The sequence below is a fragment of the Podarcis erhardii genome, assembly GCF_964252035.2.
Source record: "Podarcis erhardii genome assembly, chromosome: 3".
Classification (NCBI taxonomy): Eukaryota; Metazoa; Chordata; class Lepidosauria; order Squamata; family Lacertidae; genus Podarcis; species Podarcis erhardii.
Genome location: NC_138507.1, coordinates 11,611,484 through 11,683,572, shown reverse-complemented (window position 1 = coordinate 11,683,572; position 72,089 = coordinate 11,611,484). Strand labels below are relative to the sequence as shown.

Genomic DNA, 72,089 nt, shown 5'->3' with positions numbered 1-72,089 from the left:
ATATGTCTGTGCACTGTCTGTGTACCTCACACTTATATAGGTGTTCTTCTTGGTTTCCTTTTTTGGCATTTAGTACACTTAAGGAAGGGATGCGGGTGACGCTGTAGGTTAAACCACAGAGCCTAGGACTTGCCGATCAGAAGGTCGGCGGTTCAAATCCCCGCAACAGGTTAAGCTCCCATTGCTCGGTGTGCCACATGACCTGGAAGCTGTACGCCATCTCCCTCGGCCAATAAAGCGAGATGAGCACTGCAACCCCAGAGTCGGTCACAACTGGACCTAATGGTCAGGGGTCCCTTTGCCTTACACTTAAAGAAAAGGCTTTTGCAAAGCTTAGGAGCCTAGGCAATTCACTACCAGCACTGCCAGACTTTCAAGTTTCAATATACTGCAGGTGTGAGTCTCTGCAAGTGTAATTTGGCACATCAGTATTGAAAATCAGTACAGATACTTAGAATATTTTTTACTGTATGGTTGGTTTTTACTATATTATTTTATTTTTGGCTATGAGATGGGATGTATTTTAGAGCAATGTTTCTCAAACTTGGGTCTCCAGCTGTTGTTGGACTACAACTCCCATCATCCCTAGCTAGCAGGACCAGTGGTCAGGGATGATGGGAGTTGTAATCCAGCAAGAGCTGGGGACCCATGTTTGAGAAGCACTGCTTTGGAGAAATAAAGTACGGTCAATTGCAAATGTTGACCTATGTTCTTCAGGAAAAAGGCAGCCATAGAGGAGTGTAAAAGGAGGCCACTTGAATGTATATCATCCATGCTATTCCTTGACTCCAGAATGACTGATCTGTTTCCAGATTCCACTGTCCATAATTACCAATCTTTGGCTATGTTGGCTGGGGCTGATGAAAGTTGGAGTCTGACAACATCTGGAAGACCACAGTTTGGCCACCCCTGCTTTTTACTCTGGTGATGTGATGGATAACAATAACTCTTTGTAGTTGTACAAGGGAAGGCAGCAAGAATTCACAAGTCTTAGGACCACTTCCAATGTCAGTATGTGAATTTGAAGAATAAAAAGGAGGAAAATCCAAAAACATACACTTTGCAGAACTGCTTTGGGACTTCTGCACAGCACATGTGTCCGGCACATGTCAGGCACATGCGTCTAATTGTTCCAACATTACGTACTTGGGTGTACTTGAATTTTGTACTTGTGCCTTAAAACACTTGCATTACTGAAACTGAATAACAGGAGCCTGCCCTTAGAAACAGTCCGGTGTCTAGTTCCTCAACACTTATCTGCAGATGTGTTGGGGTATGTCCATGAATGCAATTCTCCTGGAGAGCAGACCTGAAAAATTGAAGACAACCAGGCTTAAGATTGAGCTGAATCCAGGAAACACATTATAACATTCCTGACACAGGCTAATTGCATGCAAGAAACGTGCTTTTTAAAAAACAAATGTCAGCAGCCCTTTCTTTCTTTCTTTCTTTCTTTCTTTCTTTCTTTCTTTCTTTCTTTCTTTCTTTCTTTCTTTCTTTTTTTGCAGAGGGGGAGGGCAATCAAAACAGAAATAATTTTATTAGGGCCAATTAATAGTTGAAAAGATGTAAGTTAGCTTCTGAACTTCACAGAACTTTTCTTCAGGGTTAAGCAACAAAAAGTGCAAAATTGGGAGGGAGAAATAAAAAAGTTGCTGGTTAGAGGACTGCAGTCTTAAGATGTTTCAGGCTAATTTCTACCGGCTAGTTAAGTTATTTTGCACAGAGTGGTAGAAGATCACAACAATATAACAACAACAAAGTAAGGGCCACTTTCTCTTTGAAAATATGAGGCTGATGTAACACCTAAGAACAGCTAAAAATAGGAGCGCCTCCAACTATAGACATTGCAGCAAGAGTATTTAAAGACAATGGAAAATCTTCCAGTTAAAATGGCATGATGCAGGTAGATGTGAGCAACTTTCTTGGATGTTTTTTTGGGGACAAAAGGGTCCTAATTTTGGGCCAAAACCCATCAAAATGTCATTCTGTTTTGTACTCCACTTGCATTATGGCAGGACAAAATGTTCTATATAGGCAACTGTAGCGGCAATGCTTGCTTTTGTTTGTGTATGTTTTGTATATATTGTAAAACTATTCATTTGCAGTTTGTATAATGTGCACACACATGTCGTCTTGCTCTGTTAGAGGTGACCAAATTGACCAGATCCTGCATTACATGGACAGAACCCTAGCATGAGAAAGCACCTGCTAAATGTTTGAGAACCTTTTAGGATAAGTATAGATATATGGAGTAAGCAACCTTTGAATTCGGTTAGAGAGGTAACACAGCTGCACAGCATGTTATTACAGAGTGCAAAGAAGATGCTGCTGCATCTTCACCTCTGAAGATTGTCGTGATGCAATGGGATGCATTCTGCATGTACCTCCAAAACAAGCATGCAGTAAGTACATCAGGGACAGTTTGCAGCCCTCTAGAATGTTGGTGGGCTGCCAGCTTCCATTAGGCCCAGTCAGTCCCATGGCCAGGGACTATGGGAGTTATGGGACACAGGTGGCGCTGTGCTCTAAGCCACTGAGCCTCTTGGGCTTGCCGATTAGAAGGTCAGCATTTCGAATCCCTGCGATGGGGTGAGCTCCCGTTGCTTCTGCCAACCTAGCAGTTTGAAAGCACGCCAGTGCAGGTAGATAAATAGTTTCCATTGCGGTGGGAAGGTAAACAGTGTTTCCGTGCACTCTGGTTTCTGTCATGGTGCTTCGTTGCACCAGAAGCAGTTTACTCATGTTGGCCACATGACCTGGAAAGCTGTCTGTGGACAAACGCCGGCTCCCTTGGCCTGAAAGCGAGATGAGCGCCACAACCCCATAGTTGCCTTTGACTGGACTTAACCATCCAGGGGTCCTTTACCCTTTTTACCTTTACTATGGGAGTTGCAAGTCCAGCAACATTTGGAGAGTCAGATTTCCCAACCCTGCAGTGCATCGATACAAGTGCAGACACCAATGCTTTGGTTTTGAAATACTGTTCACGTCAAATGTTTCAAACATATCATTTCATAGTTTTAACTGTTATAGTTAGTTTAAATACACTTGTTTCCTACATTCCACTTTGCAATTCCAAATGGTGCTTTTTGCTTCACAATCTCTATTAGAATTAAGAGTTCCAGTTCATCTTGGAATGCTCTGCTCCGACTCCCCTGTAAACACTTCCTTAACCATGGCTGGTTGCTGTACCAGGTGTCCATTTACACTTCACAAAACAAGGCTTCACAAAACAAGGCATCACCAAAAAAGGAAAAAAGAGGACACAATTCTGCACATCCTCATTTATATGGTTAGGTGCCCACTTTGAAATAATTAGTGTAATTTAAGTTGGAATATATCTCACTCAAAACTGCATGCCTGCTCAGTCTGCCAACTGTTGATAGACAACTTCAGGGTCCCTGCTGTCCTTACTTATGGTTCTTTACCATTACTCTGGATGCAGAAACAGAGAACTATAGAGTTGGAAGAGACCCTAGGGGTCATCTAGTCCAAAGATGCCTTCAGATAGAGGCCTGTCCACTGTACAGCAGAACATGTGGTGGAAGGGTGTGTCATTTTAGGGAGCATAATGTATTAAATTTTTTTGCAAATTTCTTCAGTGAGGCGTCTTCCAGTGTTACCTGTCCACTTGCTGTTAGACAAGGTCTTCCCATTGAGCGCTGTGATCAAGTGTTGCAAGGGTAACTCATTGGTGTGGAGGGCACAAACCAACCAGACCAGCTTACAACCAAGTTTAGGTTCTACCCAACACATGGTACCACCCTCCCAGCCGGTGTAAACATTTGTAGAATCTCCCCCAATGGTCTGCAGGCTCTTACCAATGCTCTTCTTCTTTGTGAAATCTGCAAGGTTATTAGTAATAACTCTAGCTGGTTTTCCTGTCTTTTAGCCTTTCTCTGGAGTGAAGTGGTAGAGATATATTACACCTGGCCCACTGTACAAAGAATAAGGCTGTTCTGTGATTTTGCTGGGGAGCTGCTGATCTGAACTGTCTGCTTTCAACATAACTTTAGTTGTATCTTCACGGCCATCAAAGAAGATAGGTTCAGTTTCAACCTTCTGACAAAGAAAACCAAATTCCTTATCCAGGGATTTCGTAAAATTTTCTTGGGTCTGTTTGACTTTATTGAAGTCTCTTATCTTCTTCAGTGACCAAGCCAGCATCCATAAAGGCAGCAGTGGTGATGGCAATTGTGGTTTTGTTAAAGTCCCCGGTAAACCTATCAGGTCCTAAGAATTTACCTTTTTTCAGTCATTTAATTGCACCCTTTACTTCTGTTTCAGAAATTGTGCTACTCAAAAAGGTCCTGAGGTCATCAGTCAAAGTTGGCAGTCCAGTTCATATCAGGTAAGAGTCAATATAATCCTTAGATGGATCTGTAGATGTGTAGAGGTTTTGAAAGAATTGTTCAAATTCTTGGCTGTTTGATGGTGAGTCATAGTAGAGGTGATCTTCAGGGTTATGTATGCACTGAATCAATTTTCTTGAACGTCTTTTCTTTAGTACTCATGCTAGCAGTTTGGAGGCTTTGTTTCCAAACTCATAGTAAATTATTTTGGTGTATTCTAGAGCTTGGAGAATGTGATCTGTCTCTAGAGATTTCAGCTGTGCTCTCTTATCTCATGGAAGTTTGAATGTGTTGTGTTGTCCTCGGGTTAAATACAGGAGTTGCAAATCCCAAATTTCCTTGTCTCTTTTGTGCATTTCCTGAACAAGGATTATATCAGGGTGTTCTTTTTTAAGATAGATTCCACCCTACAGCATTTAACAATTGAGCCCAGCCCTTTGACGTTGAGAGAGATAACTTTGAAGGCTGGTGGCATTATAAACATGGGAAGTTGTTAAGCATGCATACTGTGAGTCTTGGTGTGAGTGTTGAATACATGGCAGATCTCAGGTAAAGCAGGTGCACTGAGTAAACTTGAGAGAACAACAAGAGTCATAGGAACGCATAAATACAAACATAACTATCTATCCATGGTGAAAATGACTGAGTCATGACAGGGAAAGCTGTGGATAACTTTACTCTGGACCACCAGGAGATGAAGGAGGGGCTAGGGTGGGGAATTATCTTAGTGCTCCACACATTCTCCTTCCTTGGGAAGTCGTAAAAGCCTGAAGGCTTTATAATGAAGTTGAATGCCTTCAAGCCTTAGGCTTGAGAAGCATAATATTAACGAGCAATGCCACCATCTTTTTGAGTCATCCATACTGAGGAGAAAAAGCGGACAGACCTTCCCTTTGATGTAAATTCTGGGATGATAATTTCAAGATTATAGAGAATATTTTCCATTTGTTCATCATCACTGGCTCCAAGGCATTTACCATTCACTTGCACCAATATCTGAAGTGGGAAACCCCACTGGTAGGTAGTTCCTGCAGCTTTTAGTGTAGTATTTGAAAGATCTGTGATGGGCCAGGTTCTCCAGGCATAGGTTCAGGAACACCTCCATAACTGAGGGTTCATATTTAAACTCATAGAAGTTGAGTAGGGCATTGAAGGTGGAATTTTTGATCTGATATCTTTCAAATGCAACAATGTACCTAGGCATGTCTGAGGCCTTTGTTTTGGGTCCACCTACTCTGTGAGCTCATTCAGTGTCAGCGGAAGTGAGGGGGGGGTGGTCTATTCAAACCACCAAATTTAAAATAAAAACAATCCCCCCACACACACCATCTCTCATTCCAGAATCCCACATGCACGAACATTTTTCCAGCTGTCATTATGAGACTGATCCTCAGTCTTTAATTCCAGATCTCCACTTGTCATTTTGAGTAATTGCAGTTCAGATTGAGTGGTTAGGCTAGCATTAAGCGCTATTTGCCATTTGTGTTACGTCAGCTCTGCGATCAGATAACATCTCAGTGCAGAGCATCAGTCCAGTCATTTGCTAGAGCCTGCCTTATTTTGGCAACAAATTTCTCTGAATCTCTCTCCTCCTTGGGGCCATTCGTGGCTTTTGTGCCCTTTTGCCTACAAGTGGCAGATGATGCCATGTCTCCCTCACGACAGCTCTGAGAAATCAACAGCTCTGAGAAATCAACCTCTAGAGCAGCATTAGAGTGCTCAGAGAGGTAAGAAATAGCATTTTTGCAGATGTTCAGAGCATTTTTAATCCCGAGGATAGTGGAGACTCAAAATCCAGCCACCATTTGACAAGCACACCCCGCCCCCGCCCCAAGCCATCTTGAGCTGAAGTAGATATGTGAACCAGCCAGAAGAACTAGCCTTCTGCCCCATCATCATTGGCTATCTTCAACACAATGAACCCTAAAGTTAAAATCCATCTTCATTTCTTTGACGCTGTTCATAGCCACACACTGGTGTTCTTGGGAATAGAATGCAAATGCCCCATTGATAAATATTCATGTGCATGACATTAATTCATGCTGCCAATATTTTGCATGCAATTAATTAAGATGTGGGCTGTGACCCTGAGCTGATGAGCACTTTTGAGCTGAAGTCCTGAACAAGCAACCCACACCCTCTGCAATGGGCGCTTTAGCCTCATTAGGAGTATGAGGATTCCCACACGATCTTCTTAAATGCTTGCTTAAGTGTCACGTTTTCTGTCAGTGTATAAGTCATGGAAAAGTGTGTTCTCCCTCATGGAGAGCGCGTGTTGCGGTGGGGTCCACCAGGCCACCCCTCTGTTGCCAGGCAGGATTACTAAGGAAGCCTGTGGCAACGATTGGATGGCTGGGTTGCTGGGGTAAATCCTATGTTGCAATTTGGTGGGAGGGATTAGATGTTTTAAATCCTGTGAACGCATTTTGGAGCTTTCTCTTTCACTGTGTGCAACGGATCAACAGCTCACCCGCCCTAATTTTATGGGTTTTGCGTTGACCTTTCTATGTCTGTCATGGGGTTGTCTGCCGTTGGGGCAGGGGCCTGGTAGGAATTTTGTCCATCTGGCTGATTGGCTGGTGCCATTTGGTTTTTGCCTACTGCGTAGCAAATCGTCACAACTTGTAAGGTTGTGGTTAGGCATTGGTTATCAATTGGTTGGAGGAGGGGTTAAGATTGGCTGGGCCTGCCCCTCCAAGGTTGCTGTGGAAAGGGAATTCCGTTAAAGGAATCCAGGGGCTTGCCATCTTTTTGTCCGAATCCCTGGAATGGGGCTAGGGCCAGCAAGCCCTGGGGAGCATGTGGGGAGAGGTCTGTGCCTCAGCTCCATTTCTCCCCAATATTGTTTCCCTTACTGGCTTTCGGTGGTGCCTGGAAGTCAGTTCTGTCCCCAGGCGGGGGGACAGATAGTTTTAACCAATGCCTAAACAACCACTCACATTTATGTATTTCAGTAAAGTTGTGGCCAAAATTATGCCAAAAACCTTAAACAAAATTTATGTGTGTGTTGTGAGTCATTTGAGGGGTGGCTTGGGGACCTTGACACGCAACTGGAGGAAGCGGGGAGGCGAGGTAAGACTATGCAAAGAAGCACGAGAAAAATGCATTGGAACTAGGCCCAGGGCCTATCTCCTTTTGCCCTTCATTGCCTGCATATACTCTCATGGTTCAGAATATCCTAGCACTGCAACTTCCCATGGGGGCTGCATCCCAGAGAGTTTACTTGAGGTGCACCCAAGGGCTTGCACACACCCAGAACTTCAGCAGGGAAAGCATGCACACACCCTGCTTTTATTACAAGCTGCTTTTGAAATTCTTCCGAGATGCTGAAGAGTAGCATGGGTACCTACTATTTACAAAGCATGCATATAAAGCCCTGGGGAGTGCATGTTGTTATACAGTTCTCTGGAATGTGGCTGAGAAAACTGGGATGGGGGTAGGCAGAGCCACAAACACAGGAGAAAGTCAGGGCTTTTGAGTCTTGGTATTTGTTCCACCTACAAACTATACTAATGCTGCTAATTAAGGGCTTGCCCACATTTCTGCATTATTTAGCTGTTCACCCACTTTCCCCCCATTTGAATTAGACTGGAGTTGTCCACACCCACATGTATTTGGATTTCTATGTGAGAAGCAATTTTGGTTTCCCTCCCGTGCATGCCAATAAGTGTTCCCTCTTGTGTTATCCCTGCCTTCTCATTTGTTGATTCTAGGATGCCTATTAAGTTCCGACACAACATGCACCTTGGTGGTTGGTGGTGGTAGTAGTGGTTAGGGTTAGGGTTTAATCCCTTCTTAAGAAATGTGCAAAAATACACAGCCAGGCAGTTGTAAAGTGTCAGTGCACAGCTTTGCCATTTTCTGGTTTTGGGCAAATCTGAGGTAGCAAAACATTTATAGACGTCCTCCTCTGTTCAGGAGTATGCTGGAAATAGTTAAAAGCATAGGTGGAAAAGAAATGAAAAGCAGACACTTTTCAGATTGTTGCACAATGTTTGGTGTAGAAATCTTTTAACATGACTTGCTTCTGCAATTTTCTGGTTTTGTGCAAATTTGGGGGATTGAAAGAATGAATAATATGCACACACACAAATGCACAGACTCCTCCATTCAGGAGTGCTCCAGTAGTTGGGAGCATGGACGGAAAAGAAATGAAAGTATTGAGGAAGTAGTGGGCAGGGAAAGGAGAGCAGTAGAAAGTGGTATTTGATCCACTCACTGAAAAACACCAAAACAAATCATTTGCAACGCTGAGTGGAGTGGTTTGGAACCCCATTTTCCTCAACTGACTGGGCTTACCCTGATATCATGAAAACTCACATTTACAAGGGTCGTCCAGATTAGTGCTGTTTGAGGTTAATGCCATGCAAACTACTCAAATTATATGGGAACACAAAGAGCTGCAAACACAATAAGCTCTGGCATGGACAGGCCTTGGTTTTCTGGTGCAGAGGAAGATCATAATGATTGGCAGTCACATGAGCTGGGTTTTGTGATCCTTGGGGAATGGACTGTGGTAGTGGTGAGGAACCAGTGGCCCTTTAGATCTTGCTGGAATACAACTTGTATCATCCCTGACCATGGACTATGCTTGTTGGGCTTATGGGAGTTGGAGTCCAGCAGCGATTGGAGGGCCACCAGTTCCCCACCCCTGCCTGGCTTCTAATTTACTCATTATCCATTGGACATTATTCCACATATTTGTAATGCAGCTGGGGCCTAACCCTGCAAAATATTTATCTTTAAGATTCAAAAATGAGATTATGACTGGAAATGCTTAGGGCTGTACCTGTGCTAAAGTATTGTGAAGTTTCAGGAATTTCACCAGAAGGTGCTGGGTATCAGCTTTTTATGTTTTGGAAACAATGCAAAGTTTATAAAAGTTTACTATTACAAAATTACTTTTTATAAAGTGTTTCAATTCTGTGTTTGGGCTGGGAGCCTACTACTTAATACTGGAATTTATACTTTAGATTGTATGCAAATTCCATGCCTTCCCTCGTTTACCCAGTTAGTAGTTGGATTACAGGTGCATAAATAAACCTTTAATTAGTAGTTATTAATTATGCAAGGTCATTTTAACTCCATCAGCAGTCAAGAAATGTGTTCTTGAGACATAGCCCTTTCCCGCTTTGACCAAGTGATTCAGTTCACAATTGCAAAACTTTGACTATAGACCATAATTTGAATTGAAGTGAAAGAGAGAGAGCATTGTGATCCAGAATTTTGTTTCAGGAGTTTAGACATGGATCATTTGGTTGGTTTGTATATTGTAAATACTTTTATACCGCCCTTCAAATCCTGTTCCCAATGAGGTTTACAAAATGAAGAAAGCAACGCATAAGTTAAATCATAACTAGAATGTAGCCTTATTGAATAGTCCAAAGAAAAAATTGCTTAAATGCCGTCAGTGAAATGTTGGCACTCTCTTAATTTCAAGGAAATACAGTGACATTTATTGTTAGTCAGGGGCAGCTGGTGTATGCTGGATTTGGTGGGGTTGCTTGTCAGCCAAGGTTGCATGGGCTAAGCCAAGAAGGTCCCCATCTTCTTCCCTTGCAAAGATGGATAAGCAGTGCAGTTATACAATTACCGTACTTAGCATCAAACTAAACTGAATAGACTCTTACCTTGGTTCAGCAGGGGTCCCTCAGAGAAAAGGTGTGCGAGTTGTTCAGCACCCTAGCCTCCACTTCTTCAGATGTTTTGGCACAGCACCTCTTCTTTTCATGCTGCCATCTTGTATGTAAAGTTTGTCTGGTGCTCCTTCTGTCATGCAAAAAGTTCAGTGTTCCTATGACTGAAATTTGGTATTTTCTTGATCTTCTATTTCTCAGTCGGCTGCATTGCCAAGGCAGTGACATAGTGTTCCACAGGAAAATCTTAATCCTCTTCAGAGCCCAGAATATCCACTCTCCTTCCGCAGTTGTCACAGGAGTGTTGATGAGGATTTTGAGCAATTTCATCATTTCTTCCATTGCTGGCTCCAGATTGCTAGAGTATGGAATCATCCATGCAGATGTACAGTTCTTGCCTCCTATACAGGATAAAGATATCTATCTTCACCCTCCAGCATAGGCTTCTAGAGTTTCCTTAAATCTGTTGTGGAGATCTCTGGCTGTGCACTGGAAAGAAAGTCCCTTGTACCAGCAAATTGGATGCAAATTGCTCATTTGCATGTGTGATGATGATGCCACAGACTTCTGATGCCACTTGATCTGAGATCTCCTTTCATTTGCTTCTGGGCAGCTGAGATTCCAGAAGTATCTCAGAGAACAATTTTCCAGTTGACTCACCAAATTGATGGATTCACAAAGTGATGCTGTAGAATCGATGGCTGTTCTTCAGTTGATTGTAGAGTGTTTTCACATGGAGCATTATTCTGTAGAACAGCAACAATGGTTGCTACATGAACTCACTGTCTCTTTTCAGCCTTTCAAGAAATTCCCTGGCCTCAAGGACTGAGTTCTTATCATACGCCCAGTCTCACATTTGATGAATCCTGTTTCAAACACCACATTCATTGTGTGGATGTTGAGGTTCCAGCATTTTTAAGACACTCTTAGGAGCCTTCGGTGCACAACTGACTTGAATACTCCACTGCTTTTTGCACTGTAGGCAAAATAAAAATAAAAAATAAAAATGATGGGGGAACCAAGCAAGATCTGAAAAGAAAACCCTTTCTTGTTTGAGGATACTGCTTGCTAATTTCAGCTGATGCACATAACCATGAACATAGTGGGCACTGGGAAATGCATCTAGGATCTTCTGTTCCAATCTTGTGTGCTTAATATGCATCACATTCACCCCATTGTAGCTCGAGGAATGAGTTTCTCTTCTGTAGCAAAAGCTCATTCAACTATGGAAGCAAGGCTGCCACAATGGTTTCAGCCTAAGAGTCTTGCAGCCGTATGAATCCGTAAAACCTGACCATAATCAAATGTGTCATCAACCAGTATATATTGGCAGTGGGTGGCAACATCTGTGGTGTCGTCAGCTTCAATGGCAACAGGAGGAGTGCATTTCATCTGTTGTTTAATATGATCCTGGGCCATAGTCAACATGAAGTCAAGCAGAGTAGTCTTTTACAGACCTCTAAACACGGTTGCACACTGCCGATGAAATTTCATTGTGGTCCGTGCTTTGTGCAAGGTGAAGCCATGCACTTCAGGTGGCAGATTCAACCCCATCCTCCACCGTTTCTCTGCTGCCAGCCCCACTGGGGCTTCACCTGCACCACAAACACAGCCTTGTTGCCCTCACCACTGGCGCTGTACCGCCACGTTGTAGTGGCATAGTGGGCACAGCCACAGGTGAGGCTACAGCTGTGGTGATGATGCTGGTAGTTCGGGTGCAACAACGGGGGCTGGGAGGGTGTGGAGTGGGAACCTGGTTCCACAGGGAGTAGCACTGAGAGGGCGTTGTGTTTTGTCTACAATGGCAAAGCATCTCGGGCCATTCCTACTTATGCCCCACTGTTCCTGAGGAGCCTCCGTTATTTATCTGAAAAGCTATGCACTCAAATAGATGAGCATAGTGTGTGGCTTAGCTGGAAAATCAATACCGTACACAAACCAGTCTGTTACTGTCATTAGAGCATCTTCTTGCCAGCCTTCACAAATGATATACTGTTGTTGCACAATATGTCAAGCACAACCCAAGGCTGGTGCAGGTGTGTTGGCAAAAGAACAGGCAGCTTCTCTTGTCCCTGTGAAAGCTTTCTTCTTCTTCTTTTTTTTTAATATTTCCTTCATCCAGCAAACCCAGAACACGTGGGAGGGGGAATCCCACCTTTAAAGCAAAATGAAAAGAGCTTAAATAAGTGAGTATTTGCTACATTGGTCTTTCCTGCAAAGCTTGCAAAATATGCACCAGATTCCCCTACAATAATTCTCTTTGGAAAGAGCGGCAAATCCAACATGGACTCTTACTGAGTTACGTTACCGTCGTATGTGCCTCTTGGGTATTTGCACAGCCCTGTTCTCTCTGAGCTGATCAACTTATGCCTGGGCTGCACCACTTCAGATTGTAGATGTGCTGTGTGCTGTCTTGGTTGTGGGTGTATGACATAGCTAAATGCTTCTCCGCCTAGAAACCTGGCGTGTCAGAGTTGGGAGAAGACTAGACTAGAACTCTTCTCCCTGACAACTGCTATGACATTGTGAAGACTGATTCGGGGAGTGCCCTTCTGGCCAATTAAAACACTTATTAGGTTGCAATCTTATACACATTTATCCTAGAGTTCTCAGATAACTCAATGGGGACATACTTCTGAAGGGGGAAATCTCCACATTTGCACTGTTAATCCATGACCCCTCAAAGCGGCTGAGAAAAAAAGATAAAACAATAAAACGATCACTATTTTTTTTTACTGTAATTTAAAAATACAGAAGGTTAAAACCATAATAAAATAGACTAAAATGGAAGGTTATACTGTCTCTACATGGTTGTGGCTGTGGGTCAGTACAAATACTGTGTTTGGAGTTGCAGGGTGAGAATTTTCTATACAGAACAAGGAACATTTTTACAAAGGCGGTTTGCCTAATACAGGTGAACGAATGAAGGAGCTGGGATGTGTTTAGCTGGGAGCGAAGCTTGCAATTTTATTGTTCTCTGAAAAGGATAGCCGACTGTTTTAGGACCACTGCAGAATAGATAAGCAATGGCTTCGAAACTGAACAGATGTGAGATGGGTATCAGCCAGTGCAGCCTAGCTGAAACTGGTATAACTTTTTAGAGCAATCCAGGTTGGTATCTGGAAAGCTGGACTCTTGAGAAGCCTTCCATTGCAAGCTGTTGAACTAGGTGAACCTTGAGGTCCCTTGCCAGTTTGGAAGCCATGCCTACAACCACCCAAATGCAATTACTTGTACTTACAATAATGGGACACGGGTGGCGCTGTGGATTAAACCACAGAGACTAGGGCTTGCTGATCAGAAGGTCGGTGGTTCAAATCCCCACAACGGGGTGAGCTCCCATTGCTCGGTCCCTGCTCCTGCCAACCTAGCAGTTCAAAAGCATGTCAAAGTGCAAGTAGATAAATAGGTACCGCTCCGGAGGGAAGGTAAACGGCGTTTCCGTGCGCTGCTCTGGTTCGCCAGAAGCGGCTTAGTCATGCTGGCCACATGACCCAGAAGCTGTACGCCGGCTCCCTCGGCCAGTAAAGCGAGATGAGTGCCGGCAACCCCAGAGTCGGTCATGACTGGACCTAATGGTCAGGGGTCCCTTTACCTTTATGATAAACGAAGCAGTTTGATCAGTGATTGATCCTCCCAGTGGTTGCGTACCTGTGTGTTAGCTAGCTGTTTGTGGATTTGCGTAGGTGGAGGCTTGTTTAATAATAAGAATAATGCAATGAACTGGTTTAGTTCATCAGGATGGTTTTACTGACAAATTGATGTAGCCAGGCTGCTTTCATACCTGGAAGTAATGTATCTTGTTTGAAGTACGTTTAATGGAACAGATCTTGCCCAAAGGAGGGATGGGTGTGGTAGATACTCAGATTTGTGAAGATGCCATGTGCATCACTCATTGTTTCCCGGATTTCTCCCACAGCCCAGGCACATTTTCTTTACTCCTTTCAATGCCAGCACACAGCCTTCTGTTCAAGTCTGTGGGAAGATTGTGGAGGGTTTTAGGAGAAAAGAAAGCGGGCTGGCTACTGCGTTTGCCTTAGTTTCTTTTCCCACTCCACAAAATACATTCTGTTATTCGCTGTAAGGGTTCATACATACAAAGCCCGGGTTCAGTACTTGATAAAAGGTAAAGGGACCCCTTGACCATTAGATCCAGTCGTGGCCGACTCTGGGGTTGCAGCGCTCATCTCACTTTATTGGTCAAGGGAGCTGGTGTACAGCTTCCGGGTCATGTGGCCAGCATGACTAAGACGCTTCTGGTGAACCAGAGTAGCACACAGAAATGCCGTTTACCTTCCTGCCGGAGTGGTACCTATTTATCTACTTGCACTTTGACTTGCTTTCGAACTGCTAGGTTGGCAGGAGCTGGGACCGAGCAACGGTCCGTTTCGGGGATTTGAACCGTCGACCTTCTTGATTGGCAAGTCCTAGGCTCTGTGGTTTAACCCACAGCGCCACCCGTGTCCCCAATACTTGATACTTCCAGTTAAAAAGAACTTTCATTTGGCAGGCTGGGAGCGACTTTTGACTTTGGAGAGCTACTGCCAGCCAAATCGGTATTCTTCGACTTTGGTTCCCTAAATACTGTTGGACTACAATTCCCATCATCCCCAGCCAGCTTAGCCAGTGGTCAGGGATAATGGGAGTTGGTAGTCCAACAAAAACCTGGGGACCCAAAGTGGGAGAGTACTGGTGGCTTCACAGCAGGGAAAGTGTTGAGCTTCTTACTGATCCAAATAATGCCATAGGTACCTTTGAATAGGAGCACAATTTTTGGCTTTTAAGAGGACAGAATACAGAATCTTAGGCAAACCCATAATGATCTTAGTTTACATGCTCATGATTCGTTACCACAGTATAGCCCTTATGTTCTCTCTCTTACATTTATATGGCAAGCTTTCTTCCATAGTGAAACTCAAGAAGGGATTCCTAGGCAGTCCTACAGACCCTTCAGTAATGTTGCTGCATCACAGACCTTGGGAACCATATCAGAGCTGCTGGATTTTTGAAAACAAAACAAAACTCTTGTTATGAGCCTGTAATGATTTCTTGTTAGGCTTGGTTCTGTTCTGATTCAGGAAGAAGTAAATGTTCACTTTCAGTTTTTGGTTCAGATTTGGTTGCATGCTTTCAATTATTCCTTTTGGGTAATGTGTCCTAGTCACCCTGTTGCAGATTCAAGATTCCTTTCAGGCTTGGCCGTGTGAGACTGACCTTATTTGGCCAGCAATCAGCTGTGACTTTCTGTAGGTTCTTCCTTCCTTTGAATATTGCTGCTAATACAAACTTGAGGTGCGAATAGTGGTTTGAGACTGATTTCATGCATCATCAGATGGACCTTGTGAGTAGGTTCTCACTTCTGCCGAAATCTGGCTGAATGATAGCCCCAGTTTACTTGCGTTCTTGGTGTATACATGGAAACAGAATATTATATTAATGTCCCTTTAGGCTGATCCAGCAAGGCTAATATTATTTTCTTAAAGTGGGGATGGGGAGCTTGTTTGCTTCTAACACAACCTATAGCAGTCTGCAATGTGCAGCAATTAAAATCATAATAGGTGAAGTGTTTTTTAGTTAGTACTTGTCAATTTGACACGTCAAGACTTTGGCATTTTGAATTGGCAATTTTAAAAGTGACTTTCTCCAGTAATTATTATGAATGCTTTTAGCATCAGAATGAACTCTTTGAAATAACTAATACAGTATAATGTAGATACATTTGCCTATGCTTTTGTAGAAAGACTCTTGATTATCTATTATCAGAACACCCACTGTGCTGAGATTTCCTTCCCACTTAATATTATTGCATAGACCAATTATGTTGCTAAATTAAGCATTGTAATATAGAGTGGAAGTAGTGAAATACCTGGGCAGGAACTCATTTATTCATTCCATGAATAAATTACAATCTAATGATTAGCTGCTTTTAAGTGGCTAGTATTACATTTATTTTTGGCATACGCTCCCCAGGTTTTTTGAAGCATGCTTTATGAAGCAAGATTCCTGCAGTCTAACAAAGATTTGGTCACTGGTACCTAGGATGCTTCCATGCATTTGCTTATTATGGACCATCTGCTCCTAATTCATGAAACTTTTGTGCAGTGTCCACAAAATGCACCAAGTCCACAATAAACCACAGTGTGGAGCAACCCTCCTGGTCCATATAGGAAAATGTAAATATGATTCACACTGCTGTGCCAATTTGCAAAGTGAGGTGTGGAGCAAGTGAATGGGTCTGACCTGATATGACAGCCAGCCCTAACCCATGAGTTATACAGAGCACATAGCAAATTAAAATATCTAGAACATTCAGTATTAAATTTGTAACATGTTCTTAATTTGTGCTGCCTAATTACAGTGGGTTGCATCTTTCATCCTTGAAGCCACAGGCTTTTGTCCTGCCTTCCAATTCCCAGCTCTTTAAGATGGCACAGAACAGAAGCTGAGACAAAACCATAACAGTGATGGCTTTAGATGTTCATGATTCATTCTGGCTGGGTAGTGTCTTACCATATCATAGCTGGGCTGGGCTTTTTAGCTGATTCCCTTTTAGCTGAATTATTATTATTATTATTATTATTAAAGCCCTAAACAGCCTTGGCCAAGTATATCTGAAGGAGCGTATCCACCCCCATCATTCTGCCCGGACGCTGAGGTCCAGTGCTGAGGGCCTTCTGGCAGTTCCCTCATTGCGAGAAGCAAAGCTACAGGGAACCAGGCAGAGGGCCTTCTCGGTAGTGGCGCCCACCCTGTGGAACACCCTCCCATCAGATGTCAAAGAAATAAACAACTACCTGACATTTAGAAGACATCTGAAGGCAGCCCTGTTTAGGGAAGTTTTTAATGATTGATGTTTTAATGTATTTTAATCTTTGTTGGAAGCCGCCCAGAGAAACCCAGCCAGATGGGCGGGATACAAATAATAAATTATTATTATTATTATTATTATTATTATTATTATTATTATTATTTGAGGTCAATTTTAGTTAATGTTTGGCTAGCTCCCTTCAACATCCCCCTTTCTAATAGTATTGTTTGCTATTTGTATCTTTACAACTACAAAATTCACTCTAATCATGACTGCACTAGTATCCCAGCTCGTTTGCCTTAGGGCAGATCTACACTTCATGATAAATACATGGGGCTCCCAATCCTTTATTTTCCCAAGAAAGCAAACACAGTTGCCAGAACCCAGAGGATATGTGCTGGGGAGAATTAAAAGGATGGATGTTTAACCATTCGACCTTCAAGTTCAGGAGGCCAGCAACTTGGGATGTGGTCCTGGCCGTGGGGCCAAGATAATTCACAGGCGAGATGTCGAACCTGCATCCCCCCACCTACAGATTCAATTCCACAAGTACCCTTTCTACCATCATAGCCATGTTGTCTTGGCAAACACAGCTTTGGGAAAACGCATTTGCCAAAATAAGGCATAGTGCTACGAGAGGCGGAAAGCAGAGAGAGAGAGAGAGTTCTTCTATGGTTTATTTTAAAATGTCAGGTGATGAATTAGTGACATTACCATACATCTGTAGCTGACACTCCAAAGCTATCTGAAAAACAAGTTTTCTAGAATACCAACAATACTTTATAAAGGTCCCTTTCAGTTTATCGGTGCTAGAGTAATATTTACTTTAAGCTTGTCTCTGTGCCAATTAGTTTTGCTTGAGCAAGATGAAGCAGTCTTCTAAGGTTCCCATCTATCGCATTAAACTACTAGATGCTTGACTTCATTGAGGGACTGCTTTAGAAAAGTAATTCAGGTTGTGATTCTATGCACAGCTACCATAGGATTGTGCTGTTGGATTCCAATACCATTTATTCCATTTCTCTCTCTTAGCATCATATAAAGTGCTTTCTATAGCCACCTATATTTCTTGAGACCTTATTATAGAAACCTAGAGTGTTCATTTTTTCCCTCATAATGCATTCCGGCTTCTGACCCCCGGTATTTTAGTTTTGCAACCACCAAGTTTCACTACAATATAAATCTTACTCACAGAGCTATTGTGGTGCAATGACTAAGTATCTATGAGATGGGAAGTTCCTGATTCGAATCTTACCTCAGTTACAACTCACTAGATGGCCTTAGGCAACCACTGTTCTCTCACACACAGTACCTGCATCTGTGATATGGGTATAACAGGATTTGCATACTCATCTTTTCTCTTAATACAGCTGTCATTTAAATGTGTTTGCATTAAGCCAGGGCCTGTATCCTTTTCCTATCCTCTTTTTCTGAATCCTCAAGTGTCAATCATTAACATCGTCAGCTGATTAATAATCAACCATGAAAGAAATACATCACTTATGGATCCTGTAAATCAGTTTCCAAGTGAATCAATGTCCAGGATTTTCTTTAACACTTCATTATCTCATTGTAAAATTACTTATTGCAGTCTTAATGAATGAAATCTCAGAGAGGCAGTTAAGATCTTGAGTCTCCCTTCTCTTCAAGAAATGGACTCTTGTCCAGGAGAGGTTCCTCTTCCAGGGTGGAGCATATTTTCATGAGGGGAGGAAAAGAGAATCAACATGCAGGCACATCTTAGGATCCAAGCCAGAGGGGGGGGGGTATCCTTTCCTCAGACTAATTAATCAGAAATAAATTTAAATATTTTATTTCAACTTTCAATTGAAAACAAATCTGCAACACTATGTTACTTCATTTAGGTCACAACTTGCATGTGCAGCAAGATAGAGGCAATCAGAAGCGTTTGCACTTTTTTTCAGCAAACCATGGTTTGTTGTCATGTGTGAACCTGGTGCTGTGATAAGCTTAACTATGGTTTAGGTTTAGATTGTTCAGGGTTTCTTGTGCGCTATTACAACAACCTTGTAAAATAGGTCATCCTTATATGCCCAGAGGCATAGTCGGAATGACCATGCAAAGCTTGGTTCAATCAGTCCCTGGATGATAGTCCACATGGAAACACTGTCTTGAGTTACACAGTGGTGCCCTCCAGATATTGTTGGATATTAGCTCCCATCCACTCCAGCCAGCATTTCTAATAATCAGGGATGATAGGAGTTGTAGTCCACCAACAATCTGGAGGGAGTTGTAGTCCACCAACAATCTGGAGTCCACCAACAATCTCGAGTTTGCTACCCCTAAGCTACATTGAAGAAAAAACTTGTGTTTAAAAATCAAGTAAATAAATATTGTAGGTGGCAAGCTATGGCTGAGATACTAGTTTGCCAACGGTTGACTCGTGACAGAAGCGGTTAATGCTCAATTCTGCCGTTTAAAGAATTGTTTTCTGGTTTCAAATGGTTATCTACCTCAAACATCTTGTGGGGCGTTAGATTGATGCAAAGAAATGATTAAATAATACAAAATGGACCTTGTTTAGTCTTCGTCCCTCAGAAGGAGCAAATTACAAGCCTTATCACACAGGAAGCCCAGCGATGCATCTCTAGTTTCAGTAACCTCACGGAATAAGGCGCAACCGTCAAACCTGGTGTTTTCCAGAAACGCCGTTGGAAAAGTATAGATTTCTACAAATCCACTACTTCCTCCAGTGCTATTTTCAGGTTGTTTTCTCAAATTAAACATTAGGCTTAGCAGCATTCAACTCGCGTTAGATTAAAGGGGCCATCTAGCTCCATAAAGCTTAGGTTTACTGTTTTGGCCTTGAAATAGCCTTTCCCTGGCTGGGTGGGCCAGGTATATTCTGAAGTGACGGTTGCCTGGCGTTCTCCTTAGCAGTCTCCTTGAGAACTGGAATTCACGATGAGCTCAATCTTTGATCTTTTTCTTCTTCTTCTTTTGGCCTAGATCATTGTTATGCCTTCTGCCTTCCTAACTTAACTCATTTGTATATTTGGACTTTCCTGTATGCAGAGTACTTTAATGAGACCATAAGGATGAAACTCTGTTTCATGCAATTACAGCGAAAACCAGCTTAGTCACCCTGTATAAACGATCTGAAGTAGCTCTGCCAGAGGCTTCTCCCTTGAGAAGCGAGGAGACCTAACTAAATGAGGCAGGTGCATAGAGGAATATTAGTCTGCTGCTGAGGAATAATCTATGTGGGAGGCTTTCATTCCACCTCAATCCAATGCTTGCTGTGCGGCCAGAGGAAAGAAAACTGAAAATAAGGGGATAGGGAAAGGTTTGCAATGAAGCCTGCAATCCTAACCCCACTTGCCTGGGTGTAAAGGTAAAGGTAAAGGGACCCATGACCATTAGGTCCAGTTGTGGCCGACTCTGGGGTTGCGGCGCTCATCTCGCTTTATAGGCCGAGGGAGCCGGCATACAGCTTCCAGGTCATGTGGCCAGCATGACTAAGCCGCTTCTGGCAAACCAGAGCGAGGCACGGAAATGCCGTTTATCTTCCCGCTGGAGCGGTACCTATTTATCTACTTGCACTTTGATGTGCTTTCGAACTGCTAGGTTGGCAGGAGCAGGGACCGAGCAACGGGAGCTCATCCCGTTGTGGGGATTTGAACCGCCAACCTTCTGATCGGCAAGTCCTAGGCTCTGTGGTTTAACCCACAGCGCCACCCGCGTCCCTCAGCACCTGGGTGTAAACCCTACTAAATTCCATAGGATTTACATCTGAATGGAGTATATCGGATGTTAGGGGAGGGGTGGTACCTCCAGTGGGGGGGGTTGTCGTGTTCCTTCTGGGGTAGTTTGACCACCTGTGATCTCCAACCTGTGCTCAACTCTCACCCATGGCTCCTAGAAGCCGTCAGCATATGACAGCAGCCACACTTCAGAAACAGCTTTGGCTGGCTGGCTAAAGCAGGTGAGGGTTGTTGATGGTTCTCAAACCCCTGGTGAGTCAGGGGCTTACCCTGCATGTGAAGACAGGCTCTGGAAGATTGAGCAGACAAGACCAATAGTGGGTTCCAACAGTCAAGAAGGCAGTTTCTGCATGTGCTGTAGAGGGAAGAGTTTGGATTTGATATCCCGTTTTATCACTACCCTAATGAGTCTCAAAGCGGCTAACATTCTCCTTTCCCTTCCTCCCCCACAACAAACACTCTGTGAGGTGAGTGGGGCTGAGAGACTTCAAAGAAGTGTGACTAGCCCAAGGTCACCCAGCATCTGCATGTGGAGGAGCGGAGATGCGAACCCAGTTCACCAGATTACAAGTCTACCGCTCTTAACCACTACACCACACTAGTTTGGGAAGGTAGCCCATCTAGGAGAAGGGAAACCCTGATCCTAAACATCCGTTGTCTTATAGCTACACTGATTCATGAGAAAGGCTTTGAGAGTAAACCCCAAGGAAAAGTCCATGCCCACTGCTTTGAGGGACCTCTTTGGGAGAAGAAACAGCTAAGGAGTAAACCCTACACAAAGCTGGAATGGAGTCCCTAAGATGGTTGGATGGCTCCTTGTGCCATTTCTAGAATCCCGAGCTTGGCTGTTGCACACACTTCAATAATCAAATTGTGGAACTTTGTTAGAAACAAAAGGTAGGGGGAAGGCAGGCAGAAGGACAAAAAGGAATACAGAATACGATACGATAATCTTTATTGCCATTCTCCCATACAGAACAACGAAACTGGAAAAAATCTACATCAGGCATTCAAAAACCAACAAGCCTGCTACCCCAGCTATCCCAGCCTGGTTAACCCCCTAAAAACTCTGATACCCCATAATTAAATACAATATACTCCCACAGAGACTACCCTACACTGCATTTAAAACCAAAATCACATTTGGATAAAAACTGCTTCTCAGGCGGCTAGTCCTAGTCTTTATAACCCTGTACCTTCTTCTACAAGGTAGAAGCTGAAAGAGATCATTTCTGGGGTGCGCACTATCCTGCACTATCTCTGCAGCTTTCTTATGACACCTGGAAGCATAGATTTGATCTAAGGTGGGAAGAGTGCACCCAGTTATTCTCTCCGCGGTCTTTACAACCCTGGACAGCATTGTTTTTTCCCTGACTGTGCAGCTCCCAAATCAAAAACACAGACCATAAGTTAATACACTCTCCACAGTACAATGGTAAAATCCCATTAACAGGTCCTTTGATAAGATTATTTTTCTGGAGGATTCTAAGCCACCTCAAGCGGCATGCTCCACAGGGACGGCAGATCCGGCCTCCAAGGAATGCATCTCCTGCTGATGCTGCTGTGGTAGCAATGTTGTGGTGGCAACCCCAGCTGCAGCACTCTCCATAGAGGCCGGATCTGCTGCCTCCTTGACAGCTCGCCCCCATGTCGCCTCAACAACAGCCTCTTGGCAAATAGGAGGCCCTGCTGATCTCCTTTCACCCTTGTTCCCAACGTCAATCTTTATTCCCCTTTGTTCCTCATGTATATCTTCACTCAGCCCTTCTTCCCTGGCGCCATTTTGTGGTCCGCCTCAGGCGCCAAAATGTCTTGAGCCAGCCCTGTGCCAAAGTTAACAATCTGTCAGCAACAACTTGCTATTTTCTTCCTCTTATAGATGGGAGAGAAGTTGCACTATTTGTAGGCAGCCACATGGCTATGGGCACCATCCTAGCCTAGGCATTCTCTCTTTTGTGAGATAGGAGTAATGCCCCTTTTAGGATGGCATCTTCCAAGAAAAATCTAAGTATTTGTATTAAAAATAATTACCTTTTTTTTTAAAAAAAAAAAGAAAGCCTGCTGCGTGATTAAATGGGGAGAGCTTTTTAATCAAAAAGTGTTATCTGACTAATGTAGCCCATTAAGCAATTAAACACTGCAGCCCTGATAATGGTTTGTTTATTTTATCTTTTTAGAAGACTTGTAAAGCACTTAATCAAAGAGCTTTCTCAGTGATGACAAACAAAGTTGTAGATAAAATACAGCAAAAATCCACAAAACAATTAATAAACAGATATACATAAAAACGTTGTTGTTAAAACACAGATAAAATCAGTGAAACTATTTAAAACAAATGTAGGTTACGAGATGCTGCTGCTGGTGGTGATATATTTATAAGGTGCTTATTTTGCTAGTTGGAAGAATGCCGGTGTGTTTAGTTTGGAATTGTGCGACCACTAAAAATATGCAAATTTGTGGTTGCTAAATATTAACATGTGGTTTCCGGGTGATAATAAATTATATGTGGCACTAACAATATTTTGATCTGTAGTGTTTGCCCCCAGCCCCCTATGAACTCAACATTAACAGAATTAATGTTAAGGATATGATAAATAATAAGTCATAGGATGATTATGAGTCTATAGCAAAAAGTTGGCCATATTGCAGAGTGGATTGCCATAGTCATTTTCAGTTATTTATCACTCTCAGGACTGAACTGTGGAGATAGAAATATGTCTCACATTAAGCACCTGGCTATACAAACCACTGAAAAAAGCTCCAAGTATCCAAATGCTGATTTAGTTATTTATTTTAATTCTAGTTGGAGAACTGCAGTAGTAAAACTTTATACTAAACGGGGAAGCTCCGTATATTGGCTGGCCTGGGATACATCCAAAAATGTCGAACCATCTGTTAGGATAAGAAAGATTTTATTTAACAGAGCAGTGACATGGAGTCTACATGGCACCACGTGATATATCTGCATAGAAAGAGTTTGTGGTTTATAAAGCTCTTAATATACTCACACATCTTGTGGAACAGTGGAACACCAACAGGTGTTGCTGAACTACATTAATTTTTCTTGATACAGAATGATTTGTTCGAAGCAAGCAAGTTCCTTTGAACTCAATATTTTCTCAGATGTTGCTTAAAAGTCAGATAGCAATTCCATCCTGGTCTCATATGATACCAGTCAAAGTTGTTTGGGGTCGGACCCACTGGAAGTGAGGCATGCAGGTTATCTCAGCTACAAGCCCATCTATCTGCTCCCATGTTTTTATAATTTTCTGTTGCCTATGCAGTACATTTTTTGCCGACTTCAAACAGAGTCCATCTGTGCCAAGTTCCCCACCACCCCCTTAATTAGGGAAATAAATCACAGGAAAAAAGAAGTCAAAGCCGAGCGAATTCTTTCTGCTCTGCAGAATGCTGAGGACCTGAGCAACTAATATTTAATGAAAGAAGGAGGCGCTCAACATTTTGCAGGATTGAGCCCCATGGGTGGATATTTAATGGGTGCAGTTAGATACCATCTGTTAGCACACAAGCCATGCCTTATAAAGTAAATTGTGCTACATATAGACTCTAATGAGGATTTTCAAAGAGACCCACCTTAGAAACATTTTGTTTAATAAAATAACTTAATTAGAGAAAAAGCTTCTGGAGCTGCGGTTGGGGTGGTGATAACTTTCCTTTCTCAAACCACCTTTCCTTGGTTGATCACATGTAATCCTTGTGCCAGTGTGAACCCAACCTCTAGGCAAATTACGCAGTCAGAGAATTGTAAGTGGTTCATTTGTCATTCCAATTAAGAGAGCTGTTTACATGTCTTAATATAAGATATGCATGCAGTTTATAATATATATGTAAAACATGTGGTGCACAGCACAGAGCAATCATGATATTGAGGGTTTGCTGAAAGGATCTTTGTAGTTGTCACCTGCACAACCTAGGCTTTGCAATACTGCATGCTCTGGTGCTCTTAAAATCGTGTTGGTAGAACCTGTGTGCCCTGATTTACCCAGGAAGCATTTCAAGGTGGATGAGTCCTGAGGTGGAAGAATGGAGTGAATCACTCCAGGTTATAAGCGGGAAATGCCGCTTTGGAATACTCTTGTTGTTGTTTAGTCGTTTAGTCGTTTAGTTGTGTCCGACTCTTCGTGACCCCATGGACCAGAGCACACCAGGCACTCCTGTCTTCCACTGCCTCCCGCAGTTTGGTCAAACTCATGCTGGTAGCTTCGAGAACACTATCCAACCATCTCGTCCTCTGTCATCCCCTTCTCCTTGTGCCCTCCATCTTTCCCAACATCAGGGTCTTTTCCAGGGAGTCTTCTCTTCTCATGAGGTGGCCAAAGTCTTGGAGCCTCAGCTTCAGGATCTGTCCTTCCAGTGAGCACTCAGGGCTGATTTCCTTCAGAATGGAGAGGTTTGATCTTCTTGCAGTCCATGGGACTCTCAAGAGTCGCCTCCAGCACCAGAATTCAAAAGCATCCATTCTTCGGCGATCAGCTTTCTTTATGGTCCAGCTTTCACTTCCATACATCACTACTGGGAAAACCATAGCTTTAACTATACGGACCTTTGTTGGCAAGGTGATGTCTCTACTTTTTAAGATACTGGAATACTCTACCTCCCCCCAAATAGAGTGGTACCTCAGGTTAAGTACTTAATTCATTCCAGAGGTCCGTTCTTAACCTGAAACTGTTCTTAACCTGAAGGACCACTTTAGCTAATGGGGCCTCCTGCTGCTGCCACACCACCGGAGCCCGATTTCTGTTCTCATCCTGAAGCAAAGTTCTTAACCTGAAGCACTATTTCTGGGTTAGCGGAATCTGTAACCTGAAGCGTAGGTAACCTGAAGCGTATGTAACCCGAGGTACCACTGTATATCACATGGTGCCATGTAGACTCCATGTCACTGCTCTGTTAAAATGACTATCAGAGAACTATGGACAAATTCTAAGGAAGCCGGGGCAAGAGGTCACTCTCTGGCCTCACATTCTCCATCTCAGCCTTAATCACACCGTCATAAATGGAGAGGCTGGGGCGGTCTGCTGGTTATTTTCCGCAAAGTTCGTAAGCATGGGTAGAGGGTGTTCGCTACAGGAAAGCATCAACGAATGAAATACTTTCGGGTGCAAAGACACCATGTCAGATTTCGACAGGGGAGGCCGCAAGAGATTTCAGGGCCAAGGTGCAGGGACTAGCTATCCGTAGCTGCTGTCAGAGGTAGCATGCTCCAAATGCCAGTTGTTGGGGACCACAAATGGGGAGAGTGCTGTCATACTTCAGTTCCCCTTGCCTGTGGGTGTCCTATAGGCGTCTGTTTGGCAACAGGCTGCTGGACTAGAATGGGCCTTTGGCCTGATCAAGCAGATCTCTTTGCACGTTCTCTGTATATATATGTTCTGATTGACAGCAAGGTTCAAAAGCCTGTTCTTGGGCCTTTTCCAAAATTAAATTGCCCCCAATCAGTGTGAATGAAGAACATTTGTTGTGGTTTGTGGTCATACCTTATAATAACAACAGCTTGGGTGTGCTTTTGGATTCTTGATATTCAGGTGGCAGCTGGTGCCAAGGATGCCTTTAACCAGCATAGGCTTGTTCACCAACTATGCCTGTTCATGAAGAGAAGCAACCTTGTCTCAGCAGCTTGTGCCTTAATCACACCCAGACTGGACGATTGCGATGCAGTCTTCCCGCATGACTCACGAAAGAGAACCAGGCACTGCAAACATGCTAGATTCTCCCATGTCAATATTTTTAGTGCTTGGGGAGACCTCATCCTATGACGCTACTCTGCCTTCTTACTTGACCTCATGACTTGTAACCTGACATGCCTAAATTCAAGACACCAGAATGGCTTGCAGGACCATATTATGTGTGAATTTATTTGTTTCCAGGCTGTAGATGCTCACCCAATCATTGCAAGGATCAAAAGTTGAGGAAAGAAGCAATATCTGTATTTTCCCTCCTTTTTTATATGCTGTAAGCCACGCAGAGAGGCTGGGGAAACCCAGTCAAATGGGTGTGCATATTATTATTATTATTATTATTATTATTATTATTATTATTATTTCCTACTTTTATCTTGTTTGTTATATTGAATTAGTCCCCCCCCCCCAATTGCCTCCAGAAAGAGGATTCGGTCAACCCCAACTACTATATATTTAGGGAACAGTTTGCGGCAAAGGGAAGGTAGAGGGTAAATTGGGAGAGTTGGGGGTGTGCAAACCATAAGCCAGTGATTATTTTGCACTTCATTTTATATCAGTGGTTCCCAAACTTTTTTCCCCTATGGACCACTTGAAAATCAGTGAGTCGCTTGGCAAACCCCTTAATGTTTGGTGGGTTTTTCCCCCTGCCAGTAGTAGCAATTGTAATTCACCGTGCTAGATGCTGTATGATTTTTCATTGCATTTTTATTTTTATTTTATTTTTTTAAAACGGCATTTTTAAGCATTGCAGTTTGAATTTCCTGTGGCGCGATTTTATGCAGTAATAAAATACAATATAAACAATAAGAGAAGTAATTTTAAAAATGCAGTAAAAATAAAAGCAAGATGAACATTTGAAAGGATGGGTGTGCCTTCTCCTATCTTCCACCACAAATACACAGAAACATGGCAGACCATCTGAACGAAGCTGGTAGTCTGCTAGGGTTTCCCCGGACATGTCCTGTTTTGGGGGACCAGCCGGACATGTCCTGTTTTGGGGGACCAGCATTCCACTACACCACACTGCATGAGGCTCCTGGTTGCCAGTGCCAGGGGTGGCGCAAGAACTTTGTCCAGATTTTCACTTTGGGGAATATGGCAACCCTATATTCTGCAAACCACAGTTTGGGAACTCTGGTTTTATGTGATTAAAAAAAAGAACACTGAACTGCCAATCACAACAAAATCTCAGAAGTATCTGCATAATAATTGGGAGCACAGGGCTGGAGAGTCTAATTGTGATGGGTTTTCCCCAGAATAAAGCAAAGATCTAGCTCTGAAAGAGGCCTAAGCTTCGTGTAGCACTTCTGAGCATTCAAAGTGCTTCAGTGCATATTGTCTTGCAGTCCTTTCAATAGCAATTCAGTTAATGTGTGTCCTTCTCCCCTCCCCTCCTCTGCATTTTTAGTGATGTACACAAATGTATTGTTCAAACGTGCACTGATGTGATTACATGTTCGGTGCAACAGTTGCCAGGGCTCAGCAGCACATGTGCACCCACCACACCAGAAAAAAGAGAAAGAGAAAAATCTTGATACCTTCATCATGCAACCACATAAAGGTTGTTGTTGTTGTTTAGTTGTTTAGTCGTGTCTGACTCTTTGTGACCCCATGGGCCAGAGTACGCCAGGCACTCCTGCCTTCCACTGCCTCCCGCAGTTTGCTCAAACTCATGTTCATAGCTTCAAGAACACTGTCGAACCACCTCGTCCTCTGCCGTCCCCTTCTTCTTGTGCCCTCCATCTTTCCCAACATCAGGGTCTTTTCCAGGGAGTCTTCTCTTCTTATGAGGTGGCTAAAGTATTGGAGCCTCAGCTTCAGGATCTGTCCTTCCAGTGAGCACTCAGGGCTGATTTCCTTTCAGAATGGATAGGCTTGATCTTCTTGCAGTCCATGGGACTCTCAAGAGTCTCCTCCAGCACCATAATTCAAAAGCATCAATTCTTCGGCGATAAAGGTTACTGGTTGCCTTTCTGCAGTTTTTTGCAATCTGTGTATGCACATTTATCAACATAATTCTTATTAGAGTGGGAGAGGCACAAATTAACTGAAAAATGCAGCAAGCTGCACACATTCCAGTTCCAGAATTAATGCTAAAGATTCTACTTCATCGAGTAGCAGCAGGAAGCAGCACGGAGTGAAATTCCAAAACAATATTGGAATTCAACAGGGAAGATCTGCATAATAATATCCCCGTGAGTTACTTTCAAACATGTTCTAATGTAAACCAAAGTCTAACTGCTCGCTCCATCTCTTATTCTTTCTCTCCTACATATAGAACCACACACACACAAACCACAGGGACATAGTTGAAATTTAATTGTATATTTCAACATGTTCGCTTATCAGAGGTATGTCAATTAGGGAAGTGTGGGGCATGCAGAGATGGGTGTGCCTATGGCAGTGATGGCCAAACTTGGCCCTCCAGCTGTTTTGGGACTACAATTCCCATCACCCCTGACCACAATTCCCATCACCCCTGACCACTGCTCCTGTTAGCTAGGGATTATGGGAGTTGTAGTCCCAAAACAGCTGGAGGGCCAAGTCACTATGGTATGCTTAAACTGGTCAACTCAGGTAGCATGTGCTAGAGCAGCTATTGCAGAATGAAGCCACTGTGTAACCACAGAGTATTTTAACTTGTATTTATATGTATCGTTACACATATCTGTGTCCCAAACTTACTAAGTTTTGGGAGAAAGTGCTGAACTACATAAACAAGACACTACAGAGAAGAAAAAAAGATTTTTGGAGTTGTCTATGCTCTTGAACTCTGTACTTGCTGTGTGGAAACTGACAAGAGAACAGCAGAAATGGATTCTGCACAGCCTAATGGTGACCAAGAGACTGATACTGATGACTTGGAAGAATAGAGATAGATTTCCCCTTAATGGCTTGACAGCAAGACAACATTGGCAATATATGAACAGACAGCTTGCAGACTTTCTTTGGATAAATGTAATGATATTTGGAATGAGTTTACACTATAGTTACTGGCAATTATACCTGCATTAGGATAATAAGAATAGACACATCTGCATATTAATATATAGTAATGTGGCAGTATTTTTCCCCTTTCTTTCATTCTCACTCACTTTGGGGTCCCCCTTCACTCTGCCATTTAAAAAATGAAATTCTCTTTTTAAAATGTATTGTTGTGCTCGCTGCTGCTGTAGTGAGAACCTACCTCTCATACAGCTGCTGATAGTTTTGTGCTTTCTTTGTGGGAAAAGAACTGCAGAATAATACGCATTTGAGGATTTTGAGTTGCAGTCAGCTGAGCTGACCAGAGGGCGTGCTCCAAACTCTGCCTTGTGTGGTGTTCTGGAGCACTGTAATCTGCCTTAGATGGAGGGCAGCCTTTCTCAACAGAGGGTGAGGTTTTTCTTTTCTGGTAATCATCTCCATCTTTATCTGGGTGGAGTCTAGTGTCGAATCACAATGAGGTGGCTACAACTAGCTTTGGGAGGACCTATGATATGCCTTACCACCAAGTATCAGGAAGTGGGCCAAAGGTGGAAAGGAGTGTCTCCTACTACCGGAGTATAGTTCATGAGTTTTGTGTCTTGTTTGTACAGCTAGTATGTGATTAGGGGGTTGAGTGGCTTTTTTATAACTTAAAAATGTAGTTCCACTCGTAAGGCTTTCCTTGTTTGCAATGGGTTGCTCCCCAGCTGTGAAAACAACTTATTCTTTCCTTTTCACTCTAATGATGCTCTGTCGTTTTGGGTCCCCATCAATATGATTTCAGTTTCCTTCCCCTGGGAGTCTGCTGTACAGGAGTTCCTGTTTGAACAACTGAAACACAAAGTATTAATTTAAAGAAGCTAGGGGGTGGAGGTTTCAAATCAGTCCCAAATATTTTGACTTTTTCCAGATCTCTAAAATCATTAAAGGGACCCCTGACCGTTAGGTCCAGTCTTGACCGACTTTGGGGTTGCGGCGTTCATCTCGCTTTACTGGGCGAGGGAGCCGGCGTACAGCTTCCAGGTCATGTGGCCAGCATGACTAAGCCGCTTCTGGCAAACCAGAGCAGCGCACGGAAACGCCGTTTACCTTCCCGCCAGAGCGGTACCTATTTATCTACTTGCACTTTGACGTGCTTTCGAACTGCTAGGTTGGCAGGAGCAGGGACCGAGCAATGGGAGTTCACCCCGTTGTGGGGATTTGAACCGCCGACCTTCTGATCGGCAATTCCTAGGCTCTGTGGTTTCACCCACAGCACCACCCGCATCCCCTAAAATCATTACTATGCATAAAAGCAGGGAGAGATGTCCCTTAGGCTATCTTACGCATCCATGCAGGCTTTTAAGTAACTGCTCACCTATGGCAAGGAAGACTTGCCTCAAGGCCAACAGGAAGGGATTTCTCTGTAAAATGGGGTTTCTTTTTTTCCACCACAGTTTCAGATCTGCAGTTTCCCATATGGCTGAAGAGGTGAGATCATTCTGTCCAATAGGTGAGATCATTCTGCCAGAACATCAGGTTCAGCAGAATATTAATTTTGTGGTCTCTGTCCACAACCGGGAAGGTGATAGGAATAGAGGGGGGACTGGATATTCATCTCAAACTTAACTCCCAGAATAAATTGCCATCTGTGATGATACTCTCAGAGTTGGCTTTTATTCACAAGTTTCTAATCTGCAGTGCTCTTGGCTCAACAGACTCTGTGGAACACTTGCTAGTGACATTGAAATAATGCAGAGATCCCTTGTCATGTGACACTGATCAATTTGCATGTCAGGGCTGCTGAATCCCCTGCAAAGCAGCTTATGGCTTATGGCTGTCACCATTTCAGCCATGGGTGGCTGTGTGGGCAGGTTCACTGCTAGGTTCATTGTGGAGCCTTCTCCATGATTTGCATTTCCCATGATGTTACCTTGCATCGATGCTCACAAGATACCTGCAAACCGATGACATCATCAGTGTGGCAGAAACTGTTCATACTTAGTTTGCACACATTTGAGTTTGTTTTTGTTTGTTTCCAAAAAAATTATTAAGTTTCATGAAATTATACACAAACAAAACACACAAACAAACATAAATCATAACCTTATTAAAATTACACTTATTAGCATTGTTAAGTGACTTCCTCGCTGCCCTTTGGTTGAATTTCCATGCATATCCTTATAACGGCTTTCCAAATCTTAATTCTTATAAACTTAACTTAGTCCATTAACATCCTTATATCTTTTCAGTTTGAAATTGTACATGTTAAACATCACTTAACTTATATAAATTCCTAAGCCAATCTGTTGCCTGCAAGCTATTCCAGTTAGTTAAACTTAACAAATTTAGCTAAATAATCATTAAATTTTGTCCATTCTTCCTGATACTCCTCCTCCTTCTGGTCGCAGACTCTTCCGGTTAGGTCGGCTAGCTCTGAAAAATCCATCATCTTGAGTTTGAATTGATATGAATCAGAAAGGCAATTTGTTGTAAGTAATTACAGAGCAGAACCTGCACTATAAATTCAGTATCTTCTACTCACTGCAACAGTTTGACCTTATAACCTTAAGGCTACAACAAAGGTCAGCCAGCAGTGGGTGGTGGGGCTCAATTACCTATACTGACTTGGACTAACCAACCAGTTATTTGGGTCCAGAAATCTAATGGTTTGTTGTGTGGTTTTTATGGTGTATATGGTTTGCTTGACTTTTCAAACCTAGACATTCTGCCTCTTCAGAGTTGTATGGGTCCATGAGGAGGGAAATCTATGAGAAATGGATAACTGAATCACTTCATCTGTTTTTAAAAGACTTTTCAGTATGCAGGGAAGGGTAGGTAGACTTCCAAGCCCATTGGCTCTTACGATAATGGTTCAGATAACACAGTATATAGTAGTAAAGCAAGTTCATGCAGGCATCTAGTGCTCTGTTGACTTCTGCTAAGCTAATAAATGGAGAAGTCTCTCCTCTTTTAACTCTGGGTGGCTAGTTTACTATAAATTCCTTTTGGCTCACAAGCAATTTGTGGTATTTTATCTCTGTAGCTACTGGCAATCCTGAGGTTGCCGTTGGTGCTGTGCAGATCGCTTTGCAAAGCACCAGACAGCCACAGAAACCTGCCCAGAGTGAGTGAGGAGGAGTAGATTGGGCCGCCTTCCCTGCACAAGGAAGTATCTCCTTGTTTAACGAGGGTTAAAACATTAATTACTGTAATTAACAGATTCATTAATCTGCAGATGATTACAAATTTTAAATAGAGATCACATAAGGATATAAGAAGAACCCTACTGGATTAAAACAAAGCCCTTTCTAGTCCACCCTGGTTCCCACGGTGGCTATCAGCTGCCTATGAAAAGCCTACAAGCAAGGCATGGGCACAACAGCACTCATCCTTCTTATCCTGGAGGTAAAATATACAGTTGTTAACATAGCAAGTAGCCATATAAAGTCTTGCCCTCCAGGAATTTGCTTAATCTCCATTTATAGCCCTCTGAGTTGGTGGCCATCAACACATCTTATGGTGGTATTCAGTACAGATAGCACCAACACATCTTGTTAACATTTGCATTAAGTGAGAAAGGACTTCCTTCCACCTGTCCTGAGTCTCCCATCATTCATTTCACTGGATGGTCTTGGTTTCTGGAATTATGAGAAAAGGAGATAATTTGTAGTTTGTCAAGGATATAGCTTGTTGTAGCTTTGACCTCAGTTCTGAGGATTTTTGGGGGAAACCCATGTGCTTTAAATGTGTGTTGGATGTGCTTGCAGTGTATGGTGTAGATAAGACCATCCACAAGATAGTGTACTCTACTACTATTGGATGCGGGTGGCGCTGTGGTCTAAACCACTGAGCCTCTTGGGCTTGCTGAGCAGAAGGTCGGCAGTTCGAATCCGTTCAACGGGGTGAGCTCCCGATGCTCTGTCTCAGCTCCTGCTAACCTAGCAGTTCGAAAGCACACCAGTGCAAGTAGATAAATAGGTACCGCTGCGGCGGGAAGATAAAGGGCGTTTCCGTTCACTCTGGTTTCTGTCACAGTGTTCTGTTGTTCCAGAAGTGGTTTAGTCATGCTGGCCACATGACCCGGAAAGCTGTCTGTGGACAAACGCCGGCTCCCTTGGCCTGAAAGCAAGATGAGCGCTGCACCCCATAGTCACCTTTGACTGGACTTAATCCATCCAGGGCTCCTTTTCCTTTCTCTGTAAGACCTTAGTCCATCCACAAGATAGTGTACACTACTGGTATTGGTACTACCATGGATATTTTGAGTTCTACCATGGATATTTTGAGTTCTAAGTGCCCTTGAGTGGGTCTACTGCACCTCTGTAAACAGGGAAATCTAGCCATTCAAGATGCCCACATGGCAGAGATTGTGATTTCACAAACAATCGTGGGTGTGCAAGCACAGTAGCCAGAAAAAGGTAGTGTGGCCTGCAAATGCCTTGCAGATTTTGATGTGAGGTGTCCAGCATTTTGGAAAGAATACATTGAAGTGTTTAAAGAATGCCAACTTACTGGTTTTCAAGCTCTCATGGAGAAAATCATGCCCAGAAAAGATCCTTAACCCTTCAACTGCTGAGGAAAAAGGGTCATCACCCTCCCCAAGTTGAATTGCATCGCCCAGGACAAACGCAAATAATGTAGCCCTACTGGTAAGGACAATTATCCTGGGATCGTCTTCAGCATGATTGTCTAAGGGTTTATTTACTTCAGGAATAGGGACAGAACATGGATAGGTGCACAATCTCTTTCCCAAATGAGCCACAGGTTTAAATGTGAATCTGGACTCGCAATCAATTGAGAGCAATGGAAATCATCCACATTTACATTTTGCATTTTGATTTACGGCAGTGATTCCTGATGTAAAGTTATGATAACATTCCATGGAGTTTTTGTGGACGTCAAAAGGCGAGACATAGACAACTCCAAAGATATAAAGAGACCGGATTGACAAATCCCTAGAGATAACTATTCCAATATAGTGCATCTCCCACCCCCGTGGCTTCAAGCCAGGCACAAAAAGCACAAAGAGTCGGGCCTAGAGATCTTGAACCCCATAAATTTGCAATTGTTTTAGCCGCTGAATGTTGATAGTACTAGGAGAAGGAAAGGCATGCAGTGCTTATCGCTTAATGAATTTAATTACTATCTGCACCTGCTCTAATTTAGCAAAGGCCTAGGAGATATTCTTAATAACTTTCAGGCATACATAGAGCAACTTTCATCCAACATTCTCAAGGACTTCTCCTCCAAATTTTAATTAATGAAGACTCTCTCAACATGCCAGGAGGCATGTGAATATTAATAATCTTCTGTATCCTTGATGGGTTCATGAAGGTATGGAGGTCAAGTTTATTCCCATATGGTCATACAGGTGAATCAGCAGAATTGAACAGAACTGGCTGATCTGAGAACTTGTGTTGCTTCAGCAACTACATAGACGTCCAGCACTTTAAAGGGGTTACCAGCATTCCGCAACCTGGTGCCTTCCAGGTGTTGGTAGAGACCAGCTCCCATCAGCCCTAACCAGCATGGCCAATGGTCAGGGTCAGGAAAGTTGTAGTTCAAAATATATGCAAAGCAACAGGTTGAGGAAGGCTAAGACAATCTATTTTTCAATATGTGTGAAGAAACTGGAATCTAATAGAAACCAGAAACCTGCAGCCAGAGCACTTCAATATGTAAAAGTATTGGTGCTGACCTTTAAAGCCCTAAATGACCATAGCCCAGTGTCTCCACCCCCATCATTCAACCCAGACAACTGAGGTCCTCCACCGAGGGTCTTCTGGTGGTTCCCTCACTGCAAGAAGCGAAGCTACAGGGAACCAGGTAGAGGGCCTTCTGGGTAGTGGCGCCCTCCCTGTGGAACACCCTCCCATCAGATGTCAAGGAGATAAAGAACTACACAACTTTTAGAAGACATCTGAAGACATTTCTAACCTTTGATGTTTTACTCTGTTTTCATATACCCTGTAAGCTGCCCAGAGTGGCTGGAGAAACTCAGCCAGATGGGTGGGGTATAAATAATAAAATTATCATTATCATTTATTAAAATTTGGCCCTATCACCTGCTGTTTCTGGACCTCAGTTACCTCCTTAAGGGTTGCCAAGTTACAATGTTGCATCCGAAGCAGAAGCCTCAGCTAAGGATGAGCAGAACCTCCTGGTTTTCTCCAATTCACATTAACCGGAAGGAAATAATCTCAGTGGTTGCTTCACCGACTGGTTTCTCAGGCTTCTCTCAGGGGGGCAAGTGTCTGCTCATTACAAAGCAAGTCCTCTGAGGAATGCTGTGCCCTCAGAAAGACAATGCTCGTTGGCCTTAACCCCCTGAGCTTAATGCATAATAGAGCCAGCCAGGGCAATTGGCCTTCTCTATCCTGTTGCATAAGAAGAGACTGCTGGCCCATCTAGTCCCACAAGCAGAACGTGAGCACAAGAGCTGTCTCTCCTGTGGTTTCCAGCAACTGGTATTCAGAAGCATTGCTGCATTACCAGCCATTGTGGCTAGTAGCCATCAATAGCCTCTCCTCCATAAATTTGCCTACACTGCTTTTAAAGCCATGTGGGTTGGTGGCCATTAATGCCTCAAGTTCCATCACTTAAATATGCACTGCTTTCTTATATCTGTCCTATCCCTCACCTGTGTGCATTCCTTTCTTCTATGGCTTCATTGCCCCGGGTCAAGTCAAATATCTACCATGATCTGATAGCTTGCAAATGTGTGTGCAACATTGTTGAAAAAGCAATGAAGTCCTTGGGTTTGGTGATGGGAGAAAGGGTCTCTTAGCCCTCTGGCACTGACTTGCTTTGTGCCATGTCAGATGCCTGGTGCTGTTTGGGCTACCTGTTCTAGGAATCCATTTTGATGTGCTACCCAAATTGGTGTTGAAAGCTACGGTACTGGGTAATTTAAATTAAATGTAAATACCCAGAAGAGCCATGGGACACAGGTGGCTCTGTGGGTTAAACCACAGAGCCTAGGACTTGCCGATCAGAAGGTCAGCAGTTCGAATCCCCGCGACGGGGTGAGCTCCCATTGCTCGGTCCCTGCTCCTGCCAACCTAGCAGTTTGAAAGCATGTCAAAGTGCAAGTAGATAAATAGGTACCACTCCGGCGGGAAGGTAAACGGCGTTTCTGTGCGCTGCTCTGGTTCGCCAGAAGCGGCTTAATCATGCTGGCCACATGACCCGGAAGCTGTACGCCGGCTCCCTCGGCCAATAAAGCGAGATGAGCGCTGCAACCCCAGAGTCGGTCACGACTGGACCTAATGGTCAGGGGTCTCTTTACCTTTACCTTTTTTACCCAGAAGAGCCATTTATAGAAGAAAGTGGTAAATACAGCCTTTCTAGATTGCCCTCACACTTTTTGAGAATTTTGGTTGCTTGCCTAGGTTTCACAAATCACGTAGTGGATCCATATAGGATTAGAAGATAACACTGTGGGCAACCCTGCAATCTCAACGGTTGCTTTCTTCTGAGGAAGGAAAGGGGATCCATTTGTACTTTGCATAGTTACACAACATAAAAATGTACGTAAGTGCTAATAAAAAAGGGTTCTCCATACATCTGTATATTTATTTACTTGCTTAAAAATGCTTATCCCCTGTTTTGGGGTGTGAGGCCCACTAACAAGGCAACTAACAAAATTAATCTTAAATAAAATAAAATAAGCTATTTCAGAAAACAATTAGCAAATCAAGGCACAGGAGTTAGAGGGTCAGGTAGCATCTTCCTCCCTCCCTCCTTGCAGAGCCAATTCTGCCATTCCAGTTTCTCCTGTATGTATAAGGTGGATTCAGAACTTCCCGGTGTACTGCTTCTCACACCAACTCAATTGAAGGCACTGGCTGGACTTGGTCTCACATAACTTGATTTCCACATGAAAGCAAGAGAAGTGTCATCTGCATACTGCATTGATAAGCTCCACACATACCCATACATATGGCTTCTATCTCCATTTAACAGTGTGTACTTCCCATTGTGTAACAGAGGAGGTAAGCAAATCTTTTTAAAAAACAAAAACCCATTCTCAGCTCCATGCCGGTGGAAGTTTATTTTCTGCATTCTTTTAGACGTAACTTTAAAAGCATATTATTCAAACAGGCCTTTGCAATGTGAATTTCTTCAGCCAGTACTTATTGGTGTTTTAGCTGATTCTTTTACTGACCTTGCAATTTGGTATGCTGTATACCACCTTGCTTTCTTTACTTTACTTTCTTGGGCTCCATGATCGCTGCAGATGGTGACAGCAGCCACGAAATTAAAAGACTCCTGCTTCTTGGGAAAAAAGCAATGACAAACCTTTACAGCATCTTAAAAAGCAGAGACATCACCTTGCCAACAAAGGTCCACATAGTTAAAGCCATGGTTTTCCCAGTAGTGATGTACGGAAGTGAGAGCTGGACCATAAAAAGGCTGATCACCGGAGAATGGATGCTTTTGAATTATGGTGCTGGAGGAGACTCTTGAGAGATCCATGGACTGCAAGAAGATCAAACCTATCCATTCTGAAGGAAATCAGCCCTGAGTGCTCACTGGAAAGACAGATCCTGAAGCTGAGACTCCAATACTTTGGCCACCTCATGAGAAGAGAAGACTCCCTGGAAAAGACCCTGATGTTAGGAAAGATGGAGGGCACAAGGAGAAGGGGACGACAGAGGACGAGATGGTTGGACAGTGTTCTCGAAGCTACCAGCATGCGTTTGACCAAACTGCAGGAGGCAGTGGAAGACAGGAGCGCCTGGCGTGCTCTGGTCCATGGGGTCACGAAGAGTCGGACACGACTAAACGACTAAACAACAACACAATACCACCTTGCTGTATTTTAATGAAAGCGCGGTCTATAAACATTTCAATAGATAAAATTATATGCAAATGCACATACACAGTTAACTGTTAGATTAATAGTCTAATCCGGTCTCTCCTCTACCACTCGGGTAGTAGCTTGTATCTTTCTGTTCTCGCCACCACAGCAATATCCTGTCTTGCCACATCTCTGTCAGTGTTAGCTAAAGCTGGCAGGGGATTTGCCTCTAGTCTAGACTTCAGTCTAACTGTAGTGTTAATTGTAGGTTGCAAGTGGCTGCATTCTGCATTTGCCATAGCTCTGGCCACTGACATCACTTTGATCTTTATCCTTGGAAATCACATTCATTGAGAAAAGCTAAAACAAATTTCTCCCTCAGAGAGCTACCATCAAAGGCTGCGCTCTTTCAACTTGAACATTATCCCTGAAGCTTTGAGACTGCAATTAGAAATCAAATGCTGACTAATGTTCATCTGCTCTCAGTATCTTGCTGCAGAAATGGCAAAGCACCACAGGGCCTTACTCAGGGTACAATGCTGAATTTCATATCTACGTGCCAGGTTTAGATAGCTTTTAGAAAATGTAGGCTTTAAAGGGGAATAGCAGGAAAACATAGTATTTTATGGTTACGGTAATACTATGATCACCTGACACCGGAGGGCAAAACCATGGCATAAAAGAAATTAGCTGGCATTAGACTGGCATATTTATAACTGACGCAGTTGTTTGAAGGAGTGCCTAGAGAATTTTATTAAGGTTGCATTATCCCTGGCGTAGTGTGGATCTTGTCCTCACATCTTTCTTTCTTTTTTTAAGCTTTTTAGCATTTATTAAATTCACTCTGTAAAAAATCTGACACACATAAAACCAATGAGAGATAAAGAATGGAAAGTCACCCCACTGAAAGGAACTTTACAGTGCAAATTTAAATCCATACAATTTAATCTTGAACAGCAATTTAATCTTAATCTTGAAGTGTAATACAATGAGACTGAAGACAACACACTTGAGGTCCTGGACAAGGTAGTAAAACACTCTTAGACCTTCTGGATCCTTGGACTGATTTACATCAATAAGAGAACCAATTTTTGATGTGGTCAAAGAGATGTGTTCATCACCAATTACAATTTCAAGCTCCTGCTGGCCAACTCTGTCAGGAGGCGGCCATAATGCATCATCTTCTTTCGTGATTTCACTGTCATCGGTTATCCTCTTTAGCTCTTCCATTAGACTTTTGTGTACGTAGGCTTCTTTTCTGATCATGACATCATTTTTATAATTGCTGTTGTTTGCATATCTCAGTTTCCCATCAGGGCGGAACTCAAAAAACTCATGGCCGAACTTCCTCTTGTGCCCAACGTAATAACGCAGATAGAAATCGCTCGCCATGGCCACATATTCCCCACCGGGCCACCGAGACCTTGTCCTCACATCTTAAACATGAAGTTGAGAGTTACAGATAGGTAGCCGTGTTGGACTGCCATAGTCAAAACAAAACAAATTCCTTCCAGTAGCACCTTAAAGACCAACTAAGTCAGTTCTTGGTATGAGCTTTCGTGTGCATGCACACTGTATATCTGAAGAAGTGTGCATGCACACGAAAGCTCATACCAAGAACTGACTTAGTTGGTCTTTAAGGTGCTACTGGAAGGAATTTGTTTTGTTATGAAGTTGAGAGTTCATTAAAACTCAGGGCCCTTTGGCTTCTAGAAGCCCAAAATGAAGCCCATAGCCCTGACACCACTGCAATAGTTTGCTTGTGTGGTTTTAGAAATGCCTAAGGCAAGGTAAGGGACGCGGGTGGCGCTGTGGGTTAAACCACAGAGCCTCGGACTTGCCGATCAGAAGGTTGGCGGTTCGAATCCCCGTGACGGGGTGAGCTCCCGTTGCTCGGTGTCTGCTCCTGCCCACCTAGCAGTTCGAAAGTATGTCAAAGTGCAAGTAGATAAATAGGTACCACTCCGGCGGGAAGGTAAATGGCATTTCCGTGCGCTGCTCTGGTTCGCCAGAAGCGACTTAGTCATGCTGGCCACATGACCCGGAAGCTGTACGCTGGCTCCCTCGACCAGTAAAGCGAGATGAGCACCGCAACCCTAGAGTCGGTCACGACTGGACCTCATGGTCAGGAGTCCCTTTACCCTTTACCTTTAAGGCAAGGTACCAGTGAATACCAGTAACTGGGAAACCACAGGCGGGAAAAGTGTTCTTGTGCTCAAATCCTGCTTGGGAGTTTCCCACAGGTATCTGGGCCACTATGAGAACAGGATGCTCGACTGTGTGGACCTTTGGCCTGATCCAGCAGGACCCAGCAGGATCCTGTGTGGACCTTTGGCCTAATCCGATGCATGCAGTGAAACGCCGCGCTCAGGGAATATAAAACTTCTTGGCTGTCAATCATAAAATGGCAACATCAAATTCTCCCCAACGACAAAGAGGAGCCCAATTGCAATGGTGGCCAACGACCTTTACCCGCCCAGCAACAGTGGAATGTCTTGCAAGACCCCACCGCAACTCGTGCTCTCCATGAAGGAGAACACGCTTTCCAAAACATCTGAAGAACATCACATTGACTACCCTTGGTCTAGGTGTGTACCTAAACAAAGCCTTTTTTTAATAAAAAAAAGATTGATAGTTTTATAGTATCAATGCAGAAATCAAAGAGAACTAAAAGACAGTCTTGAATTGAGTCTGAGGCCATATGGCCAGTCTTCCAAGGAGTGCATGAAATGCATTCTTAGTAAAGTTGGTATATATATATATATATATATATATATATATATATATATATATGAGAGACAAAATCCACTTTTAATAGTGTCAAGAGCATTTGGTGGCCAATGATCATTAGGACTTCATGTAAATATGTAAACATCATTACAGGCTCAGCTCAAGGGAAAATACATCCTCCTGATTGCCAAAGGCCATTTGGATCACCAGCTCAATAGATCTCTTCCCATTTCCTGACTTTAGTCCCTTTGACTTTAACCTTCAACAAATCTGCCTACTCTTCCTGCTTCACTGGAAAAGTGAAGGCACATATTTGCATATTTAAAGGGGGGAGGCAAAGGCATACATTTACCGAATAAAGCTTTGTATCTTCCCTCTGTTAGAAGATTTAGGACAGATAAAAGAAAGTACCAATTATTCACCCAGTGTGTCATTAAACTAGGGAACTCGCTCTCATGGGAGGCACAGTGATGGTCACCGAGTTGGATGGCTTTAAAAAAGGACTAGACAAATTTATGGAGGACTATCAATGGCTTATGAGGGACGCGGGTGGCGCTGTGGGTTAAACCACAGAGCCTAGGACTTGCCTATCAGAAGGTTGGCGGTTCAAATCCCTGTGACGGGGTGAGCTCCCGTTGCTCGGTCCCTGCTCCTGCCCACCTAGCAGTTCGAAAGCACGTCAAAGTGCAAGTAGATAAATAGGTACCGCTCTGGTGGGAAGGTAAACGGCGTTTCCATGCGCTGCTCTGGTTTCGCCAGAAGCGGCTTAGTCATGCTGGCCACATGACCCGGAAGCTGTACACCGGCTCGCTTGGCCAATAAAGCGAGATGAGTGCCGCAACCCCAGAGTTGGTCACGACTGGACCTAAGGAACTGGACCTTTACCTTATCAATGGCCACTAGCTACGTATAATGACTGATCTTTTCATTGGGGGCAGCAATGCTTCCAAACACCAGCTGCTGGAAACCACGGGAAGGGAGAGTCCTCTTATGCTGGTTTCTCGCTGGTTTCCCAAAGGCATTTGGTTGGCCAGAGGAAGAGCAGGATGCTGGACTAGATGGGACATTGGCCTGATCCAGCAGGCTCTTCTTATGTTCTCCACTTGTCACATTGCCACATATTTCCATCACTGGTTGCCGGTAGGTCAGCTCTTTGATGATATAGCTGATCAACGGAAGTCTTGCTTTTGTAGTGTGACTGAGTGGTCTAAAGCGTTGGAGTAAGGCTTCAGTCATATACCAGTATATGGAGGCCCTAAATTTTAGGGGAAGCACTATAGCTCTGTGGTAGAGCATCTACTTTGCATGCAGAAGGTCCCAGGTTCTGCTCTGAGCATCTACAGTTAGGCTGGACTGGGAATGTCCATTGAAACTCTGGAGAGACACCGCCAATGTACACAATACAGAGCTTGATGGACCAATGGTCAGACTCAAGGAAAGGTAGATGCCTATGTCTTCACAGTTAAAATGATGTGTGTGGCACAAAGAATTGTAGAGTTGGAAGGGACCATGAGAGTCATCTAGTCCAACCCCCTGCAGTGCAGGAATCTTTCAACCAATATGGGGCTCAAACCCACAACCCTGAGATTGTGTCTCATGCTCTATCAACTGAGCTATCCGAGGCTATAACAACATATACATCAGAGGGGTTTTATTCAGCCCCTTTTTATCATTTCCTCTTGAATTATTTGGCTTCCATTGCTTCTATGAATTTGGCTCACCAAGATTCAATAAGTGGACTGTTATGTACTGAGTTGAATAGGATCCAGAATGCAGCAGTCTGATTGGTCCTAGAACAATAGGATCCAAAATGCAGCAGCCTGATTGGTCCTAGAACAATAGGATCCAAAATGCAGCAGTCTGATTGGTCCTAGAACAATAGGATCCAAAATGCAGCAGTCTGATTGGTCCTAGAACAATAGGATCCAAAATGCAGCAGTCTGATTAGTCCTAGAACAATAGGATCTAAAATGCAGCAGTCTGATTGGTCCTAGAACAATAGGATCCAAAATGCAGCAGTCTGATTGGTCCTAGAACAATGCAGTAGTATGATTGGTCCGCTAATGGGGCCTCCTGCTGCTGCCGCACCGCCAGAGCACAATTTCTGTTCTCATCCTGAAGCAAAGTTCTTAACCTGAAGCAATATTTCTGGGTTAGCGGAGTCTGTAACCTGAAGCGTATGTAACATGAAGCGTATGTAACCCAAGGTACCACTGTACTTTAGTTGCTAATACACTTGTCCAGCTCAGCTTCGATGGACAGGCTGCTCTATCAATAAATATTAGATATGAACAATTTGAGTGTAGCTACCAGCCTGACAGCAGTCACGAAATTAAAAGACGCCTGCTCCTTGGGAGAAAGGTGATGGCAAACCTAGACAGCATCTTAAAAAGCAGAGACATCACCTTGCCAACAAAGGTCTGTATAGTTAAAGCCATGGTTTTCCCAGTAGTGATGTATAGAAGTGAGAGCTGGGCCATAAACAAGGCTGATCACCGAAGAATTGATGTTTTTGAATTATGGTGCTGGAGGAGTCCCAGACTCTTGAGAGTCCCATGGACTGCAAGAAGATCAGACCTATCCATTCTTAAGGAAATCAGCCCTGAGTGCTCACTGGAAGGACAGATCCTGAAGCTGAGGCTCCAATACTTTGGCCACCTCATGAGAAGAGAAGACTCCCTGTAAAAGAACTTGATGTTGGGAAAGATGGAGGGCACAAGGAGAAGGGGACAACAGAGGACAAGATAGTTGGACAGTGTTCTTGAAGCTACAAACATGAGTTTGACCAAACTGTGAGAGGCAGTGGAAGACAGGAGTGCCTGGCAGGCTCTGGCCCATGGGGTCATGAAGAGTCGGACACGACTAAACGACTAAACAACATCAAACCAGCCTGCTGTACCAACATAATTTGCTTTGCCTATTTTGGCAATCGGTATGTTTCTCGCAATGATGCGCTGAGCATTTATTCTATTGCTTAGACATCCTGTATTTCTCCCGATGACGGACTCATAGTGAATCTCTGCATGTCAGATAGGCAAAGTCCATGAAGATCAACTGGGCAATCAAAAATGCAGCCTTCTTGCCTACTGCATGCCTGCCATCGTATCTCCACCCTCAACTTTTTATTTGCTGAAAGGAACAAATGGGAAAGGGGAAGCAATTAAATTTTGTAGCTTTTAAAGCTGGCCTGTGTATATGGTAAGAAAATACCATAAATGTTTTTTGACTTTTTGCCAGTTGTTAGCAATGTGCAGCCCATATGAATTCCTATATAACAAGGATGGAAATAATGTCAAGAAACCCCGTAAAGGCTTTTGTGGCCTGAATTGTAATGAATGTAGTTTGATACAAAGACTTTCTCACAACATGGCAAAGTGAATCATAAAATACTGGACCTTGAAAGTTAATGCATTTTATTTTTTTTAACAATAGCTCAGGGACGGTTTACGTAATGAATTGTAATTAACCCACCTTCAGAATCTTTTATGAGTGTTTTGCCAATTAGCTTTGCATGCTTGCTAATGACTCATAGCCTGCGCATGTCTTTACAGAGCACACTTGTTGCTAGTCTGTTAAGTCAGCAGAAGTTTGCAGCATGCTGATGTAGCTACAGGTAAGAGCCACCTGATACTAACAAACTTTAGCATTCGCCACTCAGAATGCATTTGCAAGGACTGAAAGCCCAAGATAATTGTAATGTATAGCAACGGCAAGAGGCTTTTGGTTTCTGAAGGATTGCGAGGAATGTACTGGGCTCTGGTTGAAACATCTGTTGTTACTTAGTACTAACATATATAATATTGCTAATTGCTGAGACATCTTTGTTTTCCTTACTTAGCACTAGGGTTAGAATGGTTTTATTTTTGTGGCTCATGGCTTCCTGCCATTTGCAACACAAGTTCTACTCTAAAGAAAATAAAATGGCTTGCAGGCTGCCTACTTACGTGGTGTACAGCCTTTCTCTTTTTAAGAAAAATTAAAGAGGATTAGTGCAATAATGCAGAGCATACAGAATTGTTTCTTGCCAGCCTTGGATGAATATTTACAAGCGCCCAATTCCTGTCCTCCCAAATACTTCAGAAGCAATTAAATGGGGAAATGCAGTTGAATGGCCTTTATATTGCATTTCCTGCTAATTTGATCTGTTGGATTAACTGATGCTAGTGAGGTACCCATAAAATTGTGCAAACACACATTGTTCCCCTGTTGTTGTTTAGTCGTTTAGTCGTGTCCGACTCTTCGTGACCCCATGGACCAGAGCATGCCAGGCACTTCTGTCTTCCACTGCCTCCCACAGTTTGGTCAAACTCATGCTGGTAGCTTCGAGAACACTGTCCAACCATCTCGTCCTCTGTCGTCCCCTTCTCCTTGTGCCCTCCATCTTTCCCAACATCAGGGTCTTTTCCAGGGAGTCTTCTCTTCTCATGAGGTGGCCAAAGTATTGGAGCCTCAGCTTCACAATCTGTCCTTCCAGTGAGCACTCAGGGCTGATTTCCTTCAGAATGGAGAGGTTTGATCTTCTTGCAGTCCATGGGACTCTCAAGAGTCTCCTCCAGCACCATAATTCAAAAGCATCCATTCTTCGGCGATCAGCCTTCTTTATGGTCCAGCTTTCACGTCCATACATCACTACTAGGAAAACCATAGCTTTTCTATATGGACCTTTGTTGGCAAGGTGATGTCTCTACTTTTTAAGATGCTGTCTATGTTTGTCATTGTTCCCCCTAACCCTCAATAATAGTCATGATGATAGTATGAGGCATAGACACCAGCTTTCTTAACTTAGCAAAAAGCAGCAAAGGGGATAAATATGTTGGAAAGCTACCAACCCTTCAGCGTAGGTACCTGATCTGAAGAATACCCGTTTCACTATTTATCTGACATGGACCATTCCATTCTGGCTCCAAGTGCCAGAAAATCTGCTCACTGATCTGTGTTTGTCTTTGCCAGCACCTCTTGAAGGTATTGCTAAGGTGACACCTGATCACCCCATGCCATCTGGACTTGCCAGCCACAGATGTAATGAAATGGACAGTGTTCAAGAGCAAGTAGCCCCTTCTGTCAGTAGGGTGTGAGATATCATTGGGATAAGGTCCCCTTATCAAAAAGATGCCTCAGGAGGTTCCCCAGGATCGCCTCTCTCCCTGCGCCTGACAACTGTAACTGTGTTACACCAAATATTATCACACCGAATGAATTCATTCTTCCCCACAACATCCATAGTGTGGGGTTGATGCTCTCAATTTGCCAGTTGTGAGGTTATCGAAAAATGGTCCTACTTAACCCTGCAAATGGTGACTAGCGAATGTCATGCTACAACATCATAAAGGGTGTGTGTGACTGGGGGCTACCACTCAGAAGGGGGTGGGGTAATCCTCATTGAGCCTTGAAGTTCATTGAGAGGGTGAATCTTAAAGTGTGTGGGATCCAAGCCAGTTAGAGCTTAATAGTTCAGAACCAGCACCTTGAATTTTGCAGAAAAGGTAATAGTGAGCCTGTGCAGGTGCTGGAACATGTATGCAGTGTGTTCTCTTCTCATGAGGAGGTCATTATGCATCAAACAAGCAAGGCCAGTCTTGCCTAAAATTCATCATCCGTAATCTAACCTCAAGATTGCAAAGCCATTAATTGCCATTGCTCGATCTGAATTGGACAAATCTCACCAGGTTCGTCTGATGAAAATGGCTCCTTGCTCATCTCCATAACCTGTGTTTCCATGTATAATTAGGAGCACTCAACAACCACCAGTCTGAGGGAAGGTGAACACTACCTATTATGCAACTCCAAATGATGAGTCTATCTGACCATTAATGCTTCAGTCTTGACTGAGATTCTCTCTCCCTCTCTTTTGACTCGCCTACATCCAGTTTCATGGCATGATCAAACAATGGATAAGAAACCAGATTATAGGACCCAGGGGCAGGGGACAATGAGAATGTGAGTAACAGCTATGGGTTATTTAGCATATGGTATGACACCTAAGGCTCTACCTCTGGATGTTGCCGAACAGTTTCGTATATTCATTAAACACAACTGGGGACAAGATGGCACTTTGAATAGAGAAGTCTCGGGGGACGAAAAGCCAACCACCCATTTTAGAACTTCTGGTGGGTGCTTATGAGTGAAGTGTGGGATTTAACCTCTGCTAAGAGGACCTTTTTGTTGGGACACGGGTGGCACTGTGGGTTAAACTACAGAGCCTAGGACTTGCTGATCAGAAGGTCAGTGGTTCGAATCCCCGCGACGGGGTGAGCTCCCATTGGTCGGTCCCTGCTCCTGCCAACCTAGCAGTTCAAAAGCACATCAAAGTGCAAGTAGATAAATAGGTACCACTCCGACGGGAAGGTAAACGGCGTTTTCTGTGCGGCTTAGTCATGCTGGCCACATGACCCGGAAGCTGTACACTGGCTCCCTCAGCCAATAAAGCGAGATGAGTGCCGCAACCCCAGAGTCGGTCACGACTGGACCTAATGGTCAAGGGTCCCTTTACCTTTTAAGAGGACCTTTAAATGTTACTTTGCATAGTTGGGGCAACATTCATTCTGTCATTCATTCGTTCAGGACATTTATACCTCATCTTTTATTCCAAGGAGCTCAATATGCTATGCCTGGTTCTCCAACACCCCATTTCATCACCACTATAACCATGTGAAGTAGCTTAGGCTGGGAGTGTCTGCCTGGCCCAAGGTCACCCAGTGTGCTGAGTGAGGACTTGACCCTCCTTTTCCCAGGTCCAAGTCTAAGACTCCAACCACTATTCCACACGGGCTCTCTTTCATGCTGGAATGTGACGGAATGCTGTCATAGCTAGGGCCCTGTATAATATGGGGGGGGGCAAACAGACAGGTTTGTGGACAGGTGGCTGACACCACCCCAGCCCCAACTTATGCATATTCATTTGATGATTGTGGGGTGTTATTCGGTGTAGGTAAAAAGGTAAAGGACCCCTGGATAGTTAAGTCCAGTCAAAGGCGACTATGGGATGTGGGTGGCGCTGTGGTCTAAACCACTGAGCCTCTTGGGCTTGCTGATCAGAAGGTCGGTGATTCAAATCCCCACGACAGGGTGAGCTCCCGTTGCTCTGTCCCAGCTCCTGCCAACCGAGCAGCTCGAAAGCACACCAGTGTAAGTAGATAAATAGGTACCACTGCGGTGGAAAGGTAAACGGCGTTTCTGTGCACTTTGGCTTCTGTCATGGTGTCCCGTTGCACCAGAAGTGGTTAAGTTCTGCTGGCCACATGACCCGGAAAGCTGTCTGCAGACAAATGCCGGCTCCCTCGGCCTAAAAGCAAGATGAGCACTGCAACCCCATAGTCACCTTTGACTGGACTTAACCGTCCAGGGGAATAGGTGTACTGGCTTCCACTAGCACAAATATTTAATTGCCTGTGGCCCAGAATATTTAAGTGACTGAGCTTTAGTAGTGGTGAGTGAATCACAGACAAGTGAGGAGTGGGAAATCCCCCTGCCTGTGGTAAGATTTACATCAGTGGTGAGAAACCCTTTTCAGCTTGAGGGATGAGCCTTATTCTGAATGAAGCAAAAATTTTATCTTTGTACAGTAGGCCAGTTTCTTGTAAAACACACACACACACACACACACACACACACACACACACACACACAATATTGGTAGCTCAGTTGGTAGAGCATGAGACTCTTAATCTCAGGATTATAGCTTGAAGTCCCACGTGGGGCAGAAGTTTCCTGCATTGCAGGAAGTTGGACCAGATGACCCCTGTGGCTCTACAATTCTATGATTCTATCCTCGATCTAGACAACCAGGAGCCAATATCAGAGTGCAACATCTCAGCCAGGCAAAAATATTTCAGGTGCAAAGCTGGGCCAAGTGAGAGTAGTTCCAAGGGCCAGACAGCGAAGGGCTACATCTTCCATCACTGCTCTCTATGTCAAGCTATATTCTAGCATGTATAGTTGTATGTAGGAGGGTATGAAGTTTTTCCCAGCAAGAGGTCATTTTCTGACTAGGGCATAAGTTACCCTGCGGAGCCTGTGTCTCCAGCATATCAGCCTTGGTCCAGTCCTGGGAAAGGGGCCAGCTCAAAGTAGACTGCATGAATAGTGGCGTAGCATGGGGGGCACAGGGTACAAAATCATTAGGGGGACAAAATTTCTGGTGCTGCCTCAGTACAGCTGTGTACTTCCTTTGCTGGGCTCCATTGAAAACAGCTTCTCCACGCAAACCAGGAAGTGACCTCTCCAGACAACGGAATGCCTCTTCTTTTCTTATCTCTGTGGCTGCGCTCTCCTGGGTGATGCAGACGCCATTAGGCAGTTGAATGGGTAATCCATCTGTTTCCCTCCCTCCCTCTCACCCATCCCTCTGTGTGGGTACTATGCCAACATGCATGAAAACTGTTTCAGTAGCTGAAGAGACCAGCATAGGACCAGATTCCTAACATATGCTGACTGTTTTTTAATGTGTGTGTGTGTGTGTATTTCTCATTTAGCTTTCTACTCTATAAGGATGTCCCAAAGGTCATGTGGGAAAGTGCCAGTAAAATCTTGCTCAGCATTTATATGGATTACTCTAACACTGTAGTGTTAAGAGATCAAGCATGCCGTTGTACTTCATTTACCAAAAATATGTGTGCTTCTTTGCTTTTTGAGCAGTCCGGTGAGATGAAGCAGATTGGGTCAGCTGGAAGAGCTACACTCTCCTGGCAGTCTGAACAAACACCAATTCCACCTCATTAAAGATGTGGTGTGTTGGGTGATGATAACCGGAAGATGGTGTCTGGCAAAAACCACCATTCATATTCATCGTTGGATTTAAGTGAATTAATAACCAGACGAGGGTTATTACTGAAACAATATTGTGCTGAAAATTTGATCTCTTTTGTTTATTTGGGTTTAAAAAATAATAATCTTGGTATTTCCAACAGATCCGCTACTTTTACTATTGATTTTGTCCAAATCATGCGCAGGACTTGGCATGCCATTTCAGGTGATCAGGGTTTGACTTTTCATCACTTCATTTAGCTCAGACGAGTTGACTAAAAAAAAAGGGTTGACACTTTTTTTATAAATAGAAAGCATATGGTTAGTTAATCATTTAGAATCACTGAACACCTACCCAGAGCGGTCATAATTATAGCAATAGTCACACAGTATGTGAAGCCCTACCACAGATTCCTTGGGTGTTGCTTGAACTGCTGTGCTTCCATGTCTGGACGACTAATTTGGATGGTGATTCGTCAAGTAATGTAATCTTCAGAGCTTGCAAGTGAAAGGAAAACCCGAGGTGTCCTTTATGGTATTACATGAACAGGAAGGAGCTAGCAGACTTCAACAACTGCTTTCACAGTTGCTGTGCTCCTGTAAACTTCTGGGGCATGAAAGCAATTAACAACTAATATAGGTTAGGTAGGACTCGTTATTGGAAATTATGCAGTCTCTGCTCAACAATCCTTCTGGGAAGTAGACCTAAAGTTAATTAAAGATATTAGAAAAAATACTAGTTGTTCTCAACTAGTGCTTGGTCATGCATACCAGGCACGTAAACAGCCCCTCCAAACTGCTTACCATACCTTTCCAGGAGTCAAACAGGTGATCTCCAGATTTTGGAAAGTTGTAACTCTCCCTCTGTTGGTGAATTGGCTCTCTGATACCTGGGATCCTTGGAGAAATGTTGCCAATTTAAAGCGGCCAGAGGTTTCGACAAAGCAGAGGTCTTCATCTCAGTATGGCTCTCTTTCAGGTTGAATTGAGAGGGGGTTAAATAAAACTGAATGCTATCTTCTATCTAGATAGAAGATAGATCAAACCTCTCCATTCTGAAGGAAATCAGCCCTGAGTGCTCACTGGAAGGACAGATCCTGAAGCTGAGGCTCCAATACTTTGGCCACCTCATGAGAAGAGAAGACTCCCTGGAGAAGACCCTGATGTTGGGAAAGATGGAGGGCACAAGGAGAAGGGGACGACAGAGGACGAGATGGTTGGACAGTGTTCTCGAAGCTACCAGCATGAGTCTGACCAAACTGTGGGAAGCAGTGGAAGACAGGAGTGCCTGGCGTGCTCTGGTTGATGGGGTCACGAAGAGTCGGACACGACTAAACAACATCTTCTATCTGTAGATGCTAATATGTTTAATAGTGTACTTTGGCCTCTGCTACTGGCCAAGGGTGACTGTACGTCACTCCTCTAAGGCAGAAGATCATGGCAAGAACTTGGCCCCATCCATTGGCCAGTGAAGGTGCAGGTGGAGGAGGTTGGCTTCTGCTCTCCCTGCCAGGAAGAAGAGTCTGTTCCAACTTCCAGTTGCCCTGGGACTGCAGAGCTAAAATGAGATTCACTCTGGCCCCATCAGTCAGTCAGAGGACATGGGGCTGTGGGGTGGGAAAGGAATGTTCAGGTTTGTTGGGGGTTTTTGCATTATTTGTTGCTTGTAAGCTGTTACGATAATAGGGTTGAAAAGCAGAGCATAAATCTTCCACATTGACAGAAGTATTGTTGTTTTAGCACTATAGCAATTGCACATTATTTGGCTTAATAAGCACGAAAGATGAAGTGTTAAACCAGTGTTTCCCAACCTTGTGCCTCCAGCTGTTTTTGGACTAAAGTTCCCATCATCCCTTGCCACTGGTCTTGCTAGTCAGGGATGATGGGAGTTGTAGTTCAAGAACAGCTGGAGGCACAAGGTTGGGAAACACTGTGTTAAACAATGGGACGCAGAATCCTCCAGATGTTGTACAAATTCTGTTCACACATCCAAGAGTGTGCTTGGGTTGGGCCCACCCATTACTGCCATGCTGCCTCCAGAAAGTTGGCAAAATAAAGTCACAGTACTGTAAAATACAGGAATGCAGGTGGCGCTGTGGGTTAAACCACAGAGCCTAGGACTTGCCGATCAGAAGGCGGGCGGTTCGAATCCCCATGACGGGGTGAGCTCCCATTGCTGGGTCCCAGCTCCTGCCAACCTAGCAGTTCGAAAGCACGAAGTGCAAGTAGATAAATAGGTACCACTCTGGCAGGAAGGTAAATGGTGTTTCCGTGCGCTATTCTGGTTTGCCAGAAGCAGCTTAGTCATGACCACATGACCCGGAAGCTGTACACCGGCTCCTTCGGCCAATAAAGCAAGATGAGCGTTGCAAGCCCAGAGTCGGCCACGACTGAACCTAATGGTCAGGGGTTTACCTACTGTAAAATACAGTAGAAATTCATCAGTGATGAGTACATTGAGAAGAAAGCATAAAACGCCAGATTCTTGGCAGGCAGCTACCTACCAGAATAAAATTTTTAAAAAGTATTTACCAAAGATAGAGAGGACCACCTGTGTTTGTTTCACGAGCCAAGGTGTGCTGCAAATAGCCTTTTCATTCTCCCTCTTCATCTTAGATGCAGTGTTGTGGAAGGAAAAGGAAAAAAGAAGCCCCCAAAGTCTGCCGAACTAACTTCAGCTCCGAAAGGAGCCACCTGTACAAATAGGAAACTTATGCTCCAGTTTCATTTTAATGAACCTCCTGAAGAATCCAAGAACCTTCTTCCTCCTCTGTACATGGAAGGCATTAAAAATTGACATCCATGTATGATAATAAGCTATGTGCTTAAAAAAAAATAATCCTGCTGTATCCCAGAGAAGTGTCACCACTCTATGGGATGCTTAGTTTGGGTGTCAGAGAACCCACTGGATAACACCGCTGAGTCCAAAGGCTGAACTAAGTTGAGAGCTCATGATTTTGGTGACACAGCTGCCCAGGCAGAAGTGTCTGAACCATGCATGTACAGTGGATGCTTGGGTTGTGAATGTGATTTGTGCGGGATGCATGTCTGCAACCTGCAGCGTTTGCAACCCGTGTCTGCTCAAACGCAGGTTGTGAGTCGGTGCTTCTGTGCATGCGCAAAGTGTGATTTAGCGCTTCTGCGCATGCACAACCGCCGAAACCTGGAAGTAACCCGTTCCGGTACTTCCGGGTTTCGGCAGTCCGTAACCTGAAAAAACGCAACCTGAAGTGTCTGTAAACAGAGGTATGACTGTATTTAAATAAATCACCAATATATACTGTATGAGACAACAACACCAAGATGGCCTCAGGCTTCTCGCCCTACCCAAAGCCATCCAAGTCAATGGAGCTAAAGAGGGTGATTTTCTGCTTTTCCCCATTCAGCTCAAGGGGCAGAAATGCCCCTTTAGGATGGATTAGCCCAGGTTTTCAAATCACCACTCATCTGGTGGTCTGCAGGGAGTAAAAATTGTTTTAGGGGAGTCAGTTCAGTATATGCTATCGCTGACCGCCTTCCACCTACCAAATTGCCCACAAACCGCTTTCATCTGCGATCTGATGTTTTACATTAAAGGTAAAGGCAAAGGGACCCCTGACCATTAGGTCTAGTCGTGACCGGCTCTGGGGTTGCGGCGCTCATCTCACTTTATTGGCCGAGGGAACCGGCGTACAGCTTCCGGGTCATGTGGCCAGCATGACTAAGCCGCTTCTGGCAAACCAGAGCAGCACACGGAAATGCCGCTTACCTTCCCGCCAGAGCGGTACCTATTTATCTACTTGCGCTTTGATGGGCTTTCGAACTGCTAGGTTGGCAGGAGCAGGAACCGAACAACGGAAGCTCACCCCGTCGCGGGAATTCGAAGCGCCGACCTTCTGATCAGCAAGTCCTAGGCTCTGTGGTTTAACCCACAGTGCCACCCGCGTCTCTGATGTTTTACATTGCATTCTAGCAAATCTGATGTTGCTAGATTATCCCACGGGCCACATGAGCCTGTGGATGTCCTGGGAGGTGGAATCTCATTTTAGGTCATAGAGGTAGAGCAGAGTCAGAATGGAAGGGGAACACCTCTGACAAATACTTTCTCCCACTGTGAAAAGCACCGCCTTTGCAGGGAGCTGCAAACCACTGATAACTCCTTTGCCATTCAGAATGAGCAAATGGCTTCATGACCTCGCTCTGAATTTTCTTTGTGATGTCATGATGGAGCCAGATTGGATTGGCTACATGGCTTCATTTTATCGTCATAGAGCCAAACCCATTTGGTTTTGTGATACTGTCATGCTACCTACATGATCTGTGATTGGCTGGGATCATATATTAACAAAAAGAAGATGGCAGTGTGTGTGGTTTTTTAAAAAAAGTATTCTGATGTCACTGATGCCAAGAGGCACCAAACAGGTATTTCAAAGGCACAAAAATGGTGAGCTTGGACAGGATATATTTGAAAAATCCTGGCGTGCTCTGGTCCATGGGGTCACGAAGAGTCGGACACGACTAAACGACCAAACAACAGCAACAATTGCAAAACTGCAAATTGCAAAAAGGGAAAAAGAGTTTGCTAACAAATGTATCACAGCATGAAAGTTTTCACAGTATTCATTTGACCCCATTAACATTTACAGCTTAAATTTAAAGTATAAATTACCCCTGTATCAAACACGAAAGTTTGGTTGTGCTTAGACTAGCCTTGTGAAGAACACAGAGAATACAAAGGTTAGATGGACTATGAAAGAATTTAAGGAAAGGAAGTGACTGAAGAACACATGCAAAGGTGAATTAGAGAACCAACAGACGTGTGGTGAATGCGGTGGAAGTCTTTTATAATATTTTAACTGGGATTTAAATATTGTAATGCTTGAAGTATGAATTTGGAATAATCGATTATGAAAAGCATTTTTTCTTTTCATTTTTTTCTTGTTTCTTTCTTTTATCTTTTGCCTTTCTTCTTTTCTAGCCTGCATTCTGGAAAATTGTGTAGATAAAATGTTTTTATGTATGGTTATGTATTGTTTCTATTTCTTTTTTTCTATTCATTTTTTCGGTAACATTTAATAAAAAAAATAATTTATTTTTTTTAAAGTATAAAATACCCATTTCCCTTCTGGATGAATTAAGTTTCTGGTTGTTGAAAAATGAGTTTACCATAAAAATTAAAAACTAGCTTTTCACTAGAAATACAGGAATGCATGGTTCTCACAAGCAAAGCCCTCCATAACTAGGAGCTAGAGATTTTGCGGATTGAAGAGCTAAGCTGTTAGATTCTAAATGCAAGGCACTATGTCTTTTGACGAAAGCAGATGATGATACAGATATAATATAATGGGAAGACACTCGTGGAATAGTTTAAAACATGCAGTGGATGGAGCCCTTCTTGATCTAAGGTCAAGTCTGTTAAAGTGTAGTGCTAAAGGTTTACCAAACAACCCTCTGACTTTTCCTCAGAATAACTTGGAAACAAGACCAGCAGACGGTTTCTATTTTTATGTTAAAATGGAAACTGAGATGGCAAGGATTCATGGAATTTACTAAGCGAGGGAAATGCTTTTTCAATCTTAAATTCAAACGGAATAGAAATTATAGCCTTCCAGTGTTGTGGCACTATAATATTAGCCTTCCTCTTTCCCAGCTGCTAGCAGTTGCAGGAATTGGAAGCTGCAAGTATATTTCCTAAATCGACCTAATTCCTTTCAAAGTCTTTCTGTGTGAACTACTACACCACTTGGCACAATTCATGTTATTGATTCTGGAGAAAGAAAACCAGTTTTGTAATATATTTTTTGCAGATAAGTTACAGGAGAAACAAGGACAAATAAATTAAACAATTGGGGAGTTTCAAACAGAATCGTTTTCTCTAACCTCTGGCTTTCTCTGCCCTGAGATATTTGCAGTGCAACATGTCTACTCAGAAAAAGTAAGTTCCTTTGTTTTCAATGGGGTTCATTCCCAAACAACTGTGTATAGGATTGAAATCTTAATTTATTTGTAGCTGTTGCAGTAAGAAAGAGTTTGCGTTTGTGAAACCGAACCACAGGGCATAAGGCTTCCGCAGATTTTCTTGTGATTGCATCTTTCTCCCAAGAATTTTAAAAGGCTCAAATAATGGAGAAGCGTTTATGATCTAGCCAATACTCTCTGTTAATGCAAATATCAAATACATTCAAACCACTTGGGTTTGATGTAAAAGTTATGGGAATGTTATATCCTGAGCTTTGAGTAATGCGTTGTTTCAAATGTTGTAAAAGTTATTGTGGGCACAGGTGACCACTGGGGTACGGGGGACCTGTGGAGTATTTATCGCATAGCCTGCCTAGAGAGTAGTAGCATGGGAAGAATAATTAAATTACTATCACATAGGTTTTTTTTTTTAAAAAAAAGGTAAAGGACCCCTGGATGGCTAAGTCCAGTCTGAGGGAGCCGGCATTTGTCCACAGACAGCTTTGTGGGTCACTTGGCCAGTGTGACTAAACCACTTCTGGTGCAACGGAACACCGTGACGGAAACCAAAGTGCATGGAAACGTCGGTTATGGTACCTATTTATCTACTTGCACTGGTGTGCTTTCGAACTGCTCAGTTGGCAGGAGCTGGGACAGAGCAACGGGAGCTCACCCCCTTGAACTGCCAACCTCACGATCAGCAAGCACAAGAGGCTCGGGGGTTTAGACCACAGCGCCACCCGCGTCCACTTCCTGTAAGCAGAGAGGCCCTGTAATAGATGGATTGCCTACTTGCCTGCTCTTCGCCTTGCCTGCTGCTTCTCTGTCCGCCTGCTGCTGCCCATTTCGGTGAGATGACCGCTACACTCATACTTCTGCTGACCACCTCACTAAGAGAAGAACATACAGGGCCCACCATCTGCTCCCAACTAAGCCCACCTCACTGAGAAAGAGATTGTGCTGACATGTATCTGCTTTTGGCAGCTTCCGCAAGAGAAACAAATATTCTGCCCACATGCTACTGCCTGCCTGAGTGGAAGAGGAACGAAGGCAAATGAAAGCCTCTCCCCACAAGATGATGCTCCCTGCCTGAAGGACAGGGGCTGCCCACTGTGGCCCATGCTAGCCACCTGAGGGAGAAAAACTGGCCACTGTGATCTCATGCTGATGCTGCCTATTTCACAGACTGGCCACTGTGTTCTCACACAGATGTGTCCAACCAGAAGGAGAGACACATGCCATTGTGATGTCATGCTGATGCTGAAGGAGAGAGAAACTGGCCAATGTACCAGCCCACAACTTCTGTTCACCTGAATAACAAGGAAACACTGCCTGGCATGCCAACACATTGCTCACCATGTTCATGAGAATTATGTCCTTTGCACCCCAACCACATTTATTTGTACGCAAAAGGTAGGTAAAGGTAAAAGGTAAAGGACCCCTGGACGGTTAAGGCCAGTCAAAAGCAACTATGGAGTTGTGGCACTTATCTTGCTTTCAGCCAGCGGGAGCTAGCGTTTGTCCACAGACAACTTTCCAGGTCACATGGCCAGCAGGACTAAACGTTGCTTCTGGCACAACGGAACACCGTGATGGAAGCGAGAGCTCACGTAAATGCCATTTACCTTCCTGCCTTAGCGGTACCGATTTATCTACTTGCACTGGTGTGCTTTTGAACTGCTAGGTTGGCAGGAGCTGGGACAGAGCAACGGGAGCTCACCCCATCACAGGGATTCAAACTGCCAACCTTCTGATTGGCAAGCCCAAGAAGTTCGGTGGTTTAGACCACAGCGTCACCCACGCCTCTACATCACGTAGGTATATCGTGGAGGCTATGTGCCATACTGGAGGGAATTATCATGGGAGCAGCCTGTGCAACAAGGAACAAGGAATCAAAGGCATTTAGATCTTGGTAACACAAAACTATAGGACTGGAACTTTGTGGAGACTAGTGGAATATGTATACAACTATATGTTTGCAAAAATAGAAGAATGTTAACAAATACTGTTAACATTCAGGACAGATCCTGAAGCTGAGACTCCAATACTTTGGCCACCTCATGAGAAGAGAAGACTCCCTGGAAAAGACCCTGATGTTGGGAAAGATGGAGGGCACAAGGAGAAGGGGACGACAGAGGACGAGATGGTTGGACAGTGTTCTCGAAGCTACCAGCATGAGTTTGACCAAACTGTGGGAGGCAGTGGAAGACAGATGTGCCTGGCGTGCTCTGGTCCATGGGGTCACGAAGAGTCAGACACGACTAAACGACTAAACAACAACAACAACAACAACAAATACTGTTATTAGGTGCTATACACCTGAAGTAAAGCAAGCAAACAAAATGGCAGTGGTATGCTTTATGGGTAAATTTATGGCGTTGAGTTGACTCACAAATTAATGGAGGGTGACAGGAACATGAAGCTACTTTTCTAAGAGGCAAATAGCCAAGAAGATATAGTCAAATTAAAAAATACTCATTGGAATAATGTTTTAAGCAAATTAATTGATGACTATGGACACTTAGTCACCCCAACTTTCCAAAAGAGACTTTAGATTCATGCTATTTGGATTGAGGTGAGTGAACAGAAAAGTTACAGAATAAACTTATGGCAACCATTTTTATAGGAAAGAGGATCATGTGAAACAGAATCAGCTTTTTTCCGGACATTGGCTTAGATTTGGGCCATGTGTATGCCAGATAATATACCTTCCTATGAAATAACAATAACAGTTTCTCCAGTTGATTTTGAGGATTGTGATCATGGCCTCAAAGAGGTGTCCACTTGGTCTGTATGCATCTCCCATTGTTCTAATCAGGAAGAAGACAAATTCTTTGATAATTGTGATGGACTAAAGGCTTCTGAACAGTTTAGTCATGAAGAATGCTTATCTTTTACCAGGCATAGAAGGAGCCTGAACTTGACTTGAAGAGTGAATGTCATGAGATTGCAGCAGGGAAAGAAGAAAGACTCGAAACATCATCTATTACTACGGTGGGTATTTGGCAGTTTCCTATGATGATGCCACAGGGATTGACAAATGCTCTGGCAGTCTTCCAAACAATGGCGGAACATGTTAAGAATGACATCAGTATCACTGAAGTCATAGGATTCTTGGATGACTTAATATTTTCAGAAACCGCTGATGATCCTTAAGCAAGATGTATGAAGGTTCTTTCATGTTTAGTGGAGCAGGATTAAAACTGTCAGTTCCCAAATGCAAGTTTTTCAAAACATCTGCTAAAGTTTTGGAATATGGAAGGGTGCACTCTGGTCTTTAAGGAGGAAGATGTTGCAGCAGTTCCAGCCCAGGATGAGTTTCCTTGGAATTAAGATCACTAATGGGGCTTATGCGACGCAAGGTTTTTATTGACACAATGCTGAGCATAAGATGGAAGCTTCATAGCAAAGTTTTGATAATGATAAACAATAGCAATATCAACTAAGTTCCTGCCTGAAGACTTCCAATTTAAGAGGCACAATTCAGAAGGGAAAGGAGTTGGGGAAGGAGCAGGAAAACAAGCAAATTCAGGCAATAATTCCTCATAAAACTGCACAAATATCTGATGACAAGATGGAATGGCTTCTAATAGAAAACAGGACTGGGAGTGGAAAAGTCAAATATCAGCTGGTCCCAGATGAGTTGTTGGAGTGGCAAGTGTATGACCTAACCCTGACAAGTTATCAGCTTTGAAGGACTGTCCAAGGTTAAAAGCAGTAAGGATGTTTCTGGGACCATTGTAGAATGGTCTGGTTACTGATGAGATGGTAATCCTGTGTCTGGGCTGCACTACTTGAGACTGCAGGTGGAGGCTCCTCTTACTGAATGTTCCACTAAGAAGGAAATATCCCTGCACTTAGAAAACTAGCCTGTCAGGGTGAGAGGTTCTATCCTAGCCTTCTCCTTGATTTGCTAGTTTTGCTTGTTTATGGGTTTTCTCCATCATGTCCATTCTCAAGAGGTACAGTACTGACAAAAATTCACTGTCTGAGTTAGAACTAGGCTAGCCCAGTGGTTCCCAGACTTTATTCCCCTGGACCACTTGAAAACTGCTGAACATCTTGGCAAATGACTTAATGATTTCTTTTTCTGCCAGTTGTAACAACTGTAATACACTGTGCTAGGTGCTGGATGATATTTAACGGTATGTTTGTAGCTTATTTTATTTCTTATATAGAGTGGTACCTTGGTTTACGAACTTAATCCATTCTGGAAGTCCGTTCTTAAACCAAAGCGTTCTTAAACCAAGGCGTACTTTCCCATAGCAGCAGGGGACTCAATTTACAAATGGAACATACTCAACGTGTTCCTATTCCAAGGCAAAGTTCACAAACCAAAACACCTGCTTCCAGGTTTGCAGCGTTCTTATTCCAAGTTGTTCATAAACTAAGCTGTTCTTAAACCAATGTACCACAGTACTGTATTTGATTGTATTCCATATAATTCAAAACTCTGGCCCTCCAAATGTTTGGGACTACAATTCCCATCATCCCTGACCACTGGTCCTGTTAGCTAGGGATGATGGGAATTGTTGTCCCAAACATCTGGAGGGCCAGAGTCTGCCTATGCCTGATGTAATGAGATGGATGTTCCCTTTCCCATCTTCTACCACAAATCCACAGACACTCCGCAGACAACCTGAATGAAGCTTGTGGACCATTGGTGGTCCACAGTCACAGCTTGGGAGCCTCTGAACTATCTTAGTGATAAACCTTTGATGTTACTTTTGATAGGAACAGTATAAGAAGGGAAGGAAGGATACCATGGCCTTGGAGTTGTCCAGAACTGAAAGATCAATGGACTGATGAGAGAAGAAGCAGCTAAACCCATAATACAAGTGCTGACAACTGAATGTGTCTTGGGGCTTGCTGAGTGGAAGCTGCCATATATTACATACAGATGCTGGCTTGACAAGATTAGTAGGGGAGCTCTGGGTCAAGAACAAGAAGGATATCTCAAAGTCATTACATATGTCAGCCAAGGATGAAGTGCAAGTGAAAGGAAATCCTCTGTGCCTAAACTTGAGTTCCTTGACCTTTAATTTGCTATATCTGAGAAACTCAATGACTGTTTGCAGTGAACTCTGAGGTTAAAATTGATAACAGTCCTTTAACCTGTGTTCTTTAAACAGCAAGCTTGTAGGTTACCCCTCAGTGATGGATAACAGCACTGGCAATGTATGATTTCACCATAAGCATGAGGTAGGCATGGCAAATTGAAGACAGATGGGCTTATCTGGCTGACCTCATGACTTTGGCGTAAAGGATCAAACTGCACTGAAATTACTTGGATGTGTTTCAGAAACATTGTCAAGAGCTGCACTTGACACTGGGCACTGGGTCATCAGCTGCATTTGGAAGAGCCTGTTAGGAGCGATCTAATAAACTTGCCTTGGTCCTTCCCCCAGTTACTTAATGCTTGATGCAGTTTGGAGGGTAAAGGGTTGTGAAGGCACCATAGACCAAAAGACTGTTCATCTGGATGAGTGTTGTAGTTATTTATACCCAGCAATCGCCTGGCTAAAAAGGTAAAGGTAAATGGACCCCTGACCATTAGGTCCAGTCGTGTCCGACTCGAGTCATTATACGTAGCTAGTGGCCATTGATAAGGTAAAAGTCCAGTTCCTTAGGTCCAGTCGTGACCAACTCTGGGGTTGCGGCGCTCATCTCGCTTTACTGGCCGAGGGAGCAGGCGTACAGCTTCCAGGTCATGTGGCCAGCATGACTAAGCCACTTCTGGCGAACCAGAGCAGCGCACGGAAACACAGTTTACCTTCCCACCGGAGTGGTACCTATTTATCTACTTGCACTTTGACGTGCTTTCGAACTGCTAGGTTGGCAGGAGCAGGAGCGAGCAACAGGAGCTCACCCCGTCGCGGGGATTCGAACCGCCAACCTTCTGTTTGGCAAATCCTAGGCTCTGTGGTTTAACCCACGGCACCACCCGTGTCCCTAATTGCCTGGCTACCTTGCATTATATCTGGTATGGCTGGAACAAAGGAGGGTGTCTTGTAGCTACAGCTTTATCCACAATTTTGCCAATTTAAAGCATATATATTTCTATGCTGCAGACATAAACTGATTCTACAGCAAGTCTCTTTTACCTGGAAAATGCGCTTCTTTGAGATGGCGTCAAGGACCTTTAGCAGAGAATTCTCTGCACCAAACTAAAATCCCCAGAATTCCTTCAGGAAGAGAGCCATGACAGTAAAAGTAATACAAAACAGATACGAGTTTGTCGTACAGATATGCTCAGATTCCTTTCCATCATATTGCTGGTTTTTGGTTTGGTTTGCCTAAAATTTGTGGCTTTTAGCTGATGGGCAGGTCGGCTGTAAGCTGCCACAGAACAGTCTGAAATCATCAATCTCTGAACGTTCCTGTAGCAGAACAGCCCGTTCCTGGAAGGACTGAATCAATTTTCCTTATTTCATTTCCATCTCCTGGAAACCTCAGGAGTTTCAATTCTTTTCCTTCTGGTACGCAGTCTAAAATGTTACTCTAGCTAGTATATTACTTGCAAGTCTAAATAGCATGTATATTTAATACAGGACTTTGAGTCTATGTTTTAAAAATAAAAATTTCAACACCCATGAATGCATTTTATCACGGTATGAATTGTTACTGTTCTTTGTTTGCTTTACATATCCCAGTGATATGGTGAAATATCTAGGTATCTTCTTATGTTGTTTCCATTATTTCACATGAGGAAATTGTGGCTTAACTTTGGGAGATTGCCATCGATGGCCTTCCCTGTGAGTTTCCCCCTCTTTCCATCACCACTACCCAGAATGGAACGAGAAATCCCAGCAGAGGCATCAGATCTCATAAACCTAAGACATATATTAATGACTGGTGGAGTGCTGGTCTATGTGGGGCTCCTCTCACCCCTTGACCTGCAGTTAGGGCAGAATGCTGCAGCACAATTACTGATAGGACTGAGACCTTGTCTGCATAGGACACCTGTGCTCAAAAATCTGCACTGGCTGCTGATTTGCTACCACGCCAAGTTCAAAGAGTTACTATTAGCAGATAAAGCCCTTAACAATTTTGGACCAGTTTACCTCCAAGATTGCCTAGCCCCACATGTGCCTACTGGACAGCTTTGATTGGGAGAATTGGCACTGCTATAAGTGCTATATAATAACTGTTCCACATCTAGTATGGCAGTACTTGAACTTTGGAATCCAGCAGATTCCAGCAGAACTTTGGAATTTTCATTGTACTCTCTTTGGAACCTGCTAAAAACAGGTTTAGACCAGCCAACCCAGGTGTTTTAGAAAGTTGAGGTAGTTTAGTATATTTTGTATAGGGTTGCAATTTTCTTAATTTTCCTGTTTTTCCTTTGAAGAAGAAGAAGAAGAGTTTGGATTTGATATCCCGTTTTATCCCTATCCGAAGGAGTCTCAAAGCGGCTAACATTCTCCTTTCCCTTCCTCCCCCACAACAAACACTCTGTGAGGTGAGTGGGGCTGAGAGACTTCAAAGAAGTGTGACTAGCCCAAGGTCACCCAGCAGCTGCATGTGGAGGAGAGGAGATGCAAACCCTGTTCCCCAGATTACAAGACCACTCTTAACCACTACACCACACTGGCTTTGCTTAACTGCTTTGTTTTTTTGCAATCCATCAGTGTATAAAGCCTGCCAACCTAGCAGTTCGAAAGCATGTCAAAGTGCCAGTAGATAAATAGGTACCCCTCTGGCGGGAAGGTAAACAGTGTTTCTGTGTGCTGCTCTGGTTCGCCAGAAGCAGCTTAGTCATGCTGGCCACATGACCCGGAAGCTGTACGCTGGCTCCCTCGGCCAGTAAAGGGAGACGAGCACTGCGACCCCAGAATAAGTCATGACTGGACCTAATGGTCAGGAGTTCCTTTACCTTTACCTAGTGTATAAAGCTTACAAAATAGAGAAACAAGTGTGTCCTATTCCCACTGGCCATGAAGCATGAGGCTGCTGCCTGTGTCTGCTCTTACCATCTTCCCTGAAAGAGGCAGTTTCACCTGTTGTAGGTGTGCTTGTCAAAGCTCCCCCCCCCCCCCGCCCCAGGCTTCATTCAAAACAAAGCCTTAAGAGGGGGGCAGAGGATAAACATTATTTGGGTGCGGTGGAGAGACTCTTTGTGCCACTTTTGCAGCGCCTATTCATTTGAAATGGGATTTCTACAAAAAGGGTGATTAGCTTCAATGGGCCTAATTGACAAGGGGACGATTAGCTTTCTGAGTACTGTGCATTTGCACAATAAAGTCTTTGGAGAGTTACTGGAGCTTTTACTATTGATCTGTTAAAATAAGACATCTAACCCACCCCATTGTCCCTTTATGAAGTGTGTGTGCCCTACAACTACCAATGTGCTATCATTTCCTGAATTTCACAAAAGAGAAGTAGCTTGATTTGTTTCACTCACAGCAGATGGCAGCAGTAGTATTTCTTTTTTTCCCCTTTTAGCCATAGTGTTTGCATTCACCCTGAGTACCCTTTCTAATCAATGTGTAATAATTACTCATTTAAGCAGGTGGGCTCACCTGTCCCTGACCTACTACTTGAGAGGGCTATTTTACCTTTTTCTTACACCTGCCTCGCCCAGTGTTTTATCTTTCTAGTTTCCAATGATACTTGACAGTGATTAAAACACACCCACCCCTTAACATTATTATTACAATTTCCCTGTGTTAAACTGTTCTTTTGTTTACAGTGTAGATGTGGGACAATCCTACCCTCCCTCAAAATATGCAGCATTTCAATACACTAACTGCATGATCTCACCTTTCTCACTTACTCCAATCCCTCCTCAAGGCCCATATTTTTCATGAAGCCCTTGGCACAGAAGGATTGATGGAGAACAAAAATGACTGAATAAACAGACAACACAGTCTTCAACAACCTAGTGCTACAATTCCCATCAGCCCCCGGTGCTACCATTCCCATCAGCCCTGGCTGCTACAATTCCCATTAGCCCCAGCCAGCCAGGATGGCAAAGCCCTAAGCATGTGAAACAAGGACGTGTTCTTCCTCTGTTTACTCTTCTTTCCGCTTCCTATGCTGTTTCCTCTGTGTCATTTTTTTTAGATTGTATGCTGTTTGGGAGCACATCATGCTGCTTCTGGGGTAAAACGAAATAAAAAAAATCCTTCCAGTAGCACCTTAAAGACCAACTAAGTTAGTTCTTGGTATGAGCTTTCGTGTGCATGCACACTTCTTCAGATACACAGAAAGCTCATACACGAAAGCTCATACCAAGAACTAACTTAGTTGGTCTTTAAGGTGCTACTGGAAGGATTTTTTTTATTTCGTTTTGACTATGGCAGACCAACACGGCTACCTATCTGTAACTAGAACTTCTGGGGTAGTTTGTCCACCTTTGGTCTCCACCCTGCACTCAGCAATCACCTGTAACTCCTAGAAGCTGTCAGCATGCAACAGCGGCCACACCCTGGGAACAGTTTCTTTTTTTCCTTCTTCTTCTTTTGAAAAGTTTTTATTGTTAAAATAATTCAGCATTAATACACACATATTGTGAATATACAAGCATACAAACATGCATTTCATACAATCCTTAAAAATATTCAAACATACCTACATTCAGTCCCACAGATAATTCCTTTTCCCATCACCATCCACCACCCCTCACCCCACCTTTGTGTTCTACTCAATTGCAATCTACTCAATTGCAATTTCTTTCCACTTCTATTACTTTCTTTCACACACCTTTAACCTAATTTCATGCTTCTTTTTCTATTACACATGGTTATCCATCTTATTTAGTATTTCAGTATTTTAAATGGAATTTGTTTATTCTAATAGGAGTTCTGATTTTTCAATATGGTTTTGCAAGTATCCTTTAAACACCTTCCAATCCCTGCTGATATATCCAAAACAATGGGAGAAACTGGAAGGATCTCAAAAGAGAAGATAGACAGGGCCTGGGAACAGTTTCAACTGGCTGGCTAATCCAGGTGAGGGTAGCCGATGCGTCTCAAACCCTCAGTGGGCTGGGGACTTATTCTGTGTGCAAAGACAAGCTCTGGTGGATGGGGCGGATGAGACCAATAGCGGGTCTCATGGTCAAGAAGCCGGTTACTGCACAGGGCAGGTGAGGCTCATCAATCTGGGAAGGTAGTGCACAGAGAAGGAAAACTCTGATCCTAAACCTCCTCTGCCTTCGGTTACACCGTGGAGCAGATATGAAGGAAATCAATGTTCCTCAGCCCATGCATGGAGCTGCAGCTTTGCCTCCCCCCCCCCATTTGTCAGAACGGAGCGTGCAGCAACAAAGTGGGGCTAAGCTGGCGATGGCTTCTTGCCAGTTGGCCAATCGGGAGGCACCAGAGGTATGTCTGCTTAAGGTGGCCACACCTCTTCCTGGCCTCAGCTAGAGGTAGAACCAGCAGGACTACCTCATCTGTCTGGCCTTCAGGCGGTACGGGATTAATTGATCGCCCGGTGTGGAATTTTTTTGGCTGCCTTCCTTCGATTGCCGAAGGAAAGAACTCTGCGCTGCTGGATGGGTGCTCAGTTTTGACAGCTTGGACTCTCAACTCCCATTATTGGCTCCAGGCAACACAGTCCATGGCCTGGTGGAAGTTATGGCTCAGCAATATCTGGTGGGGTCATGTTGGGTTAGGGCATTTTTATTAATGGCCCTTTTGGTTAAGGTTAGAGAAAAGGAGCTTGGGGTGCAATGACAAGCACCCTTGGACATTGTAGTGGCTGTTGCCCATTCAGCTTCTTACAGTTTACCAGCCTGAGTGTCAGGGGCAGGCAGAAATCTTAAGATATGTGCAAACGGAGGATCCAGGAGGAGGACCCAGCAATTTATGAGGTTCTGTGCCACCCATGCGAGAGCTGGACCATAAAGAAGGCTGGTCATCGAAGAACTGATGCTTTTGAATTATGGTGCTGGAGGAGACTCTTGAGCGTCCCATGGACTGCAGGAAGATCAAACCTCTCCATTCTGAAGGAAATCAGCCCTGAGTGCTCACTGGAAGGGCAGATCCTGAAGCTGAGGCTCCAGTACTTTGGCCACCTCACGAGAAGAGAAGACTCCCTGGAAAAGACCCAGTAGCTTGTCTTCTGGTTTTCAGGAAAAAAACCTCTATAAAAATAAATAAATCAAAAATTAGCATATGCAGATTTTACGGAAATGCGTGTCCCGGCCCTGTGTCCCTGAGTTCTTTATGTAAGTAGCAAAAGGCGAGCAGTTTAATGGTGTTTTAATTCCAGTGCTACAGCTCCTGCATCGGAGTGTGTGAGAGAAAAATAACATTGCAGAGATGGTTTCTGTAGTCAGGTGGTTCTTTCTTTTATTAAGCAAATTTCTTTGTCATTTCAGTGTCTTTTCAGTAGGCTTGCAGCAAGCTACTTGAGTGGGAAAGCAAATGTGTTGTGATACATCTTTGGCACAAAATACACGTTCGAAATTGGATTACTTGAGTAAAGCTGGACAAAAGCCATGGAAACAGGTTCCAAACAAGAGGAAGAGGAAGAAGAGGAAGAAGAGGAAGAAGAGGAAGAGGAAGAGGAAGAGGAAGAGGAAGAGGAAGAGGAAGAGGAAGAGGAAGAAGAAGAAGAAGAAGAAGAAGAAGAAGAAGAAGAAGAAGAAGAAGAAGAAGAAGTTTGGATCCAAGAGAACCACAAGTGGAAGAGAAAGAGCTGTTTGCTTTTTTCCACAAATGCTTGTGCAAGAGTTCACACAGTGTCATCATCCGAACGGACGGTGGCATTTATTAGGATACTGCCTCTGCCCTGGGTTACACAAGCTCTTGCTCAAATGGAAAGACACCTTTGGATTTCTCCCCATGGATGTTGCCAGGGGGGCAGCTGGCCCCCTAAACCAAATAAATTAATAAAGAGACTTAACTAAAAGTAGAAGCAATCAGAATATTTGAAACTGAAATCTGAGGTCACTTGAACGATGCGTTGAATATTTTGTTCTGAATGACTGGAGATTTTGACAGATGTTTCTGAGTGCTTGGGGTCCAAAGAAAGTAATTTAAAACATCTTGTTCCAACTCTGCTAGACAGAGCCAGACAGAGGATGGTGGTGGGTGGGTGTCTTCCCCACCCTAACATAAATCCTAGCTATACCCATGTTTCTCCCCAGTGTTCTTGCATGGTGCTAAACTTCCCTCCTGTAAGCCATAGCTGTCAACCATCCCTTATTTGGCAGAAAACTCCCTTATCCCAGCGCTGTGTCCCACTGCTGTCCCTTATTGATGATGTCCCATAAATTTCCCGGGTTTCAAAGGAAGCAGCTCCTCTCCCTCCCTCCCTGCCGGCCAGGGGGGAGGGAGGCTCCAACTGTGTTGCTTGGCTGCCCGGCCCGCCCCCCTCCGGCCTCCTCTCACCAGCCCCGGCCCCCGGGAGCCCCTCCCTGCGGGGACTGGTGGGAGCCTCAGGCCCTTCTGCCGCCATCCTCCTTGTGGCCGCCAAACTGAGCATCTCTGCCTGGGGCCTTCCCTCTGCCCGTCGCCACTCCCACTAGGCCGTACTGCGCCTGTGCCGCCGAAGGACCCAGATGAGATGGGCAGCCTGGCATGGCCTATGAATTGCTGAGGAGCCTTTAGAGGAGAGCGAGGGCAACCATAGAGAAAGCAGTTCAGAGAGAGGAGGAGGAGGCATGGGCAGGTGTTCCAAGGGCTAACCATAGAGGGGGAAAGCAGAGGAAGGACCGCAAGTGCTTCTCCTATAGATTTGTAGTGGTAGACTAGCATAGATGGTCTGATCTGCGGGTTTACTTCGGGCGCTATTTCCCCCCCCCCTTCCTCCCGCCCCGCCTGATGGAACTGAGAGCTGCAGATGGAGCACGAGAGAAAAGATACAGAACTGCAGCAGCATCTTTGTAGCTTGGGCTTCGTTTTGCACGAAAAGCGGTTGCTGCTTGTAGTTATTTAATTGCAGTGTTTCATCAGCTGGTGTCTTGAGCAGCAACCTCTGGAAACGAAGGGCTAAAAACCAGCACTGCTCTGCAAAATTATCTGGTCCCTTTTAACTTCGCATTTCAGCTGGTTGACTAAAATCCCTTATTTTGGCTGCTGATCCCTTATTTTCGAGGCTGCTGGTCCCTTATTTTCAAATCTGTAAGTTGACAGCTATGCTGTAAGCAGAAGGCATTTTGTACATGGAGAAGAAAACCTTTGTATCCACTCCAGTGTTTTACAGTAATACATGCGTGCGTGCACACGCGCGCGCACACACACACACACACATCCATTGATAATGGCCCAGATCCAAAGAGCTTCATGAGGCACATGGAACAGTCTGGGCATGCCCAGTGGGGATTCCCCACCACCACCACCTTTGAACAGCATTCCCCTCCCCCACACCATACCCAAACTGCTCTGGAAGCTGCCTTGCTCTCAAAAGAGATTTGTGCATGGCATGGTGGGTGGGGCCTTCCCAAGCAAGCTCTAAGCCCCCGTGGGCACATGGAATTAATTGGATGGGTCCTGGATCCCAGCCCCTTTTGCTTTTAATCAAAACTCCTTTCAAACTGTCATCCAGTTCTTGCAGCCATCCTGCAGCAGAAAGGGATATTTCAGAATACAGTTGCTCCCTCTATTACTCTCGCCAATGTTTGCATCAGGGCTGTGAGTCCTGGAAGACCCGCTCCCTGCCTTGCAGGCTTTTTCTCACCTGGCCCTAACTGACTCCAGCTACAAAAACCTGAGGCTGCTGAACAGACTCTTGGGCTGGGGTATTCGGGTTTTTTTCGGGGGGGGGGAGTGTTTTTGGAGCACGGTGGGGTATTGTTGTTGCTAATGTTGCTTTTTTTGTATCTCTATTTTAGATTTTGTTGTGATTTATGTGGAAATTGTTCAGTTTGGTTTTGTATTTTTGCTGCTTAATTTATTGCTGATGGCTGCTTTTGTTATGGCGTAGCTGTGTATTTTTTTTAGGTTGAGCATGGTTTGAACTGTGGAAAGGTAGCATTCAAATAAAATTATGCATGCATGTATATATGTATGCATGTATGCACACATGTGTGAGTTAATGATGGGTTGAAACTACTTTCTTATGTGATTTTGCATGTGGAGCAAATCATTTGCCAAATCATTATGCAGCTTTCCTAGTTCAGCGTCAATTCTTTGTGCATCCCACTCAACACTTTGATATATCACAAACTGAGTACTCCCCTGACTCCCTTTCTCAGAGTAGACCCATCAAAAATTAATGAACATGACTAAGGCCCATTAATTTCAGCAAAACTTAGTTGAATCCCGACTGACTTTCCACATCACATTTAGCTTGGCCCTAAGGGCAGCTGGGGAGAAAGCAATACTAAGCCCTGTATCGTTCCACCATTCTTTTAGGGAACTTTCTAATGAACAACAAATGAAGTCTCGTTTGATGAGGAAACGGTCAAACCCACTAGTATATACTACATTCCGGGTTGGCGGGAGGTGGAATTTGCTGTTGCTGCTGCAGATTTCCTGGAACTGGCAGAAAGAATAAGCGTGGGGTCATGCCGGTGTATGTAATAATGCAAGAAGAGGCCCCGAGGCAAAGGAGCTCCATCGCTGCTCTTGTTCCTGCTTGGGAATAGAGGACATTTGGCCCCTTGCCTGCCTGAGCTTCAGATGCTCTGAGCTGTCAGGATTACTCTATCTTATTCTCAGTGTCTCCATCTATAACATGGGAATGATACTTGCCTGTCTCCGATGGGTGTGGGGTTGAGACATTTTATTAATGTGCAAAGCGCCTGGAAAGCTTCACATCAAAGGTGCTATTCAAATGCAAAGCATTAGTATTCTGTTAGCAGTAAGGAGTTTTTCATATTAGCGCTGGAGAAAATTGCACAGTGCTGTTGAATCAAGCCTGGAAAAAGAAAAACGGCCAGGCTGCAAGTTTCATAACAGTTGACCACCAGAGAAAAGCCAGGGGAGTTTGCAAACCAGGACTTCAACTCAGATGGGTGGCAGAGTACGCCTTTGGGTTTTCCAAACTTGGGTCTCCAGCAGTTGTTGGACTACAACTCCCATCATCTCTAACTAGCAGGACCAGTGGTCAGGGATGGTGGGACTTGTAGCCCCCAAACAGCTGGAGACCCAAGTTTGGGAATCACTGCTCTAGAGTGTGAACCAGCTGGGTATTGTTGCTTTTCAGTGTGCAGGGGCTATAGTTTTTAAAACCCTGTTTCACTGTTATTTTTAAGCTCTGTTATATGACTCATATTTCTAAGGCTGCAAGTCTATGCTCTTTCCTTCAGACAACACCTTCAGGAGCAAATAACAACTGGGGTGTGCACATGTGAATGTTCGATGGAAAACTGGTGCAGGGTCTCCGTCCAGAACAGAACCCCTTTAGATGCCTTTCCTTTGAAATAAAAGTGACAACACCACTTTTTGTGAACGTGTGGTTAACATAATGGGTAGCTAGGGCCTTCTCTGAGAGTAAAACCCATTCAACTTAATGGGGCTCCCACATAAATCAGCATAGGACTGGGATTGCATTGCATGAGCGGAACCTCTTAAACTGAAAGGTAAAAGCCAGGACACCATCAGAATGAACAGTCTTGTAACATGAGAGAGATGAATTCACAGTAAAAGGAAGAAAAAGTCTGGGCTGGATCTCAGTGAACCATCCTTCGAATTCTCAAACATGTCCCTATTATTGGCAATACACCAAAACATTCAGAAGTTTTCAAAAACTGAGCATGGTACCCCCTTTACTGTTTGAAATTTTAAGTCTTAGTTGTTGGTTTCCTGCACTGTTTGGTAACATAAGATTAAGTACAGTGGTACCTCGGGTTAAGAACTTAATTTGTTCTGGAGGTCCGTTGTTAACCTGAAACTGTTCTTAACCTGAGGTACCACTTTAGCTAATGGGGCCTCCTGCTGCCACTGCTGCGCTGCTGCCGTGCAATTTCTGTTCTCATTCTGAAGCAAAGTTCTTAACCCGAGGTACTATTTCTGAGTTAGCGGAGTCTGTAACCTGAAGCATCTGTAACCTGAAGCGTCTGTAACCTGAGGTACCACTGTATTTTAAGGATTTGATGCTACCATATTCACTTGGGTTGCATGCTGTTTGCTTTCTTTTCCATTTAGATTTATAAATAAAACTCTTGAAGCATGCACATGATAAAACACCGTTGCATTATCACCATCATGTCAAAAAGAGCCACCCAATAATAGGCAATTAACAAAATGAACAAATAATCCCAGAGTCCCCGATTTCCAGTATGTTTAGTACTACAGTGGTACCTTGGGCTATAGACCCTTCTGGTTACAGACTCTGCTAACCCAGAAATAGAACTTTACCTCAGGATGAGAACAGAAATCGTGCGGCGGCGGGAGGCCCCATTAGCTAAAGTGGTACCTCAGGTTAAGAACAGTTTCAGGTTAAGAACGGGCCTCCAGAACAAATTAAGTTCTTACCCTGAGGTACCACTGTGTGAGAAAAGGCCAGAACTATGTAGTCAGCATGATATTCATGAAGTATTGCCATGTCTTTGTGAAGAATGAGTTGAGTCTATGGATTTCTTCAGAGAGCGCCTTATCATTCTAAATTTCAACATGCATTTAATCCTGGAGAATGACAACTGTGGTTTCCCCAGTAATCATCTGAACAAGTATTAAATTAGGATAAGTACTTGTCTCCTCTGGTGAAACTACCAGCCTGCAGGCAGCTCACTGGGTGGGAGGTAATAAGATTCAGTGGGAAACCAGGTACTAGATTTCTGAAATGATACCAGACAACAGAGCCA

At 43.9% G+C, this 72,089-nt stretch overlaps 1 long non-coding RNA gene and 1 pseudogene across 4 annotated transcripts; both read right to left on the bottom strand.

The window, feature by feature from the left end:
- Window positions 1-38,812: 38,812 nt before the first annotated feature.
- Window positions 38,813-39,408, bottom strand: LOC309338455 (protein mago nashi homolog pseudogene; annotated as a pseudogene). Its single transcript has one exon. The product of its transcript is annotated as a protein mago nashi homolog pseudogene (transcript).
- A 10,137-nt stretch (window positions 39,409-49,545) lies between these two features.
- Window positions 49,546-52,392, bottom strand: LOC309338469. 3 transcript variants are annotated; one of them, XR_014154901.1, is made up of 3 exons: window positions 52,002-52,392; window positions 50,260-50,422; window positions 49,546-49,725 (listed from the first exon to the last, which is right to left on the bottom strand). It is a non-coding gene; the product is annotated as an uncharacterized lncRNA (long non-coding RNA). The 3 variants fall into 3 exon arrangements; XR_014154902.1 differs by lacking the exon at window positions 52,002-52,392 and adding an exon at window positions 51,870-51,969 and having other exon boundaries at window positions 50,260-50,418; XR_014154903.1 differs by lacking the exon at window positions 52,002-52,392 and having other exon boundaries at window positions 50,260-50,470.
- Window positions 52,393-72,089: the final 19,697 nt, after the last annotated feature.